This window comes from Sphaeramia orbicularis, chromosome 8 (genome assembly GCF_902148855.1).
Source record: "Sphaeramia orbicularis chromosome 8, fSphaOr1.1, whole genome shotgun sequence".
NCBI lineage: Eukaryota > Metazoa > Chordata > Actinopteri > Kurtiformes > Apogonidae > Sphaeramia > Sphaeramia orbicularis.
Genome location: NC_043964.1, coordinates 43807321 through 43879409, shown reverse-complemented (window position 1 = coordinate 43879409; position 72089 = coordinate 43807321). Strand labels below are relative to the sequence as shown.

The window sequence follows — 72089 nt, the reverse complement described above, 5'->3', positions numbered from 1 at the left end:
GACCAATAGTTCAGCTTAGTGGAAAAGTAATAATCTGATACAAACAAGGTAAAATAAAATTTCATTCTCAAGTATAAAATCATTGGAATCTTTATCACCGTGTCTGTGCGTCAAGGTCAACGTCCGGCTTCCAGGCGCAGAATTAATACTTAGATTACATTTGTGTGTAAAATCACGATACATCATGATACAGTTTCCACAATCAAAACCTTCCATCATGTCAACACGGCGTCTGTGGATAACAGCAGAGAAACCCACCAGACGATTAAAGGGGGTCATGTGAGTCCAAAACACGGAGGCCTGTCAGGTGTTTGTGTGTGGGCTGGTGCCATGTTCATGCAGTCGGCATCTATACATCAAAATAAAGCTGCATATAATGGCCTCGTTTTGCAGGGGCCACACACACGCAAAACTCACACACATCTTTACCGACAGAAAATCTGTACAACACATTTTCATGTCAAATAGATTCAGTCCTTAAGTTTACCTCCCAAATGTTTCCACTACTTTTGAAGATATCACTTTTTTATTACAGAGAAAGTAAAATTGAAAATATGTCTTGGTGACTGTTTTGCTAATTATGTGTTTGTCGGTTTAACAGGGCGTATTTAGAGGATTCCCACAGAGGCGTTTCGCTATTTGAGCAATAAGTTATGAGTATGGATGTTGAGGAGGTGACTTTACAGAATTTAAATCATATAATTACCTAAAAGAAACTGTATTTTATGTTGGGAATTAGTGATGCAGCAATACAATAATTGCCCAACTAGTTTCAGTGTGATATCATTACATTTCTTGTATAAATTTGACTGAATGCAGCAGTTTCACCCTTTGCACTGCAGAGAAATCCTATAGTGCATGTTATTTTATACGCTAACTCTGTTACCGGTTTCTAAATTTTATGCTGTTGAGAAACTAATTTACACTCAGCATGAAAACAACAACACCAGAGACCTCAAATATATGTGAATGTCATATTTCTGTTTAGGCTCTGACCCAATCACGCAGCCTAAATTTGTAAATATATATGTGATTATTAAATCTTTGTCCGTTTTATCCATTACAAAAAACCACTTTCCACCCATTTCTCCATGCTACTAATTTAGATGATCTGATTTATTTTTCCTTTCTTTTCCATTTAAGTCCACACAGCGCTGCTTTACAGTGAAAATGACAGTAGTAAAATAATTCTAGGTTTCAGAGCATGGAAGTATTTATTTAATTCTATTCTAAGTCTGGTTTAGATGGATTACCAGACTGAAGCTCTTGGACGGGGCTGATGGATCATACCGCACGCTCAACTTTAGTCCTTAGCAGAATTTGGCACCCACTGAGGGACTGAAACAAATAAAAAGATTGTTACCTGATGGCGAGCTGTTAAGTTGCCCACTCCTGAAAGAAGAGCACATTCTCATTGATTCTCTGCTTTTTTTCCCTCCCCTTTTTTCTTTACTTAATTCAGGCAATTTTACAGCCTGAACCCTGTCTGATTCCTAGGTTTTAATTCAATCTGTTTTTGAGGTCGGTGGGATTTCTGCTCTTTTTTGTGTGAGTTTCATAACCAAAAGTCTTGAATTTGCCATTGGTAATCTCAAACAGTGCGGCAAGAACTGCGGTTGAACTGATCCAGCATAAGATTCATATCATACACCACAGCACTTCTGCCATTAGGACGTATCTGATTGAAAAGCCAAACATGAAGCCAAACTTATATTTCTTTCATTTACTCTAAGTGCTTTGCTTATAGGGATTAAGATTGACAAAAATAATGGAGTAGAGGCAAGGTTGTCACTCATGAACAGAATGTAAAGAAAGCATATGTTTGTGACTGAAGTCTATCATAAAACCCAATCAGTGGTGGTGGATTCTGCTGCTTGAATCTCACACTCAAACATGAGTGAGGTACAGTAGTCTTTATAATCAAAAATTATCAGAAGAAGACATCTTTTTCCTGATCGGTGAGCATCTTCTGTCAGAGAGGAGCCAAAAGAAAAGAGATGAATAAACACTGAAGCAGACAAACACTGTTGCAACGACTGATTGGCAGCCAGAGAGGGGAGTCGGGGTCATTTTTTTCAAGGGGGGAGAGAAGCGGGTGCACCTGATAAAATAAGCAAGTGAGACACTCCAGGGCTGTGTGTGTGTGGTGCTGTTAGTGTAAATGAGTGCACATCAGTTTTCCATCCTGAAAGAGGTGAAAGTTGCCAGTGCGCTGCTTAAAGTCCTTTTACTTTCCTTTTTCCTTTGTGCGTCATTGAGTGTGACATGGTTTATTAAATCCTCACTTGTGTTAGAAGTTAAAATTTCTTTTTTAATGATTAGCAGCAAGATTTTCCACTTTTTTCCATTTATCCTCTTTACTTTGCCACCTCAAAGTGAACTTTAAAATTTAGTGTAATCTGCAAAGGTCATTGTGTGTTAAATGAATATGTCACAAGGGAGAGTTTAACTAAATGTCATATTAAGGAAATTCATTGCTTAGTAGACACGGTGAATGTACATTTATGTGACAACCTGTCAATGTTGCATGCCATGTTACACCACTGCAGTGTTGCTGCTCATTTCCACGTGGACTATCAGCTATGAGTTATCATAACTCATATCTCCCCTCTGATGTCGAAGTCTTTTTTACTCTGGGAAAAGTGAGTCGACTCAGTCAGAACTCCATTCATGCCTAACAGTACTGCTGTACCATGCTTTCATTCTCCACTTACAAACGCCAAGCCAAACAGGCAAGATAAACTCATTCGTCGAGCACCCCGCCTCGCTCTGCCTCCACGGCCAGGACCCAAAATCCTACTAGGGAGAGTGGTGCATTCTGGGATTACCCCAGCAAGTTCAGTCAGGAGAGGAAAAACAATGCGTCTATGTTGTTGTAAAGGGATTGAAATGCATAATTTGGAATAAATTTCCCTCAAATATTTTTCCTGTCTTATAGCATGATGTTATTTTTAAATGATTAGTTCTGAGGCGAACTCAGCCGCCAGAGGCCAATTTGTTTTCGTTTTTCTGGACATTCATCTGGGCAACTGCAGGATCAGAGTTTGGTGAATATGAATGCTTAAGTGTTGTGGTTTTTCAGTTATCATTTGTAAATCTCGCACCTTTCTGCTGAGGCAGGTCAGAGCTGAGGTTTGCTCAACTCTCACTTTAATGGCTGACTTCCACAGGCCTCACTCGCTCCTTGGCGTTTGCTTTTCCTGGCAGGGCCAATCCCCGCTGCCCTGCTTCGGGGAGTTATTCAATTATAAATCTTCCACCCTCCTTTGCTTTGCTGCACCCCCACCCCTCGCTTTTCCCTCTCTCACCGGTCTTTGGGTTACCATGCCAAGCCCAGTAAAACACGCCGCTCCATTGGTGCACCCTTCTACAGTCTCGTGCCCAAGAATTTATTATGCTCAGGGTGGTGAGGCAGCGGAGTACGGTGTGTTTTTGGAAAAGGGACCCCCCCTCAAGCCTCAGTGCCAACAGATGACAGTGACATATAGCAGGAAAGCCACCCAGAAGGAGAATGATCTCACACCTCAGCCACGCGCTCACAGGGAGAGAGAGAACGAGGGAGAGAGAGATCTGCAGCTGGGGGTAGAGGGGACAATAAAATCAAGATGAAAAAAAGGGAGAAGATGGAGAACAGAAAAGGTAGAATGGGAAAGCAAACACTACCATCTGAAAGCAAACAAGTAAATGATCCGATGGCAATGCAATGGAAGAGCTTCAGAAGTGAACCCAAATTATCCCTGTGACTACTTGAAATACTTAAGGTTACTTGGCAAGCGTGAACATGGTATTTTAATAATTTCCAAGTAAACCAAACTATTTAGAAACTCTTATATCCTCTAGCTGGCTAAGTTCTGAAGGACATGCACTTTTCCATTAAGCATCTTTAGAAAAGCTGCAATGCATTCAGGATTATTTAGCAGATGCATCCTCCCCTTTACGGCGTCTGTTTCTCAAAAAGCCTGTGAAATGGTCGATGTGTATTTCACTGGTTGGCACTTGTTGCTCATTTTCACAGTTTCCTTTGTAAATCCTCCTAGTAGAGCTGTAAGAGATGATTATATATACTGTGCAATGACAAAAAAATGCCCATTGAATTATATGATACTTGCAAATCACACTCTTTACCCATCCCAATGCCCTGCATCCACCAGGAGCATTGGGCAGCACTGGGACCTTCTCCAGATATAAGCCAGATGTCAGCCATGGCTGAGGTGGGAGTGCAAGGGGCAAACTGTGGGGCGGTCATTGTTAACCATTCAGTCACCGTAATGCCCAGGCTGAGATTACTTTACTTTCGTCTATGGCATAAATGCAGGCAAGAAACAATGGCGGAGACTAAACATTACACAAAACAAGGCAGTTTCTGAAAATTAGAGGGACCCTCACCAGCCAAGACAACAGAGCAATTTCTTTGTTGTCATTTATAATGTGACAGTAACAAAATAATTCATATACAATTATAGTTTGTGGCCTGCCTCAGGTGTTATAAAACTAAGCCTCTATGAAGCCGCATGTGACCACCAGAGGGCCTACAAGAGAGTCTGAATTGTTTTATTTCTTTTTAATATACGATGCCAATACTATTTCTACAAAAATGCAATATTATATCAAGGAGGTGGCCAGCTAATACAATTAGTAATTCATATTCTCTAGATTTGATGTTAGCTATTTAGTGTGTCAAAATCTTAATTTTTAATGTAACTGGCATTTGAATCTCTCAGATAAGTCTGAACTAAGAGGTACAATATTTTGCCATGTATGACATTTAGGTGGTTGGTGATGTAAGCTGCTACTACATCAGTCAGTTGGAAAACTTAGTCTCAATGGCTGCGTTTCAACCAGTAGAGGGCAGTGGTTATGCATGTTTACTACACAATATGCCAAATTCAAATACTTTGCACAAAAATAGATTTGGATCCCAATTGATCATTAACACTATTAAATGCCTACAGTGTGTACTTGGGTTTTCAGCTGAAAAAAGTTGCCAGGATGTATCTTAAACTGTTTGTTACAAATGTGCATCTGAGCTGTAAGTGCAATAACTGTTTTCTTGTAGGTTTTAGCTATGTTTTATGTTTTGTATCTGCCTGTTCTTTTGTTATATCTTTACTTTTTGTCAAGCTCCCTTTTTCTGACTCAGAGAAATGCACAAGAATTCCAATGCACCTATACTGCTATGTATCTGTGCAAATGGCAAATAAAGTCTATTCTAAACCGCATTTTGATGCAAACTCAGTCATTTAGTCAAACACTATTAGTCCTCTCTTGCATTGATGGACGAAGTGACACAAAATAACATTGCAAAAAAGAACATCTGCCTCAAGGATTGATAGTACACTATAGCACTAGTTTTGCTAAGATCCCATAAAGTCCCACAAAGGCTTGGGCTAGTACTGATTTTGACTACATGACCCAGTCCTACACCCTGGCAACCTCATGCCCTCATCCTGCCCTGCTCACTGAGCTTGGCATTACCTGGTTTGGCATGCAGCAAGCGACATTTTTAAGTACAGCATGTGTTTGGTCATGGATATTGGCGTGTATTGGTATGCATCCGCTGCAGGTAGAAGGCCTCCAACCACCAGCTCCAGCGGAGCAGCAGCCAAAGAGAAGTACTCACCCTTTACAGGCTCACGATCAAAGGCAGCGGGAGTGTGATGTCACCCACAGCAGCCCCCTAAACCACTTACTGCACTAAATGAGAGCCATTAGCCATACAAACAAAGACTTAAAACTCTCTGTCATTTAATCAAAAGCGGAGCAGGAAGCTCAATTAACATCTGGGCCAAGATGTGTCAGAGAGGGGTCAGCCTATAAATGCACTGGGTCTTATTACAGTTGTACAGTTCGAGGCCTGCTTGGTGTATGGCCTAATGAGAGTCAATAACCCCAACCTAGCCATGGCCCGCCCACTCCGACTGATCTCTGAGGAAGACAAAGTGGTCTGCCTTCCACACCAGGCATGGCCACGAGGAGCTGAGGACATTTTTAAAACCGGCCAGTTAATAGCTCAAACCCTCCCTCACCGACTCTCTCTCTCTGTGTTTACTCTCTATGTCTCTCGTTCTCCGTCTGCGCTTTCCCTCTGCACCTCTCTCCCCTATTACCTTTGGTTTTCTCCCCTCAATAACATCTGCAGTGGCATATTACAACTTGGAAATGGATTTTAAAAGGGAGTCGAGAAGGGTGCCAGAATGGGAAAAACATGGATTGGCTCAATGGAAGCAGATTAAGTGGGCATGCCAAACCTCACGCTTTGTAAGAAACAAGAAAAAGACCTTTTTTACATTAATGCTCAGAGTTAAGGACCAACCGCATAGTGAGGGAAATCAAAAATCCCACCCTGTTTGAAAGAATGAAAATTCCAGGCGGTGAATTGTCACCTCATATGAGTCGTTCTCCTTTTTGGCTTCAGTGTCACCAGAGTGAATACCAGAGTGTCAGAGGACAGGCCTGCTTTTTTATCACTGCTGCAGGTCTCTGTGTGCTCAGGGAACTGTAAAGCCAATTCATAGGCCTGCAAACATCCTGTAACAGCAACATAAATCCACTAATTCAGGCCTTTGTGTTTGGTAATGGATGTTGTGCCGTACTATGTAGATGTGATATGATAGGATTGATTGCCGAGGCTGCTTTCTAGCACCGCCCTGCCACCCAAACTGTCGGCCAACGAGCCGTTCATCCCATGTTGCCTCTGTTGGTGGTCCCTGGTGTAAGCTATATTTTCCCCTCACTTCTCTCTCTCTCTTTTTTTTTTATAGCTAACACAAAATTGTTCCTAATTCGCTGCTGCTAGAGGGGGGTAATTTGCGGCTTTTGGCTGAGTGTCGCAAGCCCCAAATTTGAAAAAGCTGCTGAGTTGAAGGCGTTCTGTGAAACGCAGTAGGAGCTGAAATAGGGAGAGGGAGAATGAGAATGAGAGGGAGAGGGCCCAAACTCAATCAGATGAACACACCAAAAGGAAAAACAGCAAAAACATGATAAGCCTCAAAAGGCAGAAGACAGCAATGCAATAAAAACTGTTGGGTAATATAAGCCCTAGCCACAAATAATTATGGCTCTTTTAATGGAATGATGGCGATAATATGTGTACTTGGATTCCAACCTAATTCGATTTCTGTATAAGTTACGAAAACACTCTAATCAGAAAATCTTGGCTGAAATAACTCATAATTTCTTGTGTTTAGTTTGTCTACTTACCTCAAATTCTCTCTCTCGCCAGCTGACTCTGCTACAAAATCTGCAGAAGAAAAAAAGCAGCTGCATTTTCCTAGAGGCCAGTTAATGTTTCACTTACTCTGACCTGATGCTGGAGAGATGAGCAAACAGGAGGTAACCTGTGGAGTATCTGCAGTCAGCGTCTGGATCTCTCTTTACACCCAGAGATCCGTGTTCTTGGGGCAAATGGGGGGCTTTGGGACCCTCCGTGGCCTCGTCAACTCAAGGGCCCTGAGAGGTGCTCATTCATTTTGATTAACAGCACCTTCCTCAGTCTCATTCTATCATTGGTGGTTCAATCACTCGACTCAGGGGGGAAAAGCTCACATGGATGTTTTTCTTTTCTTTTTTTTTTTTATCCCACATGGTTTTTCACTTCCACAACAGCACGTCATTACCCGAGTGTTTAAACACTTAACAGTTAAAAAGAAGGGAAAGGAGGTGGTAGAGGAGGAGTGAAAAAACACTCGCAAGCAATGAACAGTTCTACATTAACTCTGTATCACTCAAGGGAGCTGTTAAGGCTGCCCTGTAAGCGAAATGAAGTCAATAAATAAATGTGGCTGTTGTCAGATGTCTGGAACAGCTTGAGAGGGGTTTCAGCAAACGGGCAGCCCACCATGTTGAAATGAAGGGTGATAAGTTTGGGCGGCCCCACGGAATTAGACGCTACAAGTTGCTGAGTGCCATTGACTAATGAGGGTGGGCTTGCAGCATGATAAATACAAAAAGCGAGAGGAATATTTGATCTGCACCAAACCACAGATTGTCGAGAGTCACAATGACTGCTCGGCTCTGGGTGGAGGAACAGATCATAACACAGAGGAGGTTTATTATTTTATGCAGATCCCACATTAGCTGCCTCTGATGCTGCCTCTGATAGCGATGCTACTCCCACAGAGGCATGCTTTCGCAGCAGTCAATCAAAGCAGAAGTGACAACAAACAGCAGAAAGAGAAAGGAGCTGTCAATGTACAGAGCGCGCCTGCTTCATTTCATCACTTCACTGCATGAAAATACATTCTAAACTGTGTTTGTTGCTGCTCAGGATGACACCGCAGCTCTTCCTCTGCAGGCTGGCCCTGAAGGAACACCAGCAGAAACTATGAAACATGAGGGAAAGCAGTAGCAGCTGGATGAGTGTTTTTCCAAGTTAAAGCAATTGATCAGTGAGAGTCCAGAGAGGCAAAGGGGGTGGTGGGGGGTGGATATGTGTGGCGGTTGTTGAATATGGTTCAGAGGAAGCTGCAGGTGTGGGGAAGAGAAAACACAATCACATCTCAAGTCAAACAAATGTGTCTCCACTGATGGAGATGGATAGAGGGTCAGCATTCCAGTCCATGCTGGAGATCCCCACCGCTCAGCCCCAGGTCCTGCTGCTGCCGCTGGGTCGAACATCTGGACGGAGAAGAGGAGAGAAAGTTTTAGAGAGAGAAGGGTGGACATGAAGGTAAAAAGTGGGATGAACTGAGGTCGGGGGAAGAGGTGAAAGATGTTAAAGGAACAGCCGTGTTTATCTTACAAGGCCACGGGCTCCTGCGGAGGAGGGAGCCCACATAAGTGAGCTCGTGTCGGTGGGGGAAAGTTCACACCCTCCTTGTGCCTGCTTTCTTTTTTCTTCATCTTCATCTGCTTCACCTCTTTCTAACATTTTTCTAACGTGTTCCAGGCAGCTGAAGGTCAGAGGCTGCAATAAATGGGGCAGCGTTCTGTCTAATCCTCACTGCTGCCATCCTTCAGAGAGCAGAAGCCTAAACTGACTTCTCAAAACTTTGCTCTTATTTTTTTTTTTTTTTCGTCCTTTCCCAGGAGTCCTATAAAAGCCTGCTCTGCTCTTGTTTTCTCTACAAGTCAAGGGATGAGCTAGAGCTCATAAAGAGAAAACTCAGAGGGCACTCTGAGGTCTCGGGCTCAGTAAAAAGGCTGTGGCAGCAGCTCTTGTGGTGGTAGCAGTGAAGGAAAGGAATATAGAGTTATATACACACACACACAGTACACCTTGGGAGTATTTGATCCTTGTGAACAGAGCACGGCCTGGGGAGGACACGCTCTGTAAATTTCCCTCCCGTGTGCTGTGTTCTCTGTAACAGCAGCCTGAGCTTGTAAAAAGAAAAAAAGGAAAACCCAGCACACACATGACAGGTGCCAAAGGCAGGAATGTGAAAGAGGTGAATGATGAAATATTATCACAGTGTTTGTTACTCTCCTACTCTTTTTTTAAGGTTGGATGTACTGTTGTGAACGTGTATTTATATTTTTATGTGCAGTCATTAAGTGGTGGAAGAACTAGACTGACTTAGAACTTTTGTAATTAGGTTAAATGTAATAGTCCTCTTCCACATAGACATAGATTATTGGAATTAGCTAAACCGTCAATGTTTTAATCTCAACATTTAAAATACTGCACTTATCTATTTTCTCCATTTATCCTTTGCTTTTAATCTTTGTAACTGTTTCTCTGTTACCTTTAGTGAAATGTAATATGACATTCATAAGTTAAAGGTATTTTATTGTTTATTAATAAACTTAATTCACTTTAAGATAACTTGGCAATTTACCCATTAGCCATCTTTAGCTGTTAATTCACTGTCACCAAATGTTTTTTGTATATTTGTCCAATTCTTTTTGCCTTTTTAAAAAATTTCCAGAATTATTTTCAAATAGGGTATTTATTATTTTTATCCATTTCAACTCAACTGTTAGCTAACATTAGCAAGCTGCTATGCTCACTTGCTAACGAGGTTGCTAGTTTTGCCAATTTTCAGGGCTTAAGTAACTTTTAACATTTTTCATATTTTATGAACATGGGCTAGTTTAATCCATTACTTAAGCAAGAAATTTTAGCTTCAGTGCTTTCCAGTTAGCTTTAGCAAGCTTAACTGCTGTAATCCTACATTCACAATTGATGGCTGTAGATGTTTTTTGTTTGTTTTGTGTTGTCAAATTACTATCAGCTAATAATGCTATTCATTACTATTTGTTACTTTTAATTTATGTTCTTATATAACCAACTTTAAAAAAAAAAAAAAAAAAAAATATATATATATATATATATATATATATATATATATATATATATATATCATTATTATAATATCAACATAAAAATTATTAAAATATATCATAGCTATAATAGTTGTTTGTGGTATTTATTTGTCATCTATTTATTTCAACTCAGCGAACTGATAACCTAATAACTGTTAAGAAATGTCTACTAAGCTGTAGTTTTACCAGTTGTTTTTTCTTTTTTCTTTTTTTTTTTGGTCTTAAAACAAAATTGTTAAGCTGTCAAGTAACACAAGCTTTGACTAATTTAATCTCTATTCCATTCTATAACGTGCAAAACTACATTTTTTTCCATTCCAATAAAAACTTAAAAAGTAGTGTACTCTTAAATCTTTAAAATCTATCATTGCATTGAAATACTCAAATGAAATACCTTCAAATTGGTATTTTAGTTAATTTGCCAGATACCATAGTGGTCTCTGTGTGTGTGTCAATAGTGAATGTGTGTGTTTTTACTGCTGATGGCACAGTGGAGGATTTATTTGGACAGATGTGAACTCTCAGTGCCAGGGTGACCTCAGATCCTACTTGGCTACACTGCAGCTGATCTTTCCGCCCTGGAAAAATAACACTCAGTTTAACAGACTGACCTGTTGGAAGAAAACCTTGCAAACACACTCTGTAATAAGTCCAGAAATAAGGCTACATTTCCTCTCGCTGAGTAATTGAATCTCAGTGCAACGTTATCAGTGCGTGCCTTGCTGCAATATGGAGTGCATGTGTCAGGTTATGTCCTTGTCTTTCTGTGAAATATCTCAGTTACAGTAACCAGACTTACAGTAAAACCAGAAGTTATATTCCTTTCAGAGTCAGATATATGGCAATGGATTTATACTCTCATTGACTGAAAATGGAGGGTTTTATACCAAATGCAGTGCACATTAACAACACCAAGCATGAGTTAGGGGAGTGCAGAGGTTGCCGACAAGAGCCATAAAGGAGGTGAATTTATGTGTCAGAGTAATATAGGCGGGAGGTCAGAGCCAGAGTGAAGTGTGTAGGGTCGACAAGGATGAAGAGACAGCAATGTTTGGAGAGAGGACAGAAGAGAGCAGCGCTAATTTATACCCCAGTAATTGGAAACAGGAGAGTCCTGCACCTGAACCGCATTCTGGGCCCTGTGGCCAGTGTCGGGCCCGGGCAACGTGGGAGGGTGATGAGGGCCAGGGGGATGGAGGGATGGGAGGGATGGAGGTGAGGGTCAGTGTCAATGGCGGCCTTGTTGTTTCTGTCCCTGCAGACGGGACAGAGATCAGTGTGTGTATATGTGTGTGTGCAAACATGTTTATGTGGAAGCACAAGATCTTGGTTCTAAATGTGCGTGTCTGAGCAGAATTAGTGTTACAGATTTTCTGGGGGTCATATTGTTGTGACAGTCCCACACGTACACACATACACCAGGGCTGGGGGCCAAAGCGAGGACCACCCTGCTGCAACAGACAGCGAGAGGGGGAAAAAAACAGCCTAATGTGTCATGGTTTCAATCTGACACGATCTAACATACGACATGGCTGGACTTCAGCAGTCTTAGCTTCCTAGTTAAATAAATATGACAGCCTCCTCAGATAATTACCATGCTGTGACCATGTTGAGTCATAGCATCCGTTAATTATTAGACGAGCCGTGTGAATACGTGGATTCATTTTTCAAATCCCTGCTGCTTGTGAGTTTCTGATGTCTGTAATATTTCAGTGAGTGATGGTGTATTCAGATGTTGGCTGTGACTGGGGTCTGGCATTGTGCTAAAAAATGAAGTAATCTTGGAATTTAGATTGAAAAAACATTGACGTTGCTTGATGTGCTTCATATCTGCGGGATCTGTTTGCACTGCTAAGCCACGAGTCTTAGTGTTTGGGCCCATTTTGGTCCTATTTTCCTAATAGTGCTGTGTGTGCTATTGATAAAGCAAGCCATCAAGTCACTGCTTAGTGATGGGCTGTCAGTGTTGACACAAAGACAGTCTTCATTGTATGTGCAGGACACGTGAAGAACAGATAAATAGATTTGTACTCAAAAACTGAATTCTTAAAAAAAAGTGGACTCTGACATATGGGGAGCATATTGGTGGTAGAATTTTGATCACACAAGAGGAGAGGAGAATACAACAAGATTTAGATGTGGTAGGGGCTGTTTTGTTTCCCTTTAAAGGCGTGTCAGTTGTCTGAACTGCTTGAGGATATTTGAGGAAAAAATAAAAAGTTTTTCTACTTCATCACTCCTAATGATTGACATCTCGATAGTCTGCACACATGAATGAGTGCGTGCAAGCCATTTGCGAATTACACTCCTAAACACACAAATGCACAATCACAAGTCCTACACACTCTTCTACTGTAGTGGTTTGCACAGAGACGTTTGTCCCATGATTCCGTCTTTTTTCCACCTAGTATCTATTCTGAGGACCGAGCTCGGAGCAAACATCAAAGCCACCACAATCTGTCTGTTTCTCTCACGATTTGTCTCTCACACACTTCTTCTCCCTCTCTGGCCCACGCTTGTGCACAAACCATGCACAAACTAAAACACATTTGTGTGAGAGTGTGTTATGGGAGGGATTCAACATATCCTTTGATCAGTTTTCATATGACAAGAAATGCTCTCCAAAACAGTGCACAGAAACATTGGTAATACATTTTTCTGACACTGAAGTGCTTGATTTCCATCTTGTTACGACATATCTCTTTCTTTGACAGATAATATTTGAGGTTTAAAAAATGGTGTGATAACAGCAGATTCATTTCATATGAAAAATACTCACTTTCTGTCACTGGCTTATCACTTCCACATTGATTCCACTGCCCTCTCTGGGCCAAAGTAAAGACACTGCAGCTGCACATCTTAATCTTATTGCTCCTCCATCCTGTCATGTTTACTTGATGTTTTCCTCTCTTGCTCTCTTCTGCAGGATGCATGGTTTCAAAGGGACCACAGAACAAATCAGAGGCCCATCCCTGTGCACCGATGGCCTGTCTCTCATTTCATATGGAGATTGAAGGGTATGTCTACCCCCGGGGGCGTCAGTGAGGATCAGGGGGCCTCAGTAGCACCCGCCGCCCCGGGGGCCTCTGTGTTTCCACCGCATGGGAGCTGGACCGTGACACACACCAAACGTCAAGCCCCGCCACAACTGCCTCTACCCTGCGATCCGTCTGGAGCACGCATTCATTGGAAAAGCCCCAAAAGTCCCTCGCCTGCATCCCTTGTTAGCTCAAGGTCGTGTGTGAGTTGAGTGTGTGTTTTCAGTTTTGGCATCCTTTGAAAAGATATGACAATATAGAGTCAGTGAGCTGGAGTTATTATGTGTTCAGTTGAGATGCTGTGATGGAATCTGGATGCATTCCAGTGTTGTTTTGAGGTGCTTTGGGTTCGTTAGTCACTGCTTACTGTAAAATGTCTCCTAAGATACTCCTATTTAGAGTTTGTTTTGTGCTTTGCCACTCTGAAGTGGTGTCACGGGTCAGCCCCTTCAGCTTTCCTGGCGGAGGATGTGTGGGCTCGTGGATCTGTGAAAACAACAGGGCAGCAGAAGATCAGTCCCAGGTTGACGGCACATATCTGCGTGAGAGACGTGGCTCCAATCTTCCATCATGTCTGTCTCCAGCTCTGGTCGTTCTAGGCCTCTATTTAAGCTCCCTCAGCTTTCATATGACACAGCGATCCCCATCATAAGCTGCATGACAGCATATGGACCTGAGTGGCATTTGATGCATATGGCAGCAGTGAGTGCAGCTCCTCTTTGTGACTCCCATTCATGTGGTGAGGGCAGGATTAAGACTTGATCCAATAGAGCAGAAGTGGAGAAGAACGAGCTTGGGTCAGATCTGCCTTGAATTAAACCAGTGTTGCAGCAGAAATAATACAATCACCTCCCCCAAAACCCCTGTAATACTACTGAAGGGTAACGTGTATGTGTGTGTTTGTGTGCTGGTCTGCTCCAAAGCCTGCGACCAAACCACAGGCTGGTGTCCTTTACAGACAAGAGGGGTCTCCGCTGACGGTTCAAACACAGCTCACGGCCCCAGCTTCAAAAGGCCCCCCAATCATCACACCCACTTACAGCCAACGGCGCATGTCACTTAATGTGGACCACACTATTCATCAATTATGGTGAGCGCAAGGGGCCATCGAACACCCGCACCACAGCTCCACAAGTAGTGAGTTGTCTTGTGTTCTGACTGAACCCCCCCTTTCCCACCCCCCACCCCCAAACACAGAGTCCTCAAAGCCCATGTGTTGCAGGAGGTGTGGTGCGAGACCGCTAACTCCTAAGAGATGTCATACAAACAGAACTCAGGCTGTCTTGCCTCTTTCATGCCGCACTCTCTAACCACAACTCTGAAAACTCCTCTTCCTAGAGTTTGTGTGCAAATTTGGCCTCCTGCAGTGTGCTTTAAGCTTCATCATAGCTCACTTCTTCCCCTTCCTAATGTAATTGCCATCCTCGTCCATCCACACCCCTCTACTTATTCCATAAACTTGCTTTGAAACACAGGAAACATCCCACAGTAGGCTAATACACACGCCTGTAATACACACACAAGCCCACGACCTTACCCTCCTACTCACTGTTTATCTGTCCTTTGGCAAGTGAACTGAGTCAAAACTGGAACTCATTTAATGTCATCAGATTCTGACATGTTTCCATGGGGTATTAGTTAAGCCCAAATGCCTTTTTGGTATTCAAGTGACAGAACGTATGTTAAGGTTGTAAGTGAAAATAAATGACATAAATGTGGCGACCATATTTCGAATTCTCTTTTAACGGACAGATGACGGCAGGGCGTGCAAACCTGAACCAGACCACACAACATCTTTCAAATCTTACCCCCTTCCTCCTCCTCCTTCTCTTCCTCCTTTTTTATATCCAGTTTCTGTCCGTGTGAGAGCTTCATTCTCTCATCTGGACGTGGCTCTTGTCAAGTTGGCCCAGTGTGAGGGGACGGTTTACCCACAACACCTTCACTCCGGTCGTGCCTCTCGTATCCCCAAAAGCGCTCGTGCTCCTGGCAATGAACACGTGTCCATCAGAGCCATAACCTCAGCAGCTGTGTGTGATTTAGGATTTATGTTGTCTGGGGCTTCTTTCCTGTTTTTTTTTTTTTTCCAGTTTGTCCTGACACCTTGTTCTTCGTAGTAGAAACACGTTTTTGTCAGGTTATGATGTGAGCTGCTTTGTGTCACTCTGTATTTGATATCTTACCTAATGCAGCTGACGTACAAATACTTCCTCTTTTAGAACTTTTGTTCCTCTCCAATTTTTCTTACAATAAGTAAGGATAGTAGTATTTTTTGCAAACTATGTCCATGGTTCGCATTTTTTATGTAATAGATAAGGTTGACTTGCCAAGAAGGATGTGGAAAATGTGGTTTAGCTCAGTTACATTAAAAAAATAAAATAAATTATTTTAAATTGTGTGTTGTTTTTTTTTTTAAATCATCCATACAGTTGTAAGAAGCAAATTTTAATTAGATGAATACAGAGCCCAAATAGTTAGCAAAAAATTTTTTACACAACTAGTCAAATAAACTAAATCAAACTAAATCATAGCTAAATAGTTCAAACAATTAGCTAAGTAAATCAAAAGTGGTTCAAAAGTAAAGGAAATGCAAAACTAGAGAAACAGTTTAATGGTGCAGTTTTATATATATATATATATATATATATATATATATATATATATATATATATATATATATATATATATATATATATATATAAGCTGTTTTATTACTTTTGATATAAAATATTAAAAGTAATAAAACAGCTAAAGTTACACATGGTTTAAACAGGTAAATCATAGACACAGTTAAATTAAGCTAACAGGTACAGCTAAAAAAAACAATAAATAAATACATAAAAATTTGCTAAAATGTTTACATTTTTACCAGAATTTAAAAATCTTTAATATTAGAACAATTACCCAAATACTGACTGCTCAATTGTATGAAAAACATATTTCTTATTTATAGCAAGTTACATTTAGCAAAAATAAAATAAACTTTAAGTGATGCAGAGGCAAATATCTGTTTAAAATATATATTTTAATTTAAACAATGTATTTATTTCTATTTAGTGTATAATATATATTTTTTAATAATTATATGATTTTTTTTTTTTAATATTCTGAGCAATTTCTTGCATAAATGCATGTTGGACACACATGCATACAGTCGGATGGTGCAAGCAGGGCTTCATAAACAATTGCAGCCACACACGCTCACGCTAGGAAGGAACATGAAAACAGCACTAATGGGAAAAAGATGAGAGGGCTCACAGTGAGCACACCCAGAGAGAGGAGGAGAGAGCTGGGCTGTTGGACACCGCTGTCTCAGCCCTGCACGCTGGCACACAAACAGCCGCCGCTCACATAGAAAAAGAAGGCTGCCTGAGGTCCTGCTCCCATGCACACTGTTTACAAAGTCCACTATGCAAGGCTGGATTTTATGCATTTGATCCACCACATTTACAGTGTGTTATTATACAGTCTTTGTCTTTTGTGGATCCATCCTTTTACTCTTATGGCTGTATTTTAAAAAAAAACAAAACAAAAAAAAACATAACATTTAATATACTTTCCTTTCATCAACATCATTTTTATTTATATGTATATAATTAAAATCAGTTTTGTCTTACTGAAATTGGCGCTTGAAACATAATTGATCCCCACAGTGACAGTGTTTTGTCATTTTCAGTCTCATTTTCAGATCCATCTAACTATGTTCAGATTAATAATCTGTTGTAGACATAATTAAAAACAAATGCTGCTGTTAGTCTCAAAGAAAACAGTTTGTATGCTGTAATAATAATTCATTGATTTCAGCATTGACCCGCAGTGAGAGAGCAGCCTTGTGCCGTTAAGGAAAAAGTGTGTCATCTTGTTTATTTTCCTTTGGTTTGCTGTCTTTTCCAGTCCATAGGGCGCGATGATAACAAAAAAAATACATCCACGTCTCACAGCGGCCTGCCCTAAGTCCAACAGGGGACCACAAGGGCCCTTAGAACAACATTTTTGCTCTGAGGGAGAGGAGCAGAAGTTACTGCCTGTGTGTTAATGATGGCTCACTGGTGATTCCCTCAAATGTTTGTTCAGATTTTGGCTTTGCTTATACATACAGGCACAAATCAACTCTGCATCTTCTCTCTCTCTCTTTCTCTCTCTCTCTCTCTCTCTCTCTCTCTCTCTCTCTCTCTCTCTCTCTCTCTCTCTTTGTGTGTGTGTGTGTGTGTGTGTGTGTGTGTGTGTGTGTGTGTGTGTGTGTGTGTGTGTGTGTGTGTGTGTGTGTGTGTGTATGTGTCCTCAGTCTTCCAGAAGTGATACCGGCCACTGAGGGACACACATCGACACCGTCAGACGTGGCCTTGATTTGTGAGTCTCTCTCTTACTTTTGATCTGTGATACTTTCACATCCCTTAGTCTTATCTTTCTGAAGAAATAAAGTCCCCTCCAAAAAAAATTCTCATCAATTTTTCTCCATAATACCAACTCTATCATTGCTCTCTCTGTCTTATCCATGATGTGTAACCACTAAGACTGAATAATATTTGGACAGGTGTTCTTCTATATACATTCACTTCAAGGGCCGTAGTGTGCTATTTCACTGCAGTTTCATAAAGAGGGAAAAAAAGAGGCATATCCTGGTGGATTCTTAAGCTGGTGAAGTATACTGTAGTATATACTGTATGTGTAATCCCTGACAATAAAAAACTGTTTAGCACCAATTTTCCTTTACTTTTAAAACCTTCTTTTTTCCTGTTTCATACAACTGTGGAGGCCACATCTGGAAGACAGATGTAGTCCCAAAGCTCATTCTCTGCCTTTGACTCTCTCTCCCTCGCCTTCACTGGCTCTCACTCTCTCCCCACTCTCTCCTTCTCGCTCTCTTTTTGGGAAACATGAGAGCTGGGCTAATTCGCTCTCTGTCTCCCTCCCACCCCGGCCTGGACCACCCACATTCGGAAACGCCTTGCTGTTCCTGAGGCAGATCCTCCGGCAGTTTACAGAGCGAGCGAGAAAGAGAGAGAGAGAGAGAGAGAGAAAGAGAGAGAGAGAGAGAGATGTAAGGATGGGTTATGACTGACGGTTTTAGCAGAGTACCAATTACATCAATGTCAAAGTCATAACCTGCCATTGTGTAAGGAGGAGAGAGTCTGGGAGCTGCCACTGCACCGCTTTAGTGCTCAGCTGAGTTTACGCAGCTTTTGTTCTGCACACCACAGCTATCTATATCCACTCACTTCATCTTCCAGCAATGTCATGGCTCTAGCAAACATCCATCTACTGAAAATAGGCGCCTTTGAGCTTGAAACTTGCTTTTACTTCTACATACTGGATGTCCTTAAATTGGATAAAATAACCATAATTTGACAGCACTCTCTAAAAAAACATGCAGACCAGAATAACAGTTGAGAAAAGAAATGACAGTGGAAATAAGTTAAACATCATTAGCCTTTATTTACTTGATAAGCAATAAAAGAGTAAACTGTACGACCTCACACATTGTTTCAGCTTGTCCCATATAAAGGTCTATGTCTCCACCCTGTGGATGTCTATTGTTATTGCAACTTTACAAAAGTGTTATAACCATTTCCACTTTTAAGGTTAATAAATAATGCTGTATTCATCAGAGATCATTAAGAAGGCACTGAGAGAAACTTCAGGAGGACAATTACACAGATGAGCATGACACATGTATTTGGGTTTTTATGTAAAGCTGCTATGTGCAATAATTTAAATACAGTTCCATGTATAATCACTTTATTTGTAGTTTTTGAACTCCAGCAATAAATTACGGACTGCAGGTCAGTTAAAGGTTCAGTGTGTAGTAAATACTGACATCTACTGGTGCAAAAACAGATTAACCTACAACAACCCACTGAAAATCCTCCTCATCCTTGCTGTGAAAAAAACACAAAAGTCCACAGTTTTGGTCAGTACTTTAAGTTCTGTTTGATTCTAGGCATGTATTTATTATTACTCTGCCCCCTGAAGGGGTGGCAAGGGGTATTGTTTTGGGTTTGGCTTGTTTCTTTGTTAACACTCTAGCAGCAAAACTATTGGTTGAATTCATGCCAAATTGGGCTTGTAGATTGCCAGTGACCATGAATAGATCTGATTACATTTTGGTCAAAGTTAAATTTTTTTTATGAATTTTTAAATTCTTTTTATTCCCCATTTACTTATAATGGGTGAAATTTCACATGTCTGTAGCAGCAAAACTATTGGTTGAATTCATACCAAATTCAGTGTATAGATTTCCAGTGACCCAGATGAGATGTGGTTACATTTAGGAAAAAGCACATCCAAGTTCAATTTTATTTATGAATTTTTAAAATCTTTTTTCTTCTCCCATTTACTTATAATGGATGACATTTCTCATGTCTATAAAAACATCAATTTTGTTTCAATTTACTTCCAACTTGGCACATATATAGAAGCAATTGATATGCTGACATCAGCTGGATTGATGCCAAAATAAGCTACAATATGTGCAAGGGGCGGGGTTTGTTGTGCCTGGCACCACATGTTTTAAATTGTATTTATTTAAGGCAAGAATAACTGGTCTTCACTTTTTACAGCTGGAGACTTTAATACACTTTAATGCTTTTTCTGCCTATTACTTCAAATATGATGAGATCCATTCTGAGCGCTGTACAAACATGGACTCAGTGAGAAGCAACTCGCTCCTTCTGTAGACACGCCCTTCTGAACGGCTCATTTTGATTGTAAAAAGACGCGACAGGTCTTACTGTTCTTTATTACCTGGCCCCCTGAAGGGAAGGCAAGGGGTATTGTTTTTAATTCGGTTTGTTTGTTTCTTTGTTTGTTGTTAACACTCTAGCAGCAAAACAACAAGTTGATTTCATACCAAACTGGGTTTATAGATTGCCAGTGACCCAGAATAGATGTCATTACATTTTGGGAAATATAGGTCAAAGTTTTAACATTTTTAGGAATTTAAAAGTTGTAATTTCTTCCCCCCCATTTACTTATAATGGGCAAAAATTCACATGTCTGTAGCAGCGAAACTACTGATTGAACTCATACTAAATTGAGATTACAGACTGCCAGTGACCCAGAATAGATGTGGTTACATTTTGGGAAAAGAAGGTCAAAGTTCAAATTTTTTTAATGATTTTTTTAAATCTTGTTTTTCTCCCATTTATTTATAATGGGTGAGATTGCAAATGTCCATAAAAATGTCAATTTTGTTTCAATTTACTTACAACTTGGCACATATATAGAGGCAATTGATATGCTGACACCAGCACATGCATGGACATGATGACATCACCTGGATCGATGCCAAACTAAGCTACAATATGTGCAAAGGGCAGGGTTTGTTGTGCCTGGTACCACTTGTTTATTCCTACACTAATGAAACCATAATCATCAATAAAGTATTGCATTTCTGCAATGAGACCCTGCAAAATCTCCTACATTTGACCTTTCACAATCACCAGTATCATTAATATTATGATTTTCTTGTGAAGTGTGTTTAACAGTATTTGCATAACATTCTATTGTCCCCATGACAAAACAGGTGATTATAAAGAGGCTCAGGCTTTCATCAGGTTTAATTTTAGTAAAAGACCTGCACAGACACCATGCCAAATGTATCTATTAGCCCTATAGTAGAATATGGTCATGGAGGAGTCCACCAACATGTCTTAAAAAGCCCAGAACAGACAAACCAAACACTGGCTGTAACATGGATTTTGTCGTTTTAGTGGCCACCGAAAGGGAGGGTGAGAAAAAGGGGGATATGGTTGTTTGCATTCTACATCTTCACCACTAGATATCACTAAATATTACAGAAGGAACCACCTGATACTGTATATGACTGAAATTTACCCTGTAATGGCTGAATTTATATCCAAGTATATTAAAAAATAAATGATTTGTGTTCTTGCTTTCAAGCAGATGTTAAATTAAGTGGAGATTGTTACTTTGACTACAGCACATAAAATAGATGCAAATTTGCATCTTATCAAAATTTCAATATCAACAGTAATGAAAAGGTAATAAAACAGATTTTCCCCATCTCAGGAGATGGTTTTATTGAAGCCACAAAATTATTTCCAGTGTCCTGACCAGGTATGTATCAAATACACCCAAACTGACATTGGGGGAATACATACGCTATTTCATCTGATTCTGTAATGGAAACAGTTTGATGCAAATTTGCGACAGTTGACAATATGGGATTAAATCATGACTAGAAAAACAAAGGGACTTTCCAAACCTGACAACACTAATGTGGATCTGATTAATGATTTATGACCAATCTCTAAAGCATTATTTATTAACACTCAATAAAGCTATTGATAGTAGAGGGTGTTTCAGAAAGTGAATACTGTTGTTGATCTTAAATACTATTTTCAGCAGGTGGAAGCAGATCAGCCAGAGGCCAAACACAGTGAAATGACATGAAGGTGCAACTCCATACCTAATATATATTTCTAACTCCCTGGTTGTGCTGTTTTTATTTGGTTTTCTGTGTTTTTCTTCTCCCCACTTCAGTAGCCACAGATCCCACAGTGGCCCCCACCATTCCTCCAAAGGGCCCCCCCACAAACAGGCCGACCAGGGCTCCCAGCAGAGCCTCCCTTCTCACAAACCTGGGCAGCCACTTGGTCCAGGCTGTCAGCTTCTCCCACAAACCCCAGAGAAACGAGGGGGCAGGGGAGGGGGACGAGACGCTGTCACTGGGGAAAATTCTATCGACATCCACGTTTAAGTCGCCGATGCTCTTCTCGGCTTCGTCTCGGACTTGTGCTACATCTTCATCCGTCACGTTTTCCTCTGGTTCAAAGTCCGTGGCCTCTCCTCTCCTCTGCCTCACCAACTCTAGCTGTTTCTCTCTCAGCCGACCTTCGACCTCCTGGTACAACGGGCAGCTGAAGTGTTGTACGCCACTCTCCTTCACCATCTGCTCCACTTTCTCCATCAGCTCCTCCACAGCCTTCCCCTCCATCTCTGCCTCTCCTCTGCGGGTTTCAAGGGTGTGGTAGCGGTCTCCACACCTCTCCACCAGCTCCCGCAGGTCCTTTCGCCACATGACAAGGTACTCCTCCAGCTCCTCATCCTCCTCCAGCTCAGCCATGTGGGTGAAGAGCACGATGGTGTTGCAGCTGACCGCAGTGGAGCCGAACAACTTGTCGAGGACATCCAGCGCTTGGGTCTCGCCATCGGAAGGCTGGTTCACAGGGACGCACAGGAGGAAGGCGTGAGGTCCAGGACTGGAGAAGGCGATGAGGGATGAGATGTGCCTCCTTCTGTCGTCTGAGGAGGAGCTTGAACCAAACCAGTCTGGACTGGACACGACCACCACCTAACAACAGAGAGCAGAAGCAGAGAGGATGAGCAGCATTACAGATGTGCATATGGGTGAGTGACAGGTAAGATAATAATGTGAAGAAATGAGAAGCTACTCGCTGCATCAGGTCGGGCTAAAGAACTTGTTGCAGCTGAAACATACTAATCACTGCAGTAATTATCCAATGGGACGAAATGTTACATCTAGTTGAGCTGCAGCTATTGATTATTTTTGTAATCAATTCATCTCTCAATTAGTTTCTTTAATTTTATTCTACTAAACCATTATTCCACAACTGAAACAACAACCACAAAAAATGTGTTAGTTTGTTAGCTAATTTATTTCAGTCATATGTGCAGTTCAAAACAGAAGAAGAGAGAAATAATACAATTTGACTGAAAAAGGCTCAGGCAGAAGCAAAGTTTATTAATGGCCGCCTACTTTACAGTATGCTACACAATATATGGTGACAAGTAGGAAGAAAATAAGTAAATAAGTAAAGACAGACAGACAGACAGACAGACAGACAGACAGACAGATAGATAGATAGATAGATAGATTTTTCTCCAATTACAGCCATACCTCTCAAATATAGATGCAAATGCATAGTAAATTTATACATACAAAAGTATCAGTATAGAAATAAGAACAACAATAACAGTATAAAAGTCAACGTAAAATATCAATCTACTGTATATAAACAATAAACATGTCAAATGACATCCACAAACAATATGTGCGCTGCAGTCTTCAACACATTTATATCCAACTTACTAACAACTTAAGATGGAACTAACATACAACTTAAAAAAAAGATAAATATTTTTAATGTTTGAGTGAAAACTTAAAAGTTTAAAGGAGTAAATGATGGTTTCAGTGAAGAAAAGTAAACATGTAGACATTTTCTGCCTTTTTCTATGCTCCATGTTGTTTGTGTTGATCCTGACATCATGTGCATCACAATTATCAGTGTGAAAGAAATCAGTGGAACCAATGTTTAGTGGCATCAAAATTAAGGAAACAAAGCCTCGATTCAGGAAAATTGTAATTGAATAATTTATGTAATCATTTCAAGTTGATGAATCCATTTATCATTTCAGCTCTGGTAAGATTCACAGCTTCAGATGGATGGATGGATGGATGGATGGATGGATGGATGGAGATAGATAGATAGATAGATAGATAGATAGATAGATAGATAGATAGATAGATAGATAGATAGATAGATAGATAGATAGATAGATAGATAGATAGATAGATAGATAGATAGATAGATAGATAGATAGATAGATAGATAGATAGATAGATAGATAGATAGATAGATAGATAGATAGATAGATAACCATAGAAATCTAATCAAACTATCTATTAAACAGTGTCATGTTCTTTCTATATCCCACATTTTGATGAATCAAATGTTGTCAAATCATGTCGTCCGGCTGAATCCTATCAGACTGCATTAGGAGTAACTTTAAATTAAGCTGATCAACAAGATGTGTATCGTCCACATTAATGGAGACACTCATCCTGAATATTGACAGAGTTCAGTTACACATACATTTGTTTAGCGGTAAAAAGGATGATCTCAGACTTACACTGTTATCACTTACTTATTTGCAAACCAACACAGGTCTGTTCTTTTGCATGTCTGAGTGTATAAACAAAAATGTACTCGTGTGGTACAATGTTTGATTTCTCACTGTTTTATTTGAATATATTTTGTTTATATGTTGTTCATATGTTGGTTCTTACTAAAAAACTAAAAATGTGAAGTACTTGTCCTATTCTTGACCAGTTCCATTTCACTTCTTCTCCTTTACATCTCAGAGGAAAATGCAGATGTTTGTGATAACTGAAGGATCCTTTACATTGAGCATCCTTCTTAAGCTAAATAAAGTCTTTGTCACAAGTCGCCTGTTTTTCTGAGTTCATGAAAAACTTTAGAGGTCTGTGTTTTTCACAGGCCAGCAGCACTACAAACAGATGATCTAATAGAATATGATGGGTTGTTGCAGATTTAACCACCAACAGTTTATGAAGGAGATAAAATAAGCTCAATCTTCAACTCAGCAATAAAACACAACATACACATGAATGAATCCAAAAACATCATCGATCACAGTAAACCCTGACAATTCTTTTATTTATTGTACCATTTTACTGCACAACTGCATTTACTTGTCATACTTAAAGTACTTTTTTTAATTGTCTTTCAGTATTTTCATGGAGTACTGATGTTTTTATTTAAGTGGAGGATGTGAGTACGTTTTCCACCACTGCATCTGTTTTATTATGCATATTAAGATTCACATTCAGAGAACAAAACACACACATATATTTATTTATTTAAAATCTTTTTAATGGAGTGTCCTTTGCAGTGACCAGCATTTTTGTTTTTCGTTTTTTTAAAGTAAAGCTGGCATTGCTGGATCTCTCTCAAGGTCAATATACAATATGTGGACAAAAGTATTGAGACATGCTGAATTCAGGTGTTTCTTTTCTAACAGGGGTCTGGGCTACTAAACAATAATGACACATGTTATGATATAGCTCTATATTAAGATAAATATCATTGCATTGCATTGGTTAATGTTTAATGCCTCCCATTAAACTTTAAGGAAATATTGATATTTATAAACTATATGGACAAAAATATAGGGATAATATTACAAATATAAGGACACATGATGGCTACAGCTCATTGGATGTTCTGTTCATGCTGATTTGAGATATAAACATTAATATTTCCTTAATATTAAGGGAGACTTTTCTTCCAAAGTGATGTGAAGAAAGTAGAGGCACCTGGCCAGAGGTGGAGTGAGACAGTTGCTGGACAACCTCCTCCATGCTCTGAGGCACCAGAATGGCTCTGGACAGGATCCCAAGGAGCCAGTGAGAAAAAAGGGAAATGAGAGAGGTACTTCTGCCCTGCCAGTCAAGGACCCAGCTAAGGACTCAGCTACAGCAGCTTCTTCACCACAGCCAAGGACCCCACCTGCTGCATCCACAACTTCAGCTCCAGCAGCTTCTTCAGTTCCAGCATCTTTGCAGGAGTCCCTAACCCTGGTTTGTCTGTCTGTCTGTCCATGTGCAAGATAACTCAAAAAGTTATGGATGAATTTGGATGAAAATTTCATGAAATGTTCATACTGGCACAAGGAACAAATGATTAAATTTCGGAAACTGTGTGTCAAACCAAATGGCAGTGACCTGTGGGGTCCCCCAAGGGTCCATCCTGGGACCTCTCTTGTCCAATCTTTACATGTTGCCCCTGGGCCAGTTAATACACTGTAATAACATGTCCTACCATAACTGTGCAGACGACACTCAGAATTACATCTCACTGATAGCAGGTGAACATGGGCCTGTGGACTCACTCTGTGACTGCCTCCAACAGATCACTGTGTGAATGCAAAATAACTTTCTCCAACTAAACTCAGACAAGACTGAAGTCATTGTCTTTGGCCCACAAAAACCCAGAGAAAGTGTCAGCAGTCATCTGGAATCTCTTACTCTAAAAGCTAAAAATCAGGTTAGAAATCTAGGGGTAATAATGGACTCAGACCTAAACTTTAACAGCCACATTAAATCAATTACATCATCAGCCTTTTACCATCTCAAAAACATTGCCAAAATCAAAGGTTTACTGTCTAAGCCAGACTTAGACAGACTTATCCACGCATTTATCTCTAGCAGGTTAGACTACTGTAACGGCCTTCTCACTGGACCCTCTAAACGAGCTGTCAGACAGCTGCAGTACATCCAGAACGCTGCTGTTCTGGTCCTAACTAGAACCAGAAAGTACGACCATATTAGTCCTGTGCTCAGATCTCTACACTGGCTTCCTGTGGCTCAAAGAACAGACTTTAAAATAACTCTACTGGTCTATAAGTCTCTCCATGGTCTAGCACCAAAGTACATCTGTGACATGTTGGTCCCATATGAACCATCTCGGACCCTGAGAACCTCAGGGACTGGTCTTCTGATGGTGCCCAGAGTCAGGACTAAACAGCTGCGTTTCAGTTCTATGCAGCTAAACTCTGGAACAGTCTTCCTGATGACATGAGACAGGCCTCTACTGTGACAATGTTTAAGTCCAGGCTGAAAACGGCTCTGTTCAACTGTGCATATAACAACTGAAAGGGTTCTATCTGCACTCTGACCTTTTACTTTGTTTTAATTGATTATTATTTATGTTTTATTGATTATGTTTTAATTGTAATTGTGTGTTTTTAACCTGTCTCTTTTCCCTTTTAGTAAAGCACTGTGAATGAATTGTGCTATACAAATAAATCTACCTTGCATTGCCTTGCCAAGATGATTAGTTGTGGTAGAAATGTATTATTCAGTCAGAGCATGAAACATATTTTAGAAATTTAGAGGTAGAACATTTAAAATCAGTCGTGGATAAAAAAAAAAAAACCCAAAAAAAACAATGTTGAGAGGAATTAAGTAAAAACCATCTCTCAGGCATTTTTGGAAGCAAAGATAATAACGATAACCTGCTAAAAAAGAAACACCTGAATTCAACATGTCTGAATACTTTTCTCCTTATAATGCACACAGAACTAAGGACACAATATAACACAACAGGACATTAGGGTTATAGAAGAATTACTACCCCAGTTTTAAGGTGTGCATGGTGATCTTAAGTGGACAAAATAGTGCCAATGAATGTGCATTTAACTCAGAGTCGTACAGACATAAACAGTGCTTATCCTCAGTCTACCTGTCTGCCTGCAGCCTGTCCTCTGAGTTTCCAACAGTCCTCCGTGTCCTGCTGCAGGTCTTCTAGGCCCAGGATGGAGCGGACCGCAGAGGTCTTCCCAGCCCCGGTCCGGCCCAGCACCACCAGCCTGAGCTCTGGAGAAGCAACGACAGACACACACCAAAACGTACACACACGAGTTCAACACACACTTTTGCAGCAGGAAATGCAACCCTTCCACCCTGCGTGACTCGTGTGTCAAGTCTGATCCATCAGTCAGCTGATAGTGGTGAGTCCTGGGTCTAGATTCTGTGTTTTGTTTTTCTCAGCAGTGGGAGCGCCCTTCCAGCTGCCGTTAACTGTCAAACACCCAACACAAGCAACATCTACTAAAATACAACCCGATCATGCGCAGAAGGACTTTCCTCCACCGCATTCCTGGAACCTCCACATGTTGACAGGACTCAATAATCCTACCTGAATGGGATCCAGATGCGGACATTTCTGGTCCTGGTCTCTGCCGTATTTAGTGTTGACTGCGGGATGGAGACACTTCCTCGTTCCTGGTGGGTTGACCCGGCCCTTCAGTGACTTCACAGCCCCGTGGGTTGTACACGCAGCTGTTCACTGATCACCGTGCAAAAATTCAAATCCAATAATCCACGTACTAGTAGTGCACATTCTAAAATGTAGATATAGTTGTAAGAAAATATGTTCCAAAATACCAAATAACATTTGTGTCATGTCCCACCTTATTGATGTCCAACATCATACATGATAATATCAGGGGGTATAAACATTTTTAAAGAAAAATGTGTATGTATGTATGCATGTATGTATGTATGTATGTATGTACGTGTATGCGTGCGTGTGTGCATGTGTGTGTGTTTTAGCTCATGACTTCTGGTAAATTTTGTGGAACGGAAATGATAAACTGAATAGATCAAATATGGGACAAATCCTTAAAATGTTTACATATTATCAACCTGTAATAGTTAATAATGCTAATAACTAGCCAACAGTTAGCTAGGTACAGTCAGCTAACTTTGAATACACTCTCAATAATATTATATCCTCTTGCACTAAATATATAAGATTGTACGTGGTATATGCAAGAGTTTCAACAAAATGAACTGTTCACCAAAGAAAACTGATCACTGATTACCTTTCAACATGTGTCTTAGAAAGGAAGCAAGGAAGTTTGGACAACTGAAGAAAGTCAATGTCACACAACTGCCATCTAGTGGTCAATTATGGGAAATCAAAAAATCCTTAACTGAAAAAAAATTATCTTCAAGAGTGAGTTACATGTCATACATGTCAGACATATTTCATATCATACCATTTTCTATGTTTGTAAACATGTGTACTTCCACATCATTTGGAGATAGCTTGAAAGGCTAAGGAGCAGCAGACAGGAGGAGAGATTATTTTAACCATCAAGTTAATTAGACAAATACATGGAGAGAGAGATTTTAACAGTTATATCTAATAAATGAAACTTAAATACAGTGATATAAATATATTATTACGTTATTGGCTCAGTTATTACATTTGCAAAGAATTTTATTTTACCAGGCCAACAACGTAATAACCAGCCAATAATGTAATATGTTATTGGCCAAAAGTTATTACATTATCAGTTCAGGACTTTTATTATGTTATCGGCCGTTATTGCATTTTCTGTCGTTATCATGTTATCAGCTTCTACATGGGTTTCAATAGCATGTTTAGTGCATTTAACAGCATGAGTGTAATACTTGTTTGTACACAGTGTAGTTTAGACTTACTGTAGGAGCTGAGCTGGAAATAACAAGATCAAATTAAAAAATACACTCTTGCCAAAATCAATCATATGCATGCACAACCAAAATTATCCCAAAAAATGAATCAAGTGTGTAAAATATGCTCAACTGTCCCTAAGGATTAGATGAATGTTTTCATCTGATCTTTGTTACAGAATGCATCTTTTACATGGCTTTGCAGCTTTTATAAACTCTTCCAGAGAACACTCGCTTACTAGTTTTGATACAAAAATTAATTCATTTATCATGTTACATTATTATCATCGGTTTTACTCTGACAAATAATGACCCAATGAAAACAGCTCCAGTCCATTTCAGGTCCCAACCCTCAGTTCAGGAACGGCAGCATCAGACATTGTGCATTGTCGCAAGACTTTCGCATATTTTTGGAAAAACTATAGTCCCACCTCATCTCAGTTTAAGGAAATCCTGAACTTAAAACACAGCTCATACATTGTTTGTGATTCTTGTGCCCCTTACGCCTCCAACACAGAGGAGATAAATCAGTGTTTTTCAACCTTGGGGTCGGGACCCCACGTGGGGTTGCCTGAAATTTCTAGTAATTGAAAAAAACAAACAAAAAAAAAACTTACTAATAAATATATATGGTGAGTTGACAGAGACATCCCAATACATAAAAGACATGACAAACTGTGGTTCTGTTTATCTTTCAAATGTTCATTGTGGTCGGTTTCAGATGCTGCAGCTCTTGCAGAATTCATAGTTTGAGTTCTTGTTTGTTCAGTATTAATTGTCAGCCTTCTAAGTCCAAGCTGGACTGACTGTACATATCCTGACCAAGGAAAATCCAATTCTCACTTGGTGCAGTAATCTACACCTGGCTTTTCTGCCTCCGTCCATAATAATATACATTATATAGACTAAATGGTAGCCATGCTTCTGTCAGTCTGCCCCAGAGCAGCTGTGGCTACAGATGTAGCTTAACACCACCAGAGGAAGAATGTGAGAGTGAATGAATAATGGGTCAATAATGTAAAGTGCTTTGGGTGTCTAGAAAAGCGCTATATAAATCGAATCCATTATTATTATTATTATTATTAAATGTTCCCTACAATTAACGTTTATTTGCAACATAGTATCGCAAACTATTACATGATCAAAAACAAATTAATTTTAGCAAAAAAAAAAAAAAAAAAAAAGTCTCCATTTTGAATGTCTGGGGTCGACAGAAATTTGTGATGTTAAAGTTGGGTCACAAGCCAAAAAACGTTGGGAACCACTGAGATAAATGGTAGTATATGTGGTGAAAATACTGTTTTTCCAATCATTCTCTGAAACCCAAATGACAACAGTTAAAACACACACATGCTGATAGCTGCATCATTAGAAAAAACAGTGAATTTGTTGAGTGGTCATAGTTTATTGTTGCTGCTTTGGTAAACGTGATGCTCTGACAGATTAGTTAAAGCAGCTCCTGATTCAGAACCTAAAGGCGTTTTCTATCACCTGTGTATTTCTACGGTACAGACTTTCACTTCCATATGCGCAGTAAAATATCAAATGTATAAAACAGTAAAGGATGACAGTACTTTTTTACATGATAAAAGAAAAATGTCCCATGTCCAATATATTATGTGGATGATGTATGAGTTCCTATACATTGTTTAAAAAAAAAAGAAAGAAAACATGTACAGTTCATTTAACAGTCATACAGTATCATTTCAATAGTTAACAGCTTCTGAAATGCAGTTCCACACTCATTCATACAAAGTCCACTGTACAGTAACAGTAAACGAAGCTGACGTTGCCAAGAGAGCTCAACATGGTCAGTAAAATGTGTCTCTTAAAAATACAACAATTAGAAAATTAGGAGAAAAGGGGTTAAAAAAATACACTTTAAAAACATGTTGACACTACAAATATCCAAGTTTTCAGATGCCAAATGGTGGCTTAAATTAAAGTCCAGAGGGTCACTTCTGAAATGACCGTTCCACACAGACACATCGCATCAGTCCACACTGATCATCCTCTGTTAATCACAGCCCAGGCATGATGTAGGCGATGTTGTCCAACGTATTTGACTGAAAACGAAAGAACGAGTTTGTTGGAAAATGGTGGTATACCCACAAGTAAAAACAACAAACCTGTCATACTACACATAAAACATACGCTCTCCTAGTTTATGGATCCTGAAAAACCTAAAGCTCCAAATACTCACTTGTAAATCTATTCTCACCAAATAACTATATTTCACTGCACTGGGCTAAAATTAGTAGCAACAATCCCTACTGATTGACAACCTGTACTCATGTCAATACTGTTGCTAAAATCTAATTAATAACAATAAATCTTTCATTTTCTGCCTTTTCATTGCCTCTTGTTGCAGTAGCAAGAGGCTATGAAGCCATGTCCGTCTTTGTTGCCGCTGCAGCCATAATGCGGCTGCGTGGAGCTCCGCTTCCCACAATGCATGTTGCGACAAATTTCTGAAAATACCTCCTGGCTCTGTTTGTAAACAAATTGTTTATGGTGGAGTGCACTTTGAAATTGTTCACCGTGAGGGAAGAGATTCAGGTGCGTAATCACAGAAAGATTTACTGATTCGTGATACTTATTCTATGACTCGGGTTTCACAGATTTGATGAAAATTTGGTGACAAAAGTCATACGCAGCTTTTAAGTGTCACTGCAGAAACTGTCTATTTTACATTAAGATAGATTTCCCATATTTTTTAACTTTACAACAATATTGTAAATACGTAAATAATTTGTATACATGTTAAAAAATAGTAATATAAATAGAAGATTCTCTTCTATATTTCCTGTTCACTCTTGAATGTTTCTGCTCGTCTTCTTGCAGTTTTGTTTTTGTATTGTTTGCTGCTGTAAACACTGCAATTTCCCCACAGTGGGATCAGTAAAGTCTTATCTTAATTTATCTTGTCTTATCTTATCACCAGCTCTAATATTGCACTCAGTGGTTTTCTTTAATAGGTACACCTTACCAAATTCTATCTGTGATACCCATTAAACCTACTTTTCTTTGACTTTAGGAAATTTGCATGTTACAGTTTGTAATGTCTGGTTTGTTGTGCAGTTTATGGCATCCTGTCATTCCATGTGTCTGGACAAAATATTATATTCAGTTCGTAAGCTAAATACGTAAACAATTTCTAACTTTTCTGGACTAATCTCTAAAAACATTAACAACAAACACTAGAAAACAATAAAGCGAGTCCAATTTTTCTGATGATTCAAACAGTTTTTCCTTAATTTGAAGTTAATATGAAGGACTTAAATTACTTTGGGATTTAGTCTTCCTTTTCCAATGGCACCTTGAAACTAAAGGTACTGGATAGTATGACTATTATAAATTTACTGTATAGTAGTAATAGTCTATGAGTATGACTGTGCCTTTGAAGTTTTTACATAATGTTTTCAAGAAAATCCCTAACATGAACTTGGATGAGTTTGCATCAAATGACCTGGTACGATAAACTACTCTGGTCGACTATTTATTGGATTTATCTGCTTCATAGATTAAATGTGCTAAATCTTACACACTTTGATCCGGTGAACTGGAAAACAACTGACAAAAATGCTGTTTACCAAAAAAATGATGAAACGTTATGTAACATTTATGCAACAGATTTATTAATCCTACACTAGATGAATGTGAAAACTAAATGTGTTGTAATATGCAGAGTGTTCTGAAAGGACAAACATTCCTTTTTGGTAAAACCCTTTATAGAATGTCATATGTTGGCCCAATACTGCATCTTAAAAACTACCTCCAACTAGCTCTTTAGGATTAATTATTCCTTAATAGGTATACACAAATGCCAAAAATTACTATAAAGTAATAAACACTGAAGCACCAGCTCAAATCAGAATGAATAAACCAACCGAGCAGATACTATTCTGTTCTATACAAATTTGGTAACACTTCCGGCCTTTTATTCTGGAGACATTTTACTTGTAGACTAGTACTAGACAGAAGTGTGAGTAAAAATGGATTTGAGAAGTATTAAGCATGGCTGAAATGTTTAAAGTGACCACATTATAGCAGTGATAAAAATAAATAAATTAATACAATACCAGGACGTTTCGAGGACAGCCGTTTAACTGTGGTATCTGAGCTGTGAGACAGGTCAGTGGTCCCAGGGCACATAAAATGGAGTCCAGAAGGACAGACAGACTCCCAGACACTGCCACCATCCCCTAAGACCAGGAAACACCATGGACCCTTTTAATAAACTGTCAAGTGCCATCTGTATGTTTTAAATCTGTCATAGAATAGAGGGTATGCACGTGACGTCTCTGCTGGCGGAAGACACCGCGGTTCCGCCCAGAGTGACAGAAAGAGGGAGATGAGTAGCAGCGTTGGCTTCAATACCGTCTACACTTAAGAACAATATTTAATAAAAAATGGGGAAGAGTTGTTTAGCGATTGATTGTATGAACAGGTTTGAAAAGCAGTTGGAGCTATCGTTTTACAGGCACCAAAAGCCAAAGAAAAGAGAAGTAGATGGATCCACAAATCCAGGAAACCAAACCTAGATCTGTGGATCCCGTTTCATGTCAGGTAACATTAATTTATGGTGTATTTTTGGGTAAAATCATACCTTTAATTACGTATGGTTTTGGCTAACGTTACTTTTTAGTAAAGTTCTTGGTTTCATGATTTTTCTTTCATGGTTTTTGTCTTCATTTTGTGATTATGAACCTTGTGCTCCTACATGATTTGTAAACTAACTGAAACTGAGGCTAACCTAGTTTTTCAAATACGGGGGAACTGGAGAATAAAGCTATGACAGCATATTAGGGCCACATGAGAAAATAAAAATGATTGTCACTACAAGTATAAAGTCATAAAATATCAATATAAAACCCATAATTTTATGATTTTATAATAAAGTCGAATACAAAAATAATCACAATGTTATGAGAATAAAGTCGTAGTTATAAAAAAAACTCATAATTTAACAAAAATGTCATTCGTTTATCAGATTAAAGTGGTCATATTCCGATAACAAAGCCATAATATTACAAGAACAATGTCGTAATTTAAAAACAGGTGGGACAAATATCATAAGAATACAGTTGTACCCTGCTCGTACAAAGCAGTAGTATCTGTGTTGTATAAAGTACTTGATATTAACTAGACTTAAATCTCCTCAGTACCAGTAGATCATGCATATATTCTGGGGTCAGTACACTGTCTACTGTAAATGGACTTTGGATCAGTTGGTTCTCTGCCTAGTTTTAGCCCCTGATTGTCAGTAATGATGAAACCATGTATATTTGTTTCAGGTAAAAATAGTGATGATCCCCTACACCCTTGATGTCAGGATCAGTGTTGGGCAAATTACTTTTAAAAAGTAATTATTTATAGTTACTAGTTACTTTCCCCCAAAAAGTAATTGAATTAGTAACAGAATTACTCCTTCATAAATGTAATTAGTTACCAGGGAAAGTAATTATTGCATAACTTTTTTGAAAAACCTTCAAATATGTAAAAGGAAACTGATTTTTGAGTGTGTTTCATGGGCCAGCTGCATAGAGTAGAACAGCACGGTACTACATATCATAACTGTGGTGAGGCTGGGGTCCACCACGGCCTGGCTTTTCCACCACATAAGTGCATATCTGCATTTATAGGAAGATGATGCTCCTCCAGTTTATCCCACATCTCTGTTTTTCAGTTGCTCCTCCCTGATACAGCGGTAAATGTCTTCAGTCCAGTCAGTCAGACTCACTGATAACTCCTCCCCTAAATTAGCTGTGCACGTAGCTGCGTTCAGGTGAATGGGGTGTGCTGCGGACAACTCAAACTCGGACAAATCATTAGTCATTCAGGTGAAGGCAGTGTGGATAAGTCAGACTCATGGGGTACACAGGTGAAGCATGAAGGCAGTGTAGGCAATGTGAATATGAGAACGGCTCGTAAACAAACGGCTCGCAACGAATCGGCTCTTATCGTTCACTGAAAAGAGCCGTTCAGAAGACTCGACTCGTCCGCGAACGTCACACCTCTCGTGCCTGGCCGAGTGAGTCAGGGCAGATAACAGCTGTTAGATATCAGTGCATAGTAACGCGCCACATTTCACTGCCAGTAACGGCGTTGTAACGTTTCAAATAAATATTAATTAATTAATTAGATTACCCGTTACAGGAAAAAAATAACGGTGTTAGTAACGCTGCTATTTTTAATGCCGTTATTCCCAACACTGGTCAGGATACGCGATTTCGGGTCACATGTCAATGTTCGTGGACCACTTGTTCTTTGGTAGCTTGTACGGATCCATGTCGAGTCCAATTGTCCTTCATTTAATTTCATATTTCACATTTTCCCAGTCTCACTGTGTTTACTGCTATACTCCATCATGTTGAGCAGGTTGGTTTTTGCCACTCAGTCTGACTTAGAGGGGCGTGGCCTGGGGGGGAAGTGACGTATGTGCATACCCTCTATAAGTGCTGTGAATGTGCTGAAGTGGACATTAACCTCTGTTTCCTGTAGCCGGTGTCCAATTAGGGACAGGGACTCTCCCAGCAGCTGCAGGTGAGCTGCAGCATCAATGGGATCCACGTCAGGAACTCTGGCCGGGGACAGGGACACGGTGCCTGGTGCTCTGTTCGGCGACACCATCCCTGTTCCCACTGTGACAACTTTCATCACCAAACACAGTTCAATTAAAGCCTTACACATGAGCAACAACAACTGACAACACAGAGATGATAAAGATTTCTTTTCAGTCACTTTGAACTTTACTTGGCTGAAAACTTTCACTGACCTTTAGTTTTGCTCTCACTGGGCGTCTTGTGTTTGACAGTGGTGGCCTCAGCTTTGTTCTGTTTGTGCTGAAGATACTGAGCTTTCTGTCTCCAAACCTGTCCACAAAAACATCACGCATGAGACACAGCACAACTACAAGCAATAGGCAGTATTCTATATATTTAGATGGATTTCATGAATTGATTAACCCTTCAACCCCTGACATGTCTGTGGTGAGCCTTCTGAATGTATGATTTATTCTAAATATTCATAAACATCAACTATTTGCTCAATAGGAAAAATCTCAAAATGCACAGCGAGAATAGACATTGTCCTTTCCATAGACATCTGAGTATGCTCAGTGCACCCCCTGTCACCACTGGAATGGGGTAGCACGCAGAGCAGTGAGTGAGACCGACTCACTATAAAATAGATGGTTTGTTTTTTTGTTTTTGTTTTTTACACCGTTTTTCTTGACGTGTTTTTGTTTTTATGGCTGTTTACAGTGTTGTTGTGATATCCTTTTTTTTTTTGTACTGTGTTTTTACCGGGATTTGACCATGTAACTGCTTTTTGGAGTTCAACCAGGTGCCAAAAAGCAGCTGGACTGATTCAGAAAAAAAAGAGCCCCAAAACCAAAACTACTGGGCCAAAATTCAAATACTTGTTGTTGTTCATTGTGTTCCAGTTCACAGTTAATGTTAAACATCCTAAATGTCTTATCGATGTACATTCTGAGTGCATTATTTAGTAAAAACCTGTACAACTTCAATTCCTCTCTGTCTTTTTCTGTTATCCAACTCTGTTTTGACCCTAAAACACACAGTAAAGCAAAACCACTGAAGAAAAGGAACACAAGTTCATACTCACAGCAGCTTTTATGACACTGAAACAGACGCAAATTCCAAGCAGGGGGTTTCATTGCAATAATGTCTCAGGGGTTAAAGGGTTAAAAAAAAAATTAATTAATAAAAACATACTAGTTTGTCCTTCTCAGGCATTGCCTTCCACACCTCTGCCAACTTCTTGCTGAGCTCACCAAACACTACAAAACAAACACACACACATATTGTTAATCGTTTGTTGTCTGAAAGGTCAAAGTGTCAACACGAGGGTTAAACTGTACGTCAATATTTGACTCACCTAGTCCTGGTTGTTCTGCATTAATGTTGACCCTGTACTCTTTACAAAACACCTGGTATGCTGTTGTGTTCTTTTTCTTGGGCTACAGAGAAAAAAGAAAAGAATAAATTAATACAAGAAAAATGAAAGTCCATTGGAAAAAATAATATTCAAACCGTTTTTTTAAGCGTGAAAAGAAAATCTGTTAAGTGTAAGTACCATCGTTGAGTCTGGGTGACGGAGTGCGAGTAAACAAGCAGCAGTCAGTGAGCGAGATTAAGTGGAAAACATGTGTTTGTGCTTGTTGTTTGTGCAGCTGTAAGCTTTGCACTCCGCCATTGCCCAGCACTGGCCCATTATGTGTCATCTTAGACTGGTGTCTGCTGCACGGGGTCCGTGACCAGTCCAATGCAGCCCAGGTAATTGGACCATACAACAAATCTGCATCACTAGGAGGCACCATGTCACTGACCATGCCTGACTGACGGTGCAGTGACTTAGTACTTGTGCGTACTTGACAACAGGCTATAAGGTAAGTTACCTGACGGAACAGCAAGTATTATATGTGATCTTTTGAAGTAGCTAGCAATGAAAATTCACTACAGGTACCCTTTAAAAATAAAGCTGGGATATACAGGATAGACACAAGAGTTACAACTGAGTATTTTCACTGTCATTTGGTCATTATAGTCTCAGTGTTTTCCAACATGGCATCACAAAAGAGGAAGGAAACAAGGTAATATTCTAATTTATGCAGCTACATATCAGTATTTATTCAAATGTATTTACAAAAAGAGAAAAAATATTATTAAGTCAAGGCAAATTCATTCCCATATGTGTCAATTTTGTCCAAAACCAACACATATTTGAACCATTGCTGTGTCAGATCTGATATGTTTCCTGCAGACCTTTCAGACACATTTACTGATGCTCATGTCTCATGTCTATTGATTGTACCAGCACATTCTCAAGAGACTGAACCTGCACTTGTTATTGGTTCCTTAACTGACTTGACAAGTGACTATGCCACCTTTGTCACTTTGGTGGTGAAAGGACTTATTTCGTTCAAATGGAAATCCTCCACACCTGCTTCTCATGGTCTTTGGGTCTAATTTTGTCATTTTATGTTGTCTTAACCCAAACTGAAATGAAGCAATGTATGACATTCTCTTCATAGCCAACTGTACATCCTAGTGGTTCCAGAGTGAAGTTTATTTCATATGTTTTTTTCTTTTACATCCTGGTACATGTGTAAACTGTATTCAGGATATCAAAGAGGACAGTCTCATCTAACTAACCGATGAACAATACATACATCTACCTTTTATGTTCCTGTTTAGAATCCTGATATTGTTGTGTAGATGTTGTGCCATTACAGCTGCAATGATTATCTGAATTATTGATAAGTTTCCAATTGTCAAACTATTTGGAAACTTACTTTTTTGAAAAAATAAAATAAAGTCTCTGATTCTAGCATCTGAAATTGTTAATGTGTTCTGGTTTCTTTAGTTATCTGGTAAAGTTAACTGGACATCTTCGGGTTGTGGATCAAATACCATATTCTTAGGACATAATCTTGGGAAACTGTTCGATTTTGAGTTTTTGCTGTTTTCTGACATTTTATGGACCAAGAGACTGATCACGTACAAAATATGATAATCAACAGATGGACAAGGCTCTCTTATTTATAGGCCTAGTTGCTTTGTACCTCGACTACATTACTGCCATTATTCTATTCTAAGCTACCAGATGTTACAGTAACATGACTTCTAATATCCTACCTTATCTTTATCCTTCTCGTGCTTGTCCCGATCTTTGTCATCCTTCTTCTTCTTCTTCTCCATTACTCCGTCGTTGCCTTGATGGTGGTGTTGGGGGATGGGTGTCCCCATGGCATACATGGGACCAACAGCGCTGTGGGTGACCGTGGGATGGGAGTGACTGTGGCTTCTTGAAGAGTCTGCAGGATGTCACAAAAAAGACAAAGCAAAGAAAATCAGACGAACAGAGCTTAAAGGCTTCATGAGGAACTGAAATACCTTTAATACTGGAAACAGTTCTAACTATGTTGGCATGATTTCTTGAAATTAGGAAATCTAAACTCACCTCCAAATCCTTTGCTGTGTTTCTTGTCCTTCCCACTTTTATCCTTCTCTCTGTCTTTCTCTTTGTCCTTTTTCTTTTTGCTCTTCTTGCTCTTCTTCTTCTTTTTTGACAGGTGTGTGTAGGAGTCATCAATAACCAATTCACCTGCTTCCAATTCACCTCCAGATGAAGAGCTATCATCTCCCATACCACCTCCATAATGACCTGTCAAACAAAAACAAGAGCAAAAAATGTGAACATCACAACACAGGGTTGACATTTTTACTGGAAAAAAAAACAAAAAACAAATGTCTCAAGAAACATTCATTATATCTTACCTTCCACCTCCACCTCTTTCCCGACAACAGGCAGAGGATCTCGATTCTGTTGTAGTTTCTTCTTGGGTGTCTTTGAAAGCTGCATGCGGTCTTTCTCCTTCTCTTTCTTTACACCACCTTTGGATGAGTGTGATGTAAATGAGTAGCTCTCCGCTTCCTCTTTCTCTGGCGACATTATGAGCTTCATTTTCAACCCATCGGCCTCACGTAAAGTCAACGGCTCCTCTTTGGGAGTTCCACCATGGAATAAAGAGGACTTTGAGGAAGAGGAGAGTGCTTCTTGGGACGAGGATGAGGATGATGATGGCGGTCGGGAGTGAGAGAAGGAGTGGCTCCCTTGCTTCCTCCACCGCTGCCACTGCTCTCCACGCTTCCGGTCCTTGGAAGAGTGTGAGGAGAAGGAAGGGTAGGAGGGTTTCTTGTGCAAGTGGGGGCTGGGATCAGAACCTGTGGCCAGGGGAGAAGTGATAGCCTGTAGGAGGCCCATTGCTGTATCTGTCGGGTGGGAGGATGACGGGGAGGAGAGAGTTGGTGACCGCTCTGCAGACTTGTGTTTTTTCTTGTGGGGCGGTGGGCCCTCGTGGTCTGATATCAGGAAAAAAGAGCAAAGTAAATGAGATCAAACTTTAGTTAAAAGCACACAAAACATGATAATAAAAAAATTCAACATAGTCACCCCTCACCTTTGTAATAGTAGTCATCTCCATGTTTCTTCTTCTTTTATGAGACTCTCCTCCCAGCATGAAAAGTTCAGAATCCTGGAAATGACACAGTGGTTTTCAGTTCCCCAGTTCACAGGCTATGTTAACACTAAAAGTGTCCCAAATCTGATCTTTCACTCTCATATATGACTCAGGTCTATTTTTTGTCACAACAGTTCGAGCAGCTCAAATCATATGGAATCTGATCTGTTCAATGCTGATGTAGATGCTGTCCATACATGGTCCTGAATCAGATACAGATCTGTAAGTGCAATGTAACCTCATCAGATCAAAGCTCAAGTGACTTCTATTTCACTTTAAATAGACATTCACCACAACTCTATACTGGAAGGAGTCACTCACATCCTATAAGGTATTTAACATGAATAGAGCAGTAATAACAATGTAAAACATTATATATAAAAATGTAACTGTAAAACATTGACGGGGTTGTTCTACTGCATAATAAAGAATGATCGGATGAACTTAAACGTTTCAGCTTAAAAGTAAGGCTTTGAATACCCAACTTTTACTTATAGTCTTAAAATGAAGAATTTTCAGTGTGTGTGCTGAAGAACATGATCTGAACAGTTCTAAGTCCACTGCTTTAGTGCTTGTGGTTCGTTAAGGACAGTGACCTCTTCGCACTGGAATCTGATACTGAACATACTTAAAAAATACTGGGAGCAGACAAACAAAAAAAAATCAGATATGAGCAGTTAATAAGATTTGAGCTCGAAGGCAGTGTGAATTTTCACTAGGGCTGAATGAAATGTGGCCAAAAATATTACCATGTTCAAAATGTTCATACTAGACAATATCAATAATTTCTTTCAAGTTTAAAGGATAATTTTTTAATTCCACCCCAACATTGAAGGAATGGTTACGACATGATAAATACTTGCCAAACAACATAATATTATAGAAATCTCGAGGTAGGGTATTGAAAAATCATGCTCAAAATGCAATCTTTCTTCAACATGAAAATATGCATGATTAAAATTATGTAAACCAATAAAAAACTGAAAAAAAAAAAAAAAAAAAAAAAAAAAAAAAATATATATATATATATATATATATATATATATATATATATATATATATATATATATATATTTTTTTTTTTTTTTTTTTTTTTTTTTATACATACACACATATGTCGAGGCCCAAAACGGAATCTGGCCCGATTCAGAATCGGGCCGGCCCAGAATGGAATTCTATTCTAGGCCGGCCTAGAATGGAATCCTGCTGCTATAATGTTATTTTTATACCATGTTTAATGCAAATGATCTAAATTATCACAAAAATCAATACATGGAATTTGCAAATATGTGAAAAAAAATGAAACAAACAACATTTTAATTGTAAACTATAATACACTTTATTTACAAATAGAACCTAGTGGTACTCCCCACCAATATATGGTACAGTGAAATCGACTGAAATTGACAATAGTTACTCAAGGTATGTAAGACTGAAAATGTAAAATTATGACAAATTATGGAATTATGGATCATTTGCATTAAACATGGTATAAAAATAACATTATAGCAGCAGGATTCCACTCTAGGCCGGCCTAGAATAGAATTCCATTCTGGGCCGGCCCGATTCTGAATCGGGCCAGATTCCGTTTTGGGCCTCGACACACACACACACACACACACACACACACACACACACACACATATATATATACATATATATACATATATACATACATATATATATATATATATATATATATATATATATATATATATATATGTATATATATATACCACAATGACAATAATTATAGCCAACCCTAACTTTATAGAATCATAACAAAAATAATTATCATCAGTATTGCTTTACTGGGCAGTCCTAACCTCAACAGAAGGCAAGAGGTGTAATTCCATTGGTAGGCTAATATGTGGTCAAGACCCTTACCTTGGGTCGCTTCTTGGAAGACTTTCGAACCTGAGCAGCGATCTCCTCCTCCTCCCTGAGCAGATCCTTGTATGACCTCCTCTTCTCTCTTTGGCTACGACCAGCCACAAGGCCCCTGTCACCCTCCATCCCCATATCTAAAGCACAGGAAATTAGTATTTTACCACCTACCCTTAAAATATAAACCCAGCATCTCTACTTAACACAAGTAAAATTTGTATAATTGATAAGCCCGCACAGTAGGTAAACAATAAATCTATGCTCTCAGTCACTATTACCCATTCCTCCTTTACCCTTGATCTCCTCAAAAGCCATGGCTCCTCCTGTATCAACTCCTTCACTTGTCACAGGATGTCATGGGCAACATACAGACCCAATAGTCACCTGTTCGGTAGCATCAAGAAAGAAAAAATGAACACGTTAGGGGTTTGCATTTCTTTAACTATTACAATTACAATAGCTACACAGTAACAAAGTAGTAAACTAATCGTATCAGTTTTAATCTGCATATATCAGTAGTTACTAAAAATCTAACTATGTCTGACTAAAGAGTCATTTGATTACAACAACTTTTCCTTTAGTGAGCAGCCACACAGGACCTACAAGTAAACCGAGACATAGCCTCCTCAAATGTTGACAAGTAGGTCTGCTAAAAAGCCCCTGCTTGAGGAAAACACACTATTTGCGTTAAATTACAATAATGATGTACTCTAGTACCTACTTAACGGTGCTAAAATTGATAGGAAAACAAATTCCCGCCTACTTTCGTAAAGATACAGAAACACACCCCCTGTCCATTCACTTTGAGTCCCTAGCTTTCCGGCAGTCACAGGGCATGGATCTGCCCCACCGATTGTGCCCTCCGCCTGGCGGTGACTGCAGCGTAGGCGAGTCCGAGGCTTTCAAACACAACTAGGCCTCGGTCGACACAACTACACTAAGCACTGTGTCAGTCATGCATAAAGCACTGCTCATGTCTTCATGTCCTCTGGGGTAGCGGCACATGGAATTTACATACACCTAGAAGTGAGGAACGAATGTGTTTGCTAATTTTTACTACCTCAATGGGATCCCCAATTTACGCGGGTCCGGTCGCCATCTTTTATTTTCGCCGAACAACAATACGTTTGTATCAATGGGAGGGGCTTTGGCACTGCAGCCAATAAGTGAGCTGGAAAGTAGCCCATTAGCTTTGCATTCATTAAAACACACAGACCTACGTTGTACCGTAACCTTACTGTAGAGGCAGGACAGGAAGAGAGCTGCACCACACGGTAAAGAGGACAATATGACAAATGTAGCGAAACATACTGATTTATTGATCCAAATATATCCATTTTAAAATCACACACAAATCAGTTTTTTACAGTATAGCTCACATACAAATATGACATGCGATACAAAAGAAAAGGCAACATGATACAAAGACAGCAACAGTGAAAATTACTGAATCATTTCCAAAACAGTACAGTAATTGCCATAGTACTTGGCTAATAATGGCAGGCAAAAACAATAAGTCAGTGCACAGACACAGCTGTGACTCAGTCGCACAGAGCAGAGAGCTGAGGTCTTACCACCCTGACAGGTTGTTCCACTTGGGTCTGATTTTAATGTATTTTGCATTTTATGATTTTTTTTTTTTCATTTAGCTGACATGACCTGTGATAATGAATTTCTGTCCCACGTTTTGACAATATCTAACAAGTACCATGGCCAAAGGTGGAGGCCCACAATAAAGCTAGGAATAGCACAAAGCATCACACAAAGGTCAAACTTGTGTGAAAAGGAGCAGGACTTCAGCTCTCTGTACACCTTAATTTCTACCTGTCTCCCAAATTCTGCTTCTGTAGGCTTAGTGATGTAAAACTGGCCAATAAATCTGTCACTTCATCAACCTGGGAAAAAAAAGCACAACCATAGGTGAGGTGGAGAAAGTATATCTAAATAAATCCATAGCAAAACATTCATAAATGCACACACCAAGCAATTGAACATGATGATAATTTTCTGTGTACCTGTTCTTTTGTGCGCGTGTGCTGCAGCTGTGTCGATATGTGTTCCAGCCTCTCTTTAGCTTCACTCTGGCCCATTAGGTTCAGGTATTCTCTCAGCATTTGAATAATCTGTGAAGGAAAGTTTGACACTAAGTGCTTTGATACTTATACTTGCTTTAAACACACAGCAAGTTAACATGTTGTTTACCTGTGTGACTTCGCCCCTCAGGGTCTCCAAGCTGCGTGAATCACCCTCTTGCAGAATGTTAAGCTTGGAGCGTGCTAGATGCAGGGGGGTCCTGCCTGCTCGGTCAAGGGCATCAACACGGGCTCCTTAACGCAAGCAAAAATCTCTCTGTTATGTGGTTGTTTAGTTGTATGTTAAAATATATTCATGCATGTGTACCAGGGTTTATTGTAATTGATGTGCTTATGATCTATGCATAAACCAGGTTTGTAGCTAAGTATGTATCTTAAAAATATTGAAGTTTTTTGGAGCACAAGTATTTGGTTACATATTTTGCATTTAATTATCTGAAAAAGACAGATAAGTACCATGAACTAACCAGGATTATCTAAAAGAGAAAAAAGAAAACTCCTCTCCCTTTCCTTAATATGTTCCATTAGGGCCAACCTAATGCTGCTCCCATTACTCTGTAAAAACAGCTATCTCCAACAAAGAGAAACCAAGCAACATGTGTACACAAAGAATTTAACAGCTCTTGAGTGGTCTCACCTCCTCTCAGCAATGTGGTGATTACAGGCACATGGTTGGTACAGGCCGCTGCAGACACACAAAATAAATACTCATAAATTAGGCCGTTGTATTGCTATTGTCATATATTACCACATATCTGCAGTGTACATGCTCATTTTAACTGTCATGTGGGTCTAAAACAGCTGCACAGTAAGCAGTTTCTGCAGTGTGTTGTTGTGAAACCATAGTCGTAGTAAATGGCCATGGTGACCACAGTGCTACAGCTTTTATGGGTCACAGCAACTGTTCTCCCTTACCCAAATGAAGCGGGGTATTCCCCAGACTGTCTCGCTGGTTGGGGTCAGCGCCGTAGCTCAGCAGCAGTTGAACTAGAGAAGCAAGGCATTTGAAAGGAAGCACAATGAGTATCCATTCATGAATAGTATACATTACAGGCAGCAATAAAAAGCCAGAGATGGGATGACTGACTTGGGATGCAAACTAAAAGGTCAAGGATATTTCAGCAAGATGGACTCTTGAAGACAGTAATTAAAACCCTTTTCTTTTGCATAATGTATTTAGTACAACCCAGTAGTAATTCCAAGCTTACCAATGCTCTCATTGCCATTACAGGAAGAGAAATGCAGAGCTGTTCTTCCCTTGTCATCTGCTGCACAGGGGTCAATGTCATCTTGCAGGAGCTTTCGTACTGGAGGAAAACAATGTTGTGAGCAAAAAACTTCCCTAAACTATATCAGCAGTCATTCCATGCCTGCAGAACAGAACAGATCATACCTGTGTCAATGTCATTGCTGTTCGCCGCTTCCCTCAGTCTCTTCACAGCTGCAGAGATAAAACATTCAAAGTAAGGGGATTTAAATATTGTGGTTGGATGAACAGGGACAGAACTCATGGCATTAGTGATGGCAGACAAAATAAAGCAGCATTCACAGAAGTCTAGCTGCACACTTTCATATTTGTTTTAGTTATTAATGGATATCACCAATTGCATGTCCATGAGTGCATCTGATATTAAATCATAAACTATATCTACACAAAATCTGGTTCTCAGTGTAATATAGAGCCTGATTCTCCTTACTTACTCACTGTATTATACATTTAATACCACAACGTAATTATGGATGATAAAACAATAATGATTGTGATATGACCTAATAACACTATAGATATTGTTGTGATACACAGTTTTCTTTTTGTTTACACTCTCAGCTGAAATTATTAGAAAATGTTTCAATTCAGTGTTGTTTCACTCGAATTTACTCTTGCACATTTTGATGTAGAAGCACTTGGTGGCTCTGTCTCTAGTTATCCAAAATATTTCACAGCTTGATGTTTGTCAAGCTCTGTGTTCAAAACCACAAATAACTTTTTTCTGTCATTTTGTTTTATGAATAAAAACCAATTACTCTCAATACACACAATAAGCATTAAATCATAAAATTTGAAACTGGCATTGTTGTTTACATCACTTGAGTCTTCACATCATTTACATTTTTATATATCTTCACCTTATTAGTTACATGTTTTATTTCTACTTGTTAAATTTTAATAAAAACTTTAAAACTATACATTACAATTTGGTTTCTTCAACTTTCTCCCAGGACTAAAAGAAAAGCAATATTGTCCTTTGGATTAAATTTTTTTTTCCCACTTTATCACAACATGAGCTATATCAATATGATATAACATAAGAATTCTAGCCATATTGCTAAGCACCACCTTTACCTGTTTTGTCATACACATTTTACTGATATGGAATTTCTAATAGACTAGTATGGAGGCCTTGAGGATCAAAACATTGCATAAAATGCTAAAAGAAATGTTGGACATTCTAAAATGTTATCTCCTGCAATGCAATTTTTAAAATATATTTTGTTTTGTTTTTTTTAGAAATTACATGCTTAGTGAAATATTTTGTCAGATGATGCATTTTGTCACTCAGGGACACCGTACACTGGGGTACAGTGAGTTATATCAAAGGACTGGCTGCATATTATTGTGTCCTAAACTTTATATATTCAGTTTAATGCAGCTCGTTGCTCATTCATAGTTTATTCACATTGACAGTTCTTTACCATAAATATCTTTCCCAATCGGACCGAGGTTCCGCACAGCCCTGTGGTGCCGCCTGGTCCTGGTCCCCGTCACCTTCCCCAGTCTGCTCGTAACAGCACCGGACCCGACCTCAGCCCGTCCCGGCTCCCATAACACGTGTAGGTACCTGAGTTCTTTTTCGTCTCTCTGTCCAACTCGACCCAACACCACTTTGCCCTCTCCGATCCCACTTATCCCAAACCCCACGGCCGTGCCTCCGTCTTCCATCCGCTCCACGGTACACCGCTGCTGTCTGTCCGCCGCCTCCCGGGCTTCATTTTCGGGTCTGGCTTCCAACATGTACTCCCCCTCGGAGCTCGACCGCTCGTTATCCGAGGCTGTAGCAACGATGGGGCTCCACCCGTCCATCCTTTATAAAAACATATGGAGGCTGTGTCTATACGACAGTCGTTACACACGGCGTTCGCCACTCGTGAAAAAGGAAATAACGCCGTCATTAATGTCGGGAGTCCAGTGTGTAGACGGCATCTGCTCCGTCAGCGACGTCCGGGGCCAGTGCAAGGCACGGCAACACAGAAACGCCCTCCTTAAAGTCTTCGCATTCTGGCCACTTTTGAGTATTTTGACTGCAGAAGATGTTTTTTCGTCCCACCACCAAAATGTCCCCTATTTCACATTTTCCATTTCATCGCATAAAAGTAGTAAAAGGCACACCCATTGTACAGTCTACACTTTCACAGCAGTACCAACCAATCAGAGTCCACCTTGTTCATTTACTCCGGACCAATGGAATCAAGGCAACCGGCAAGCCAATCAGCGTGTGGGACCAATGATTGCTCTGCGCAAGCGTACTGTGATGATACGACTCTGGACAAAATGCACACAAAGGCTGTATTTCAGCTTTAACTTTTTATTAAAGTAACTTTATGTAAAATGAATAATGCATAATCATCTTCCAACACCACTCCTCCATTCATATATCATTTCAAAAATAATATATAATTATTTACATCTAGATGTCCACAATATGAAAATTGCACAAATGTGTAGGTATATATTTGCAACACAAATGCATCCACATTCTACACACAATATTATAGTGTACAATAATAATAATATGTGATCTTTTAAGGAACAATGTGCCATAAACAGTGGTTCCCAACCTCTTTATATTTCTAAAGTAGTTGTGAAATGGTTACCAGGTGACCAACATCACATATCCTTGACATAATGTATGCTCTTTTTTCACTTTCGTATACTATTATATCTTAATAAAAACTCTTCACAATGCATAAAACATTTAAATAAATCAAGAAAATCTCTTGCTTGCTGAAATAGTGAAATAGTAGCCATATGTCACTGGTGGCAAAGAAGTGTTAAGTACCGATTGCTTCATTTTAAGAAGTCAAAATGTGAATAGGTTGGGAACCACTGATCAGCAGGATCATATTCAGTCAAAAATATTAGGTCTTGTTATGTTTAGGGCCATCCACATCTAGAAACCTGTAACTATGACAATAAGTAGAAAGTTTTTTTTAAATGACTCTTGGAGATTATATTGGTGTTTGTGATTAATTTCTTGTTCACCTTCTGGGAAAAAATAGTGTGTTAAAATATAGTGTACCATGTTTATTTTTTATGAGGGAAAATAGGTTGATAATCCCCATTTTGCAGTTTCTATGGCGTGAGCTATGTGGATAAAAGGTAAGAAAGGTGATGATTAAGGGTTTGCATCTGCAACGCACTTTCCTATGACAGGTGATTGACATTCATTTGCATATACTTTACGGAACATCACCATTCTTCAGTGTGGATACTCACAACATTATAGTTATATAGAGTTTTTGGTGTGGAAGGTCCTTAATGTGGGTACTGGAGGTAGCAAGCCTGAATGACTCAAACAGTGTCATAGACAAAGCTTTAACACATTCAGGTCGAACAATCAGAAGTCATTTTCAACCCTGAAGACATCGAGGCTCCAGCTTGTACCAGGTAGTGGGAGAATGCGCTATTGGCCCCTGGAGCAGCTGTATTCTGCTCTATAGGTGTCACAACTGCATTGTAAGCATGTTGCCCAAGCTGACCACTTTGCATCACACCCTGGTGCTTCAAGTATCCATGACGACAAAACAGTGGTGGCTGTCGATGGGTTAGCGATAAGCGAAAACATGTTTCTAAAGAAGGAAAACAGAGGAATGAGTCACATCACACTTTCTCTCCAATCAATGATATCACATCTGGTATTTCCATCTCCAACTGGGGTTCGGCTTCTAAGTGCAACACATTTAATGGTTTCATAGAGGGCAGTACAACATGAGTATTGTGCTCTGTAATTTAGGGTGATGTCAAATCAATAATAATTCCAGTGGCATGTAATGCTACTTATCACCTCTCCAATGCTGCATCACAAACACTTCCATTAGATCAGCCAGAGCATGTTGTTTACCTGCATAGAAAGTCCTGAGGTCAGTCTGGACACAGTGTTCAAGGAAGCGCCGCAGTGGCTGAATGTGAGATGGGACTATCCCATTCTGTGAGGAAATCCTCCACCATGTGGATGAATTGCTTTGGCCTTGGTAAGGGCCAACCATGGGGCCGGAGCTTCATTTCATCCTCTCTGGGAAAAATTATTTACATGATAACTTTCAGACAGTATTTATCTCCAAAAAAGGCTGTGATTTTCTTTCTAAAAACACATCAGCTTCAAACAACCGTATTTATACTCACCAGTGGGAAGTTTTTCATAATAGTAAATAACAGGTGCAAAAAGTTGATCTCCAAGCTCTGGTCCAGTCTGTTTCTGCCCTGCCACGGCCCAAATAGTCTATTTTCTTCTTCCCATACTGCATTACAATTATCAACAGTCCACTGGAGACCTCATGGCCTGAGACAGGGGAGAACTGAGGCAAAGCCTGAAGTGAAACTCCTCCACATATTCACAGTGAGAGCTTAGAGACAAGGAGAGAAAAAGCATCAATATATATGTAATGAGCAGAAAACCAATAAAATGTAGCCTTTTAATGAGTAAAGGTCAGATAATGTTATTTCCAGTATACTGTGATTTAATAAGCATTACTGGGAAAGGCATCAAAGGCATCAAATCATAATAGTTGACATTAAAGTAACATCTGCTCACCCTCGAAGAAGCACAATGTCTCCAAGCATCTCAAACATTTGGTACGGTCCAGATGCTTCGCCGACCCGCTTCAGAATCCAGGACTGCAGCTGTGTCATTAATAGTTTGGTGGATGGCCACAGGTTGCCATGGTACCGATTTTCAAGCACACGATGTACAGCCCTCACTATGGCAGATGTAAATAACACCTTGGTTAAATGGCATGATTGGAAACAGCATATACTAACAAGTTTTTCGGATACATTTTTCATTTTTTTAAGGAATGGCCTTTATAGCGTTGTAGGGTTTTTTTCAAGCAAAGCTGTGAATCCCTTGTCCCCTATAAAGGACAGAAATGCATTGGTGGGTCTCTAAAGGATATGGCACACAGAACTTTATTGTATTAGTTTGCTCAAAACATTGCATTGTGAAAATGAATCTAAACAGACCATGAAGTAGTGACATGTAGTCAGGAGAGGCAGAGCCTCACCTGTCATCACAAAAAGAGAAAAAACCAATTAATGATAAAATAAAATAAATATTGATATTTGTCAGCTGATCTATACTATAAAGGTATTTTCTGTGTGATTCCAATAATTTAGTTTTTTTTTTTTTTTTTTTTTTCAAATGAATTGTTTATGAAATCCCATATTATGAAATTTAATGATTTGGTTTACTATAAAATAATGCAAATATGTATAAAGCCAAATTAAAGTTATTCCCTGTCTGTGTACAAAGGTTCTTCTCATACTGAGTCTAAATATGATTTACGAGATGTTTCTAAATTTGTTGTACAAAAAGCTAAAAAAGAGACAAAAAGAAGATGTATATCTGGTGTTGGAGTTAAACTAGGGAATGAGGCCAGCATGGATTTAAGAATGTTAGCCCATTTTTGATATTTAAAAAAATGGTACATAAGGCAATTTTTGAAGGACACAATTGATAAGCTCTAACAAGTAATAGGTAAATTATTTATTTTGAGTCTACATTAAATTACCAATAATTTGGTGGTTAAGGTTTTCTATTTCTCTGGTTTATTTTTCACCTTTTTATGTTTTGCTTGTTTGTTTGCTTGGATACATTGTTTATTTTTGTTTTTTGTTTTTTTTTCTTTTTCCTATATCGGAATGCTGGGTAGCTGAATTGTTATGTAGGACAGGCATTAATATAAGCATTTGCTTCTTCCTGTGCCTTTTCAGTCATTAACCTGTTGGTAATGTTTGAAGTGCCTGTTGTTGACACTGGTTATTATGTGATGACTGAATAAAGAATTTCATCATCAATTTCATCAATTCAAAATTGCAGAATTTCCACATTTCCCGTTCAAATACAGGGAAGAGACATGTGGTGTGGCAGCAGTGAGCGTGAGCCTCACCTTGGATCGCGTAATGCCTTACAAACTGTGCTGGCATCCCATGCAATTAGTGTGTTGCTGTCTCTGTATATCACCAATAAAATTGTTTCAAACACTTTGATTATATGCCCTGATGTTCCATAGTCTGGATAATGTATAAAATGTATGTGTGTAACTTGTTCAGTCTAGCAGATCAATCATAAAACCGCACAGAAAAAGGGACTTAGTGAGGCAGCCTGTACTCCAGCCTTATGGCAGAGGGCGTTCGTGAGCCCACAGGTTCTTGATACTATGCAAGCTACAAGTCAAGTGCAGAGATTCGTTTATTTTTCCTTCTCGTCCTGGCTTAATCTCAAAATGAAAGATTCCATCCGTCTGTCCATCCATCCGTCCGTCCATCCATCCATCCATCCATCTTCTGAACCACTTTGTCCTCAAGAAGGTGCTGGAGCCAATTTGAAAATAAAAATTTTATCTTACATGGAATATGTATGTGTAAAGAATGCTGATATGAGATATGAAATATAACCTGTAAACTGTTGCCAATCAAATGGTGAATAAGCTACCTGTTGGGCTCCTGCTAGTCTACCTGTGCCAGCTTGATGGCAAGGACTATATAAGCAGGACTTTGGGTGGGATGGGTGGTCTTCGTTTTGGTTTGATTCCGGTTTCTATTGTTTCAGTAAACCTTAGTTTATCAGTTAATTGTGGTCCTGTGTCCATCATTATGTTTGCCTCATGAGCCAGCTGTAACAATAGTCTTTTGGGATCATATATTTGTAGATCTGACTCTGAAAGAGTCAGTTCCTCACCAGCCATGAACCTCAACCTCATGTCACTGCCATAAAGTACCTGTCAATTAAGAAATGAACCTTTGTCTGAATTAAATGAGGTGGGATTGTTGTATCAGAAATGAATATTACCAGTGTAACGAAATCCATGGACAAACCCTCCAGCAGATGAGCGATAGTCTCTGAGTGGGCAGCAGTTCCCAGCACAACAAACCAGGAGTGTTCTTCCTTCATACCAGGCCGTCACCCCTGGCAACCTCCCCCTGGCGTTCTTACTATTGGGTGGGCAGGCAGAGCTGGAGAGATTTTTAACAAAATGTATACATAAATTACAACCCAAATTAAATGATACAGGGGTGGCTTAGAGACAAGAGGATAAATGACTTCAGGTGCATGTGGCATCGTCCTGTACCTGTCAAATATGCTGAAGTTGAACCTGAATCCAAGACACCGGATCACGCGGTCGTAGGGCTTTCGCATTGAGAAGTTGTCAATGTGATACCCAGGCAGCTCTTCTGCCGTCACATCAGAACTGTTCACTCCATCTTGTCCTTGCAGGTACTTATTTAAAGTCAAGTACAACTTTGCCTTCTTTCCACCCGATTTCCTCTTGTTTTTGTTCTTTTCGTTGAGTAATAGCTATTTCCTCCAGACGCGTCTCCACTAGTCCATCGAGGGACTTCAGCTGGTAAGTGTCAAGGACCTCATTGTTCACGGCTCTGAAAAGACACAATAGTTCAGTCTATGATGAAAAATACTGAAACGCTCAGAAACAGTTAAAAAGAAAGTAATCAAACAATGATCTGCATGCACAGGTACTTCAGCAGTCATGATGGAGGCATGGAAAAGTCAGAAAAATACTTTATTATGAGATAGATAGATGTACTTTATTGATCGCAAGCTGTGAAATTATAGTGCAGCAGCAGCATGACAGACAAATAGAAAATAGAACACAAGAGCAAACACACTATACATAATAAATTAGAAGTATAAAAACAGAACTGGATCAAAAAAAAAACTGGATAATCAAATGATAAAGTGAAAAAATAAACTGTAATGTTCAGTATGAAGGTACAAATTAACCTGAGCTACAAGTCAGCTGTGTCAACAGAGAGAGGAAAAATGCAGATATCAGAGAAGCCAAAATAATGACTAAAATTTTAGATGGCTAACACAAAACCAAAAAAAAAGCTAAATTATATAGCTCAAGGGCATATATAAATGGATAAAAAGTAGCTGAAGTCATTTTTAAATCAAGTAATAGTAGAATAATGGGTTTAAATACTGCAGCAGCTCTAATAGTTACCAAAACACTTAACACATTAAACATGAAAAAAGTCATCAAAAATAAATGTAAGTAAAAGAGAATAATTAAAATGGGGCTACTACAATGGCTAACTGATCAAAATCAACAAACAAAACCCTGACAATAGTTAGCCAAAAGTAATGAAATTGCTTCAAACAGTTAGTGACAAAATGTTTGAGTAATTAGCTGAATACAACACTTAATAATTAGTAATATATTAATAGTTGAAACTTATAACTTCTACCAGGCATGTAGAATAAAACGTTGATGAAAGGCTTTTGTTGTTAATTTGTGTTGAAATAAGTAATGTAATTTCATAAAAAGAACACATTTGGAACATAGTACTCTTTAAAGGTAACCTCAACGTAGAACGTACAGCTAAGCAGAAGTAAAAAATAACCACATCTTCAGCAGTACCTTAGATCCTCCAACATAATGCGTCTGCCAAGCCAGTCCGGACAGGGCTGCGGCTGACCATGTGACCCTACTGGCTTTTCCTAGGAACGCTCTGGCTGTTTCAAAAAGCAGAGTTCCCTTTGCCCAGAATCAGTATGGCCTGGTCTTTGTAGTCATCAGGTGTGGTAGAGATGGACTCATAACCCTCAACCAGCTCAGAGCCAACAAAGTTGACCTTCTGAGGGACCCATAAACCCGTGGCTATGAGAAAGTACGCTGAGGGTGAAAAACACAACATGAAGCACTTCACAATCCTTAAAACTTATGTTTGTGATGTTTTTATCTCAGGTTAAGGAGAATGCAATATACCTGCAGATATAGTCCGATGCATGCTGATCTGTCAGGATATAGCACCGGTCATTGGCCGACTGGACGGCCCTAATCCTTCCAACGTCACGCCGTAGCGGACCCTCAGCTCCAGCTCCTTCTCATAAATGGACAGTAGAGTGGGAAGGCATCAGCCGGTGGGTAAAACTCACTGCTCACTCGTCTGAACAGCAGGTCAGACCGATCACTCAGCAGCGAATTCCAGTCGTGGCGCAGGTTGAACTCTCGGTTCTGCCTTCCAGTGTGAATCTTGTTAATGCTAATCAACTTTCTGTGCCTGGGGGATATCTTGACAGCAGCAGACAGACAAGAAAGAAGGAAAACTGGGTTCAGAGCACGACAGTTAGGTTATCTCTTGAGCTGCAGCTAACCAAATATTTTTGTAATCAATTAATCTATCAACCATTTCCATTCAATTAAACAATTATTTGAATGGCCAAAAAATAAAAATGTGAAAAAGAACGTGAAAACAACTTGTCCTTATTCCAGAACCAGCTGAGACAACACCACAAAAAATATTAAAGTAAAAAGTATATATAAAAAATAGCATAATGCCCAAGTCATTTTTTTACGATGTAGCAAATGATGCAAAATGAAGCAGCAGTGTTAGAAGAGTGAAGTTACACAGATATCCAATTGGCCATAATATGACTTAGGCTATTATGCTATGTGGCGACAATATAAAAAATATCTAAATAGAAATACAACAACAATAAAAACAGTATAAAAGTGTACATAAAAATATCAATAGATAGGAACAACAACAAATCAAATGACATCTATAAACAATGTATGTAAACTTCAGTGTTCAACAAATCTGTATACAACTTACTAACAACTTAAGATGTAACTAACATACAACTTTGTGTTGATTCTGGTGTCATGTGCGTCCCAATAAGCATCCATGTGAAACACAACAGCGGAACCAATGTTTAGCAGCAGCAAAATTAAGGAAACAAAGCTTCAATGCAGGAAAATTATAACAGAATAATTTTTTTTAAAGAATTCGAGTCGATTAATGTGTGATTTTTCACAGCGGTACCTACTTGTTAAAGAAGCTGCCTGGGCATGAGTTCCTCTCCAGGATGATGTAGTCTCTTTTGCCTTGGACAGAAAATGTCCCCATCTGCAGTCCTGCAGGCCCGGCGCCGAGCACACAGTAGTCATAGCGGTGGGTGCGTGTTGTGGTGGTTTTCAGAACATTTGATGAAGCCAGTCAGAATAAGGACGGTGAAGGAGAGAAGGTTTGAATCCATACCTGGTGAACAGAGGACGCAGCAGAAGAAGTGACAAAACTAATCATAAATAATACATACTAACCAAATAAATAGGGCAATACAGTCAATGTAAGTAATTTAGGTTTTGCTTTCTGAAAATTTGGGAAAAAATACCGTAAATCGAAAATTGAGATAATTCCTCTTGTTAACATTCTGGCTCAACAAACTTCATGATGCACAGCATGGTTGCTTCTTGTAATATATTAGTTATGGACGTGTTTTTGTAGTCATATAAAACTGATCAGCACATAACATTATAACCACTGACAGGCAAAGTGGTGTTAATTCTGATTATCTCATTCCAATGGACCTGTCAGTGGTGGGATATATTTAGGCAGCAAGTAAACATGGAGACCGGGAAGTTGATGTGTTAGAAACAGTGAAAGGGGCCAAAGTAGAGAGTCTGAGCAATTTTGACAAGGGAGAAATTGCGATGGATAATCAGTGAACCACAGCATCTCCAGATGTTCATTCCCATGTAAAGTGATGTAGTACCTACCAAACTTGATCTCAACCAGTGAAGCATCTATGTGATCATAATATTATTGCCACTGGTCTAATATTGTGCAAGTCCCCCCTTTTCCACAAAACAGCTCTGACCTGAGGTCTAGATTCCACTAGATCTCTGAAAGTGTGCTTTGGTATCTGGCATCAAGAGGAAGGGATTTGACTTGTTTATCCAGTACCTTCCACAGATGCTCAATGGTCCTCAGATTGGGATGTCCTTCCTTGGTCCATTTATGATCGGTACTAACCACTGCTGACCAGGAACACCCAACAAGACCTACAGTTTGTGGAGATGCTCTAATCCTGTCACCACCATCACAATGTGGACCTTATTAAAGTCACTCAGTTCCTAATGTTTATACAACACATCAGCTCCCAGGACTAAAAGTTGACCTGCTACCTAATATATCCAAACCCAGTGAAAGGTGTCCATAAATAATATTTCATCACTTCTCCTGTCAGAGGAGGTAATGTTATGTCTGCTTTAGTGAGGAAACACGATTTTTGGGTCAGGCTTTGTCTTAAGTTAATGTTGCCAGAGGGCTGTCAATTAAAGCGTAAATAATCCATAACAATGGAAAAAAAGGTCGAATTCTTTGGTCATAATGCCCCCATTTGCAAATACAGAGTTCACAAAGCAGCTGTCTACTTCAATGACCCTCCGTTTGTTTGATTATTATCAACAGTTTAAATGTGATCCTTTATGATAAGTGAGCTAAAAAAAATAAAAAAAATAAATAAATAATAATAACAATAACACAAAATTGCTTTAAATAGTAGGTGGACCACTAAAGTGAGACAAAGTGTATTTTATGGTCAAATATTTTGGTGTTCAAGCTAATTAAAGCGATACTTTTAATAAGCTACTCAGTTTTTGTTTTTTGTTTTTTTTCTTTTTGTAAGGGCATTTGGACCAAAAGCTACCGGAAACATAACACCATTTAGCTTCACATCATCGCACATCAACATTCTTCACTAAATAACGATATGAAGGTAGTTAAAGCTCTAATGTGTTAAAATGAGCTCCTCCGTAAAGCTAATCACGGCTTTTCTCCCAGTGTCAGGCCGACGTCCAGGCGCCGTGCCGCGGATGCGGAGGCTACCGTCGCCCGCCGAACCGGCCGTGAACACACCACGGTAAACACAGACCGGTCTTACCTTTCACAACAGGACACCCAGGGCACACAACATTCGTGGCTTCTTATGTATCAGTCCGGTTCCTGATGCTACATGATTTCTGTGTTGCATTTTCTCACGGTGTTATGTGTGGATATGTAACCAGTCCCCTCCACAGCCCACTGGTACAACCCACTTCCACTTCCCCCCAGGAGGAGGAAACCCAATGGAGGTGCTGCTCTCACAAAGGGGGCGTGATTCAAAGGAGGCATAGAAAAGAACTGAACAGAGATCCCCTAGGAAAGGATGGGAGATAGAAGCCAGTGCAGGCTTGGTGGGATCTTAACACTGTTACCAGCTTTAGTCCACTGCCTTTCACAGATTTTGCAGTTCATCCTTTCCTATGCTGTGATAACCATGCATCTCCAAATGGGGCTGAGTTTTACTGTTTGTTCCTTTATAATCACACAAAAATTCTTCTTAGGAAACCCAGAGACCGGCACTGATACTGACATTGGTCCTATGTTGAATGTGTTTGTTGTACATTGTATTCTGTATTAACCCATAAAGACCTAAACATTTACTGCTGACCGTAAGCATCTACTGATCTAAGATGTTAAATGACTGTTGATCCATTCATCCTATCAATACATGTAAATAATTCATGTATTATGCAGTTTCTCAGCTTTTCATGGTTATCAGATATGATCCATTTGGATGTTCAGAGGCTCAGTAGTGAACATGGAAACACTGTCATCTTCTAAAGAACATTTAGAATTTAGGGCTAAACTGCTTAATACAGTAGTTCTGTCTCATCTGATACATTAATCTATTTTATACTTCTAGATGGAAATATATTGCTTTTTTTTACACTTTATTCTGCTACCAACTTTCCAAAACAGGAGTTTAAATTGTCTGAAGTAAAAGTATTCAGTTGTTCTTGGTACAAACCCTGGTTGTGATTTCTGCTTGATCATGTTTTCAGATGTTTTTCCCCTTTTGGTGACACATCTGCTTCGTCATGTTAAACTGCAGCGGTTTCTGTCACGATGGTTTGCAGTTACACTTCCCGTTTGACTCAGCATCTGGAGAATGAAAGTATAAAAGAGGCAGAAACAGAGCTGTGAAGCCACAGTAGACATCTGCTCAGAGGAAGTTACAGCTCCGCCGGGACACAAACCAACCAACATTGTAAGAAGAGAAAGGTAAATGAAATTAACTATAAACTTTGTCACATTAAAACAACTGTACCTTACAAAAACAGTTTCAAATTAACCTTTACTACTATCTGTACAGATGGAGAAAATGAAGAGTGCCAGGAAAAATGATCCAGAAGAAGCTGGCAGGTATGACCATTCACCACTTTACCACAATAGTGTTGTTTTCAAAGACCTTCTGAAGGTTAGATTTCACTGTGTCATTTCTTTTGTGTGTTTGCCTCCAGTGATCTGTCAGAGCAGATCAAAGCCACCACTAAAGACAACCACGTCAGAGCTGAAAACACACAACTGATGCTGAGTTACCAGAAGGGACAGATCACTCTGCCACAGTACAAGGTAACCTCAAAACACCCCCCAGCTGAAATAGAGAACAGTAACAGGATTGTACTGGACTGTACTGTTTTATGTGAATTATGTTGTTTTATGGAGGGACTAAAGATGGAAATTAGCCTTGGCTATAATCTTGCATATTGACACATATTGCGTTTATTAATATGTTCTGTCCCTTTGAAAAAAATAAACTTCAAACAGGTGGACAGTCCTAATATCATCAGCTCGTTCTTCTGTCAGGGTTTCTGCTGTGTTTCCTTGTATGAGATCTACAAGGCACTGGAGGAGGAGCTGGATAGAAACTGTTCCCATCCAGCTGCTTGCACCAATCTACTTCCCTCAGGAGTTGGCCCGTCTGGAAGCTCTTGAAAACGACCTGGAGCACTTTTAGGCTCCGACTGGAAGAAGAAGGTGATTGTTCCTGCAGCCACGCAAGATACGAGCAGAGACTACGAGAGGTGAGACACGATCCAGTCAGTGAGAGAGCAGAATGTTGTGAAATGATCCACACAAACCTCCTGAACTGGCTCTGCTTTATAGATTGGCAAAGAGAACCCCAGGCTGCTGGTGGCCCATGGCCTACACCCGTTACCTCGGTGACCTCTCAGGAGGGCAAGTGTTGGGGAAGATTACCCAGAAGTCTCTAGGGTTGAGCAGCAAAGAGGGGCTGTCGTTCTTCACCTTCCCTGGCGTTACAGCTCCAACCGCTTCAAGCAGCTGTACAGGAGTCGAATAACAGCATCGAGCTGACGGAGGAGGAGAGGGCAGCTGTGCTAGAGGAGGCTGTGGCGGCATTTGAGTTCAACATCCAGGTGAGGAACACAGATTACTGTCACATCTGAGACCCTTGTACTGAAAATATCTCAGTTTTCGCATACTTTATCCCTATACTTCAGTACATCTCAGAGGCAAATATATGTTTTACTCCACAACATTTGTCTGAACTTTAGTTAATAGTCAGATTACAGTATTTCATCCCATTCCAGCCCAGTAAAATCTCCAAATGTGTTGATATGAATGTTTGTGATGACATTTAGGAGTCATTTTTAAGATTTAAGATTCACTGTAAGAACTCCCACTTACATCTATAGTAAAAAAAAAAATAAAAAAAATCTGAAAACTTAACCACACGGAGAAAAACTTCTATACTTTATACTGATATAGAGATTAAAAGTCACTATACCAAAAAAAAAAAAGAACTGATCACTCTTTCACTCATCAATAAGTTAAATATATAACCATCCTTACCTTCATATATGTATATAAATAAAGCTGTTGGTTTTCATATTGAATCTATCACCAGAAATACAACCAGGACAATGTGTATTTTGTGGCGTTTTTGGATGATTCTATTCAAGCGACATAAACTCTTTAAAAACCTATTTATATTTTCCTGTTTCTCATCATTAATAGATGTGGTTTTTCTCAGATGTTTGTGGTGGATTAAATGTGTCACATGATATAAAGTAGATGAAATGAGCTCAACCTTTAATGTGTGCAGCAGTAAAATGGAAAAAAAAAAATCCTCACAAATGCAACAGTAAAATACAAGTCAAAGTCAGGCTGAAAGAGGAACAGAATGTGTCTGAGGAAGGAAACTTAACACTACTTTTGTCTTCTTTCCTCAGGTTTTTGATGATTTACAGAAAATGCTCAGTGTTACAGCAGAAACAACAGAGAAGTCAAACAGTAACGTCAGCTCCCTGAGTGCCAACTTCCCATCTTCTCCCATCATGCAGTTCACCATGGGAATGTGTGTGGCACTGGCCACTGTTGGAATGGGAATCTATGCCTTTAGTTCACATTTACAACTGACACACATCGAGCACTTTAGTCACAACAAATGAAGCAATGATCAGCAAATAAGTGACTCAGCTATTTTACGTCTTAATGTCTTCACTGTAAAAGCAGGGTTTGTTGAATACTGACAATATGCTAGTTCTGCCATACATGTTTGTTCTTTATCTTCATCATTAATCACATGTTAAATCAGGCTTTTTATTAATGTACAATTTAAGCATGATTGATATTAATGCTTTATATATGCATGGTAACAAAAAAGGCTTTACTTGATCAGAAAATGCAAATATTGATTTTGTTTCATGCTTTCCCCCTGTAAAACAGTATGTATATATTTGTAATGAACATATTTTCTATCTGTTGAAGTCTAGTTATTAATGAAATAAACTCATGTGGTGAAAACAGCAGGAATGAGTGCCTACTTCATCCTTATAAATTCCTATATAGATAAATTTTATAAAAAATACAGAGCTCCCATGAAAGTCAGTGTAGTTTAGAAACTGTAAACATACTCCTGAGACCCCTGAAAAGTACAAGTTTTGGCTTTTTTTACATTCAGTATCTTGATTGAATACAGCATGATGCAAGTTTTTAAAGATGCATTTTTTTGTTTTTAAATGGAATGTTCTTAGCAGTGGAAAGTTGATTATTATTATTATTATTATTATTATTATTATTATTATTATTAAATAAATCTGTGAAACTCTTGTCCACTACGGAGGAAAAAGATGCATTGGTGGGACTCAAAAGGATATTTCTGTTTTGTAGTGACGGTGTTAAATACAATGTGGTGTCGCATTAAAAAATTTACAGGTTTCATATGATTTCACAAACTTTAATCCTTTACACAGCATGCAGACACTTATTTCAATATTAACTTGAACATGTTCTTCTTATTTAAGTTTACAGTCTAATACATGTGGGTGAACCCAGATTCACCTGCATCAACAAGTGCCCAGTATTAAAGTTTTACAATGACCCAGATCATCTTCTAATGTTCCAACAGAATAAGAAAAGCATAACTATTTACATCAACGGCAACATGGGTGTGGATTCGAGCACACAGTTGACTCTACTTCACTCTGTAGAGCACTTTCCTCTGCATGCGATGCTGAAGCTCACCCCTCCTCAGCATCAGGTGGAGGACTTTGTAGATCGCGTGCTCTGGATATTTCTGTAAAGAAGGACAAAGAGTGGAGAGGGTTACCCAAACCAGACTAAAACTAATATTAGGGGTTTTAATCATGAATTGTTGATCATGAGTCCCAAATGCACCACTGAATGACACAGGAAATCATTCCCGTCCGTGGTCATTAGTGTTTACTTCCACCTTCCAGAATTATAATTACACACAACTATATTTTTGCACACATGTATATTTCTTTCATGATCACATCTATTGTCTAGTGCATGTTGTACTAGTTCTCCATCTCTCCATCCATCCATCCATCCATCCATCCCTTCCTTCTACTTTTTATTATAATTGGAGCAACTGTAACACCCAATAATTTCCCCTGGGATGAATAAAGTATTCTGACTGAACGGCCTCATAGAGGCGCTGTATTTCTTGTTTCCAGACTGACCTGTTTGGTAAAGTCCTGTACGATGCTGTGTTCAGAAACCTGCGATCCGATGGCGAAGCGCCTCTTAAGCTGCTTCTCAATGCGCGAGATCATTTCCTGGTCCTCCTGAGATGTGAAGCCCTCCACACCTACGTACAACATGTGGATGTTAGATAAAATGTATACAAGACTTTAAGGACATTGAAATATTTAAAGCTTTCACTCCTGTTGTCATGTCGGTTTGTGAAGCAAACCTGCAAAAAGCTCTGACAGAACTGCTAATATTATACACGAGCTTTTGAAAAAGCTAGTAATGAAAGTTCAATTCAGTTAGCCTGTAAACTGGCTGTTAAGTCTTATAGGAGTGAGACTGAAGAATAACTTGGTATCAGTCAATGCCATCATGTCCACATTTTAATAAAATGTAAATACACTCATGGAAACAGACCTACTACCTCTTCTCTGCTGCTCTACTTGTAACATGAGCAACTGCAGCTTAAGAAAAAAATAGGACCAATGTCCTTGTATCTCATGGTACATTTTATCAAGAATCAATAACAAATTGAACTTGTGAGGTTGTCAGGTTCTGCCACCTTTTACAGTCCTATGATCTAGATGTACACCCCTGTATTGGGATCAGTCTCCAATAGAGGGTGGTACTTTTACTGGAGGATAACTCAAATTAAATGACAGTCTATACATGGCTTCCTATCAGTTCTCAATAGTAATTATATTGATATCTCTAACTATTTTCATATTATAAGCTATCAAAATATGGACCATTAAAAGTAAAGGCAAATTTTAAAAATTTGTCAAAAATCAACATCTCAAAACTGTGAAAGACTTGTAGGCATTGACCCAAAGAAGCAACACATAAAATATTAAATAAATCCAGTAGTTTCATCAGAGAACACAAATTTTCTAACCCTAAGTGGACACAAATCTTACCTAAATAAAAGAATACACTAATGCAGACCATAGATCCAAATGGGATGAAACACACCTGAAAGGCTGCCAGACAGAGCAGCATCCAGAGTGGGAAACCTGGAAGAGCCTGAGGGCTTCATCCACCTCCTCCTCTCCAGCCACAGCCTGCAACTTCATCTTGGCCAAAGACTCTGCGATGCGCACAACAGCCTCCAGCTGCCTAAAAACGCAGAATTATAAAATGAAATGGTCAGCCCAGGACGCCCACGCTTCAAAAGGTGGAGTAAATCTCAGACTGTCCACACGGGTGTCGGTACCTGACAGTGATGGGGATGGAGGGCCGTTTGTCCGTCTCTCTTTCGTGCTCTCTGGCTCCACTTCTCATCACCACGTATCTGTTTTTCAGCTTCTCGGCGGCTGCAGCAGACATCCGAGGACCACATTTACTGTTGGATGAGGAGCACAGTGAGTCTTGATTACAGGGGAAATGAACCAAAAGGGATCCTCTGTGATATTAGACAAACAAACCCATACTCACGCTCTGCAGTAAGCGATGTATTTCTTGAAGGTGGCCAGTGGGATCTCGCCCTCCACGCCTTCGGTTTGGGTCTGAGCGCTCAGGTGAACATTCATCACGTGACGAGCCAGTGTCTGCAAATACAAAGGTTCGACTCAGTGTCTTAAAGCAACAACGTCCCCAATTATTTCACTCAAGAGGCAACAATTCCAGCTTGGATATGAAGCCAATTGCATCTTCACAAGGAGCAACTACAGCAGCAGCAACAGGATGAAACAGAGCAATAGACCCTTGGCTCCATCACTGGAACTGTGTAGTTTGAGTCGTGAAATGCTGTTGTTGTATCCAGTGTGAAATGTTTGTTATTGTCAATTTTATTTTTCTACTGCTTATTACTATTACTTGCATATTTATATTACTTATTCATATCATTGTTAGACTATTACTGTTATCAGTTTAATATACATTTATCCTGTGACTATCAAACTATATATACATATATTAAAATATGCACAATATTAATATATAACATAATTAATTATCTATTAATATTACTACTTTGTTATTTGTTGTTTCTACTAGGACATTCCAATGTGCAATTGCCTGTTTTTTCCACTACTGTTTTAATAGTTCTTGTAATTTCTTATGTGTACATTTGGTGTTCCTGGTGTTCCTATTGGAACCTCAATTTCCTGAAGGCTCTGTCCAAGTTCTAGCTAATCTAGACACCGGCCAGTTCCTATTCCCATTTAAAACCTGTCAAGCTTCTCACTAGGACAAAGTCAGTAACTGTTCCTGGAGTGATTATGGCTTTAGTCACTTGGACCTGTTGGTAATATTTTAATGCTAATAAAGGCTTTCATTTAGAAGTGTGATTGATAGTTTGCCGGCTGACATGTTTAGAGCTTTTGTTTGGTAATGTTTTTTACTCAGTGATGACAGTATTTCTGCTTAAATTACACAACGACTACAAAACATTTCTCTCATGTGACTGTCATGTAGTTTACAGGAATCTAATTACAACACTCATTAGTAACATTGGCTGATGTAAGCATTAAAGATCCGTCAGCGGTTCTGGTATTTTAGTAACATGACAAAGTTGATTTATTGTGTAAATTGGTAGTGTTTCATAGTTAGAGTGGTTTTCAGTAAATTAATAGTAGTATTAGCCTCATTCCAGCTTCCATCCTAAACTCCTTACCATGTCCCTTTGCTGGTCATGCTGGTCTTTGATGATGAAGATCATATCAAAACGGGACAGGATGGTAGGCATGAAGTCAATGTTGTCTTCCCCCTTGGTGTCCATCCCAGCGGCCGACACTGAATTGGCTGCAGCCAAACTGAGCAGCGGGAGTTCAGAGTGGTGGTGATGCCGGCCTGCGAGCACAGAGCATGTAGTTTATCCAGTCCTCCAGCACCATGGAAATCAGTCTTAATATACAACTGAATAATACCTTGGCAATGGAGATGGTTTGCTGCTCCATGGCTTCGTGGATAGCCACTCTGTCGTCTTCTCTCATCTGACGAGGAACACAGTATTTAAGCCCAGTGCAAAAGCAAACGTGAATATCGTTAGCCTCATAGCATATTGTCTAAGTCATGCACTATATGGACAAAAGTAAACAGACATGTTGAATTCAAGTGTGTCTTTGTAACAGGGTCTGGGCTACAAAACAATGATGACAAAGGTCATAATGTAGTTACATATGGTGGTAAATATCGTTGCATTGGTTAGTTTTGTTTATTTTAAATTGTTATCTTTGCTTCCAAAATGCCTCAGAGATGGTTTTTACTTAATTTCTCAACATTGATTGTTTTTTTTTTTTTTTTTAAATCATGACTAGGATTTAAACATTCTACCACTAAATTTCTACAATGTTTTTCATGATCTGACTGTAAATAATAATTTTCTACCACAACTAACCATCTTTCTTCACATCTCACTCAAGAAAAATCTCCCACTAAACTTAAAAAGGAAATATTGACATTTATAACTATATGGACAAAAATATTGAGACATAATGGCTACAGCTGTAAGATGTCCTATTCATGCTAAATTTGAGATCTAAACATCAATATTAAAAATCATATGATATTTATCGCGATATGAAACAATATTATGACATTTTTCGTTATTTTGTGGCTCAGACCCATTAGAAAAGAAACACCTCAATTCAATGTGTCCCAGTACTTTGTCCAGATATTGTATGACTTGGGCAATTAGGCTATGAGACTAACAATGTATAATTTCTGACACTGATTTTTTTTTTTACCTTGTCAACTCATCGATACACACAAACTCCACCGTCAGCCAACACCATAGCCCCTCCCTCCATGATGAATCCTCGAGTGCGGGGTCCCTCAACACAGACGCAGTCAGGCCGCCGCACTGCTGCCTTTACCAGAGGTGTAAACCTAAAAACACAAATGGGGCATTGGCATCACTGGATCTTTGTAAAATGTCAGAACACAGCGCTAAAACAAAATGTGTTTTAAATATGTTTAGAGCTGAAACTATAGTCAACTCCATTAAAAAAAAATATTCGATTCAAGTTCCTGAATCGAATTCTTTTGTTTCCTTAATTTGTTGCTGCTAAACATTAGTTCCACTGTTGCATTTCACACGAACGCTTAAGGCTCATTTATGCTCGGCAAAAATGTCTATACATTAACTTTTCTTCATTGGAACCATCACTTACTCCTTTAAACTTTTAAGCTCAAAGTTTTTAAACAAACATTAAAAATATTTGGCTTCATTTATAAATTTGTATGCAAGTTGTATACAGATTAGTTGAAGCCTGCTGTACACATATTGTTAGTAGATGTCATTAGATTGTTTATATAGATATTTTATATATACTTTTATGCTGTTATTGTTGTAATTTTTTAGATATTCTTATAAATCCTTTTACTCCTTTACTTTCATGACTGTTCTTTTTTTTTTTTTTTTAACAATTTAATCAAAATAAAACAGTTAACAGGTTAATCAATTACAAAAAAATCAACAGCTGCAGCTTTAAATATGTTGTCATACCCCGATGGGTGAACACCTCTCCACAAACTTAGCAGCTGGGACTTGGCGGTTCCAGGATCTCCGAGCATCAGCAGGTTGATGTCTCCTCTCCGAGTCAGACCATCAGGCAGCCTAAGAGATGACACATAAAACCATCACTTAACACTTTAAGTTGATTGAATGGACAGTAGACCCTCATCTGGGTTTTACTGTTGTAGCCTCACCTCTTCCTAGAGCCTCCAAATAACAGACAGGTGATGGCTTTCTTCAGGTCATCGCTGCCATAGATAGACGGAGCAACTGAACGAGCCAGAGAGGAGTAGACGCCAGGAGTGGCAGCCAGTGACCTCAGCTCCTCCTCTTCCTGTGGAGACACAGAGCCGGTAGCACCACGACCTGGGACAGAAAGAAAAGGAAGGCTTCAAGACATGTATGACAGTATATACAGGGTGTCCACAAAGTCTCTTTACATTGTAAAAAATGTATTACAAAAGCAGTTGATGAGATATGTTAATCAGATTTGTTCTGGGTACCAAGTGGTTATCAAAGTTTTTAATCCCTTTGTCAATGTTTGAAACGGATGTACCTATTTGTGTACGTAAAGTGAACATAAATGAGCCTTAAACTGGCTAAGTCTTATAGGAATGAGACTGAAGAGTAGTTCGGTATCAGTCAACGCTATCATTTTCATGCTTTATCAAAATGTGCATTAAATACAGGGTGTCCCACAAAGTGTCTTTAAAATTAAAAAAATGTATTACAAAAGCAATTAATAAGATATGTTAATTAGATTTGTTCTGTGTACACAGTCGTTATCGCAGTTTTTAAATCACATTGTGGGATCATGTGCAGTTGAATCATTGGTCAATTTTTCTTCAATGAGAAATCAATTACTGCAAATGTTTACCTTGACCTTTTAACTGAACATGTGTCACCACAACTGGATGACCTTCAACCAACCAGCATTTTCCAGGTAGATGGTCCACCACCACATTGGGGACTGCATGTTGGTGGGTTCCTAAATCAAACATTTCCAGACCGCTGGATTGGAAGGGATGGTCAGATTCCCTGGCCACCTCATTCACCAGATATCACTGCCCTGAATTTCTTTCTATGGGGTTATGTTAAAGATTTTGTGCATCGAACAAAGATACGGGATATCAACGACCTGAAGCTAAAGATCACTGATGCCATTGACACCATTGATGAGGCTATGAAACAGCCAACATGGCAAGAAATCCAGTACAATTAATGGTGCCTATATAGAGGTGTATTAAATGAAGCAAAAAAAAAAATTCAGTATCTACTTTTCATTTTGTAATAATTTCCACAGATTTGTCCATTCATTTACTTTTGTACTAAATTTGTTAAATTGTAAAGAGTCTTTATGGACACCCTGTATTCCTAAAATGCGGGTGGATTATTCTGTACCTGCTCCCTCTGTGTCCATCTGGATGCCCACCACTCGCAGGTAGGAGGCTCGGATGCCCACACCCGCAGACTTCTCCTTGCCTTTGGCCTTGGCAGCGGCCATCTTCTTGATGGAGTAGATCCCCATGATGGTCACCCGGTTTCCTGGAACCACACGGTCACACAGATACCTGACGGAGAACAAGCGTCAAACAGGATGGTTTTAGAATTGTACGCTGTCATTTTCAGTATTGATTTTTACATATTCTCAATTTCCGTTTCAATTTTAGTCAAGTTTAAAGGAATTTAACGCAGATTTGATGGTTATTATGTTGTTTGTGTGAGTTTTAACCTTTTCTGTAATGTCATATTTGTCAATGGTGAGAGCCAAAAACATTAACTCAAAGCATTTAGAAAAATGCATTCCGGCCGTGCAGATCAAAGTCCATCCGGAATAGACTTTATAATGGAATGTCGAAAATTTAGAACAAAATTAACATTATAAGATCCTCACCTGGACAGAACTGGATGGACTGACATCACATAAATGCAATATGCTAATGTATCCACAAATATATCTTAGATTTACATCTGAAATGACCCAAAATAAAACCTGAAAACAGTTTGTGTCTAATTTTAGTTCATTTAAGTTTTGTAAAGGCACAATACAGTTGCACTCAGCCATTCTTTGGTCAAGCCTCTTCCTTTAATTTGTGTTAACAGTATTACTTCAGTTTCTCACTTGGATTTTATTAAGAATATTTCAAGTTTTTGTTATTGCATTTCATCTTTCAGTTTCATTTTATTCTTGTCAGTTTTAGGAGTGCATAAGTAATCTGATTTTTATTTAGAGGACTTGAAAAGTTTTAAAGTCAGTTGTAGTTTTCTGGGTATCATGAGTAAATGTATTGATCAAAGGAAGCGGATACCATGAACCAAAAGAAGACACAATATCAACTTAGAGTAGAAATGATTAATCAATTAAAATTAGTCAATTACAATTTTCCTGAATTGAAGATTTGTTTCCTTAATTTCACTGCCAATAAATATTGATACCATTGTGTTTCACACGGACACTTATTGTGACACTAGACATCAGGATACATGGATACAAATGTGTTGAAGACTGCAGTGCACATTGTTTTTAGATGTCACTTTATTTGTTGTATTTTTAATATATCCTTTTACTTTTATACTTTTTGTGATCATTGTTTTAGCTGGTTCTGGAATAAAGGACAAGTCGCTTTTTTTAGACATGTCTTTTACACATTTTTATTTTTTTCACCAATTCAAATAATTGCTTGTATCGAAGAAAAAAAATAAACCATAGCTGCACTCTACATCAAATAAACTGGTTTCAGTCTTAGTTTTTGTTATCAATAATAACCTTGATAAAATGTAATAGAGATTACAGATGTTTCTTACCGATCACAGTAGAGCTGGAGGTGACGGGGCATCTCTCCATGGGGAACGGCATCTGGAGACTCCTGCAGACGGAGCGTTTGGAAGTCGACACAAACGCAGCGGTCGGGGATGATGAAGTAAGGGTCCACAGGACACTTTGCCCTCCCAGTGTTATCACTAAGAAACAAGAAGAGCCTTTAGATCAACAACAGGACACCAAGAGGATGCGTGTGCACATAAATGACGGCGGTCAAACTCACGCGTTACACTTGCGTGGCAGAGCGTATCCCTGCAGGCCCGGAGCCAGCTGGATGTTACTGATGGTGTTACGACACCCACGACACTGCAGACACACCTTGGTGGCCTTGGCCTTCACTGCTGTGGCTGAGATGATGATGCCGTGAACCTTCACCAAACGAGACACCTGCTCCGACTAGAGGACAGAAAACACAACCTCATCAAACTGTCAGCGACGACTATGAGAATAAAAGGACAGATCCATGTGGAGGCCAGTTTTACCTCAGGTTGCGAATAGAAGCGTGATGGGCGTCACTCTTCAACATGACCTGAATGTCCTGCACCGTCTCTTCCCCCATGGGCCGTGGACGGGTCACCTCATCAGCAACCTCCTTAGCAGCTTCTTCCAGCTGGACATTAGACATTTAATAAACTGTTAGACAAGACAAATAAAACCAACTGCCATAATGTGGCTCAAAATCTCTTTTAAAGATGAACCTATTTGCACTGGCTTTTAGTAAAAGTGTGTGACTTATTTGTTTTATCTTATGGTTGTGTTTTTAGATACAACTTATCTCATTATTGTGTATCTGTTTTAACAGTTTTAGTATATTTTATCTTTTAAATCTATATATTTTAAATATTCTTTATTGTATATTGTAATTTTTACCTATATCATTGTACAGCACTTTGCATTGTTGTAAATGTGCTATGTGAATAAACTTGACATTGAAAAGACTTAATAGATACATACGATAGCAATGTATGTGTTTTTTACAACTCTAAAGTAGATTTTTTTCCCACACATTTAGATGTGTTATCGATGTAAAGACCAAAATTTTTGAATATTGTGAAATAATCTGACTTAACTTTAAAGATAGCGTGAACGCCATTTTCCAACTATCAGTCTCTGGAGAATTTGACTCCGATTGTGGCATATGGCCAATATGTAATCTCCATTTGAAATAAAAGCTACGACACACAATTGTGATGAACAGGGACAGCTAGATGAAACACTCCATTACAAGTCCTTATATTTTTACAGTGCCACATTGCACAGCATTGTGGTGAAAACTCCAACAAACCACCTGTCTTAATTCATTAATTTCCAGTCTTATAAAGTCAAGTCAGGGTTTAGTGTTTTGTAGCACTTTATTTTGCAGAACAGGTATTATGGTGCTCATGAAATAAGCCTTACAAACACATGACAAGTGTTTTTAAAGATGCAATTTCTGAGAATGTTTTATTGAGGTTTATCCCATACTTGACGTTAAAAGATGATAGATGCATGACACTAAAAAAAAAAAAAAACAGAACACAAGCGCAAACACACTATAAATAATTAGAGGTATAAAAACAGATCTGGATAATGAAACAGTATGACACAAAATCAACTGTAATGTTCAGCAAAATGACATTTAAGTGCAGAAGGATATAGTATCTCATTACAAAATGGCAATACTTCAGACTGACTAAGTAAATGAATCCAGACCTGATACATGTGACTCACCAGAGGTAGGTTCTCAGTGGGCAGTTTATACAGACAGTCGGACAGATCTTCATCAAAGCTGGCGAGGTCTTCCATCTCCACCTCGACCCAGTACTCACCCAGGGTGTAGTGCCTCTTCAACTCATCCCTGTTTAGAAAAACACATTTTTGTTAAATCAGTGCAGAAAATACCCCATCTCCTATCTATATACATAAAGTTCCAAAAGCAGAGGATCCTACATTTCCCACAATGCAATCGGCAGCACATTTACGCTAACCTGCTTTCCTTCTAAATCTACATATTTCAGAAACATGATCATTTTACCAATAAGAACATCAGCAGTGACATTAAACTGAAATGATTCACCTTTTCCGTCATCAGGTTAAGATTACTTTCATCTCTTTTTACCAGTAGTTTACTTAAGATGTATAGTTCTGTATAATGTCCCATGATGCCTTTGTTTAAATAAGGGTAACATTACCTGTATTTGTACGTGAAGCCGGTTCGATCGGTACCCACTCTAAACTGGCGCAGAAACTCTCGGAACCGTTTCTTGATCTGGATCCGCTTCTGTCCGCCTTCATCCAGACCGGGTCCGTCTCCGGCACCGAAGTTGTCGCTGTAGTAAACTCCCGGGTCGTCAAAGCCAGACATGTTGACCTAGATCGATGGATAAAACTACAAAGCCAAACGTGGTACCGTGGACCGGGTTTTTCTGAGTTCAGATGCCGTGTGTTCAGTCAGAATACTGCACACAATGCTGCTCGTTGCGCCCGTTTCGCGGCAAAAACTGAACTCCTTCCTCTGTGTTTCCCGCGAGCCGCATTACCCGACGCCCCTTTCCTCTACTCCCATTGGTTGAGAAAAAAAAAACGCCGGTTACTATTAGCCGAAGTGCTTAATGTAGGCGGGATGTCGACATGAAGGTGGGGCTTGGATGGAGCAGTGGCGCGAAAAAGACAAGGAAGGAGGAGAAAGCAGTAGGAGTGACAATGAAACGAAAATAACTGATATAATGCAAATAAATGAAAGAGTGGAGTACAGATTAAAATTTTCTTCAACATATTTAAAATGTAAAACAAACAGAGCAGTAGCTAGTGTCTTTTTACTTGCATTCTGTAGATTTTATGTAGTTTGA

The 72089-nt window shown here is 39.2% G+C and overlaps 6 protein-coding genes across 6 annotated transcripts; 1 reads left to right on the top strand and 5 right to left on the bottom strand.

Annotated features, from left to right (window-relative positions):
• Nucleotides 1-21170: 21170 nt before the first annotated feature.
• LOC115423446 (GTPase IMAP family member 7) lies at nt 21171-27868 on the bottom strand. Its single transcript, XM_030140266.1, has 3 exons — nt 27788-27868; nt 27332-27465; nt 21171-22617 (listed from the first exon to the last, which is right to left on the bottom strand). Exons 1-3 carry the CDS (start codon nt 27810-27812, stop codon nt 21769-21771), a joined length of 1008 nt encoding a protein of 335 aa, XP_029996126.1. The 5' UTR covers nt 27813-27868; the 3' UTR covers nt 21171-21768.
• A 2608-nt stretch (nt 27869-30476) lies between these two features.
• hmgxb4a (HMG box domain containing 4a) lies at nt 30477-43076 on the bottom strand. The gene is given in 14 exon segments (XM_030140236.1): nt 30477-31157; nt 33174-33296; nt 35581-35744; nt 35870-35966; nt 36831-36895; nt 36994-37075; nt 38754-38932; nt 39079-39282; nt 39396-39980; nt 40079-40117; nt 40120-40153; nt 42026-42162; nt 42319-42409; nt 42813-43076. Coding segments are annotated over 13 exon segments (1776 nt in total). The 5' UTR covers nt 42341-42409; nt 42813-43076; the 3' UTR covers nt 30477-31112.
• Nucleotides 43077-43323: 247 nt separating this feature from the next.
• Nucleotides 43324-47514, bottom strand: ankrd54 (ankyrin repeat domain 54). The gene is made up of 8 exons (XM_030140272.1): nt 46813-47514; nt 45512-45559; nt 45327-45425; nt 45034-45105; nt 44756-44803; nt 44228-44352; nt 44041-44148; nt 43324-43920 (listed from the first exon to the last, which is right to left on the bottom strand). The coding sequence occupies exons 1-8, from the start codon at nt 47198-47200 to the stop codon at nt 43846-43848; spliced, it is 963 nt and encodes a 320-aa protein (XP_029996132.1). The 5' UTR covers nt 47201-47514; the 3' UTR covers nt 43324-43845.
• A 165-nt stretch (nt 47515-47679) lies between these two features.
• foxred2 (FAD-dependent oxidoreductase domain containing 2) lies at nt 47680-57243 on the bottom strand. The gene is given in 18 exon segments (XM_030140296.1): nt 47680-48966; nt 49239-49309; nt 49311-49407; nt 49520-49554; nt 49556-49712; nt 49715-49740; nt 49929-50094; nt 52185-52348; nt 52465-52667; nt 52669-52794; nt 53776-53880; nt 53882-54025; nt 54120-54211; nt 54214-54255; nt 54258-54424; nt 55185-55324; nt 55326-55398; nt 57082-57243. Coding segments are annotated over 17 exon segments (2052 nt in total). The 5' UTR covers nt 55398; nt 57082-57243; the 3' UTR covers nt 47680-48721.
• Nucleotides 57244-58169: 926 nt separating this feature from the next.
• On the top strand, nt 58170-60798 carry hmox1a (heme oxygenase 1a). The gene is given in 12 exon segments (XM_030140298.1): nt 58170-58246; nt 58338-58387; nt 58486-58597; nt 58832-58909; nt 58911-58977; nt 58980-59021; nt 59024-59049; nt 59132-59167; nt 59169-59283; nt 59286-59321; nt 59324-59403; nt 60220-60798. Coding segments are annotated over 11 exon segments (861 nt in total). The 5' UTR covers nt 58170-58246; the 3' UTR covers nt 60439-60798.
• Nucleotides 60799-61283: 485 nt separating this feature from the next.
• Nucleotides 61284-71756, bottom strand: mcm5 (minichromosome maintenance complex component 5). The gene is given in 21 exon segments (XM_030140231.1): nt 61284-61565; nt 61975-62102; nt 62957-62990; nt 62992-63100; nt 63198-63326; nt 63419-63531; nt 64599-64738; nt 64741-64774; nt 64852-64917; nt 65671-65750; nt 65753-65782; nt 65785-65812; nt 66432-66463; nt 66466-66542; nt 66635-66806; nt 67842-68011; nt 69246-69401; nt 69485-69659; nt 69745-69871; nt 70972-71098; nt 71433-71756. Coding segments are annotated over 21 exon segments (2202 nt in total). The 5' UTR covers nt 71606-71756; the 3' UTR covers nt 61284-61463.
• Nucleotides 71757-72089: the final 333 nt, after the last annotated feature.

What these genes read in the sequence shown, in the direction of transcription:
- LOC115423446 (XM_030140266.1), bottom strand. Translation starts at nt 27,812, where the DNA reads ATGTCCGCATCTGGATCCCATTCAG. An exon ending in CGCATCTGGATCCCATTCAG is followed by an intron (nt 27,466 to 27,787) that starts GTAGGATTATTG and finishes TTGCTTCTCCAG; the next exon opens with AGCTCAGGCTGGTGGTGCTG. An exon ending in GACAGGCTGCAGGCAGACAG is followed by an intron (nt 22,618 to 27,331) that starts GTAGACTGAGGA and finishes CTCTGTTGTTAG; the next exon opens with GTGGTGGTCGTGTCCAGTCC.
- ankrd54 (XM_030140272.1), bottom strand. Translation starts at nt 47,200, where the DNA reads ATGGACGGGTGGAGCCCCATCGTTGCTACAGCCTCGGATAACGAGCGG. An exon ending in TGAGGGGCGAAGTCACACAG is followed by an intron (nt 44,149 to 44,227) that starts GTAAACAACATG and finishes TTTCCTTCACAG; the next exon opens with ATTATTCAAATGCTGAGAGA. An exon ending in ACACGCGCACAAAAGAACAG is followed by an intron (nt 43,921 to 44,040) that starts GTACACAGAAAA and finishes TTTTTTTCCCAG; the next exon opens with GTTGATGAAGTGACAGATTT.